This window comes from Gossypium arboreum, chromosome 11 (assembly GCF_025698485.1).
Source record: "Gossypium arboreum isolate Shixiya-1 chromosome 11, ASM2569848v2, whole genome shotgun sequence".
In the NCBI taxonomy this organism is placed as follows: domain Eukaryota; kingdom Viridiplantae; phylum Streptophyta; class Magnoliopsida; order Malvales; family Malvaceae; genus Gossypium; species Gossypium arboreum.
This window is the reverse complement of record NC_069080.1, coordinates 111,004,097-111,076,185: the sequence shown is the minus strand read 5'-3', so window position 1 is coordinate 111,076,185 and position 72,089 is coordinate 111,004,097. Positions and strand designations below refer to the sequence as shown.

Here is a 72,089-nt window from a genome sequence, read left to right as displayed (position 1 = left end):
GACTTTGGCTTATGAATTGGCATGATTTGGTATGGATATAAGCATGAGATTGGTTGTTAATGATATGGCATGAATGGTGTATGTTTTGGGAATGAAATTGGTTGAAATCATGGTGCATTTGATGTTTATTTGGTGCTTGTAGGGAGGACCCAAAATGGGTGGCATTTTGGCCTTGTAAATGTCCTATTTTTTCCCACACGGGCAGGGACACTGGCGTGGTCTCTGTCGTGTTGCTCTAGGGCCATTTTGAAATGAGCCTGGGTAGACCACACGGTCGCACACACTGGCGTGTGCCAAGCCGTGTGGCTAAGTCAGTTTCTAGCACGGGCTAGACATACGAGTGTGTGACTGGCCGTGTGACCCAAGTCAATAGCCTCCCTAATTTTCACACAGCTTGGCACATGGGTGTGTCTTTTGGTCATGTGGTCAAGTCAGTATGTATGCTGTATTTTGCCACGGCCTAGACACACGAGCGTGCCTAATGCCATGTGAGGCACACGGCCTGTTCACACAGGCGTGTGAACTCTGTAACTTAGAAAAATTGTTAAGTTTTGGAAAAATTTTGTACGTGTTTGGTTTAGTCCCGACCTCTTCTTCATGCATGTTTAAGGTCTCGTTGACCTAAGAAAGAGACTTAATGTTGATATTTGACTTTGATATGATAATGTATGACTTTTGATTGTGAAATGTTCCGATATGTTCGGTAATGCCTATTAACCCTAGTCCGGCGACGGATACGAGTTAGGGGTACCATGGCAATTCATCATCACGACAATGGTTATTTGTCTAGCCAAAAGTTGTGTTTTATGCTCTTGATCCATTTTACGTAACCATATAAACTTTATTAAGTATCGATAACTATTAAAACTATGAAATAACATGAAAGAAACACATAAATGATTTGAAAACACACATCTATCTCCTAAACACCTAAAACACGAATTGACCTTACAACAACTAGATTTTACTCAAAAACATACTAAAATGAAGGCAAAAGGACCTTAATTATATATGCCAAATTATGCTATGTCACTTGGGTATTAGAGCGGAGAACTCCTAAAAGATAGAGACATAGATGTGACTGTTTGGACTGGTAGTACATCAAACATGACCGAAATAGAATTAATCCTAGATCTTTTTATGGATTTATTCACTTGTGATGTTCATAATGTGACTTACCTCAATCTTGAGAAAGTGACGGACTATGTGTGTGTGACTCATATACTTTGATGTATTGAGAGCCTGAGTTCAATTAGTAATATAGCCGAAAGTTGGTATATTGAGTATACAACTTCTGCATGACATAACTTCATTTACAATAGTGGAATTCATATCCCAATAAAGGGTAAGTGATATCCTCTCCATCAATATTACATGATTGACCAAAAAATAACGTGACCACGAGTTATTAGTCTAAAGAGGAGTGATTTAATCATTATGTGTTAGTAATTGACCTTTTATAAAGGAAGATGTAAGGGTTAGCATGAGATAAAATATGATCATATTGGGATAATGATTTTTATCCCAAAAAGGTTAAAGATATCCTATGAGGGTAACACACATATGACAAGGTCATTGGATGAGCACTTGATAAGTAACTTTGGTAATGGTATATAATGGGGAGAGCTCATTCATATACTTTAGTGAAATGATTCCATGACTAAATAATGTTGTAACCAATAGATGAAGAGTTGAAACTTAATTACAAATTTTTTGAGCCTTAATTATACATTTCCAATGGTCCCTCCACTAGCTTTGTATATCATTGATGGCTTGTATTTGAGTCAATGATGTGAAAATATGAAAATAACTAATAAGAGAAATGGATTGCATTGATCACTATTAATAGTGAATGTGTTTTCTCACCATGAACAAGAGATGACTTAGAGAATAAACTAATTTCTTTGAGTTATTATTTAATTGAATAGTAATTAAAAAAATTGAAGTTTGAAGTGAAAATTAAATTAATTAGTCATCACAGTTAATTAAATTTATTTACTCATAGATTCTAATACAGTAAAGTTGTTATGTCTTGAACAGGATTAGAATGGGGTAAACTACCCCATTAGTCACTCTAAATAGGGTTCGTTCTAGTCAACCCAAAAAGGAAATTGATCAAATTGGCCACATCACCTATAATACCCCCATACCCGACCCGATCGTCGAGTCAAGGCATTAGGATGTCACATTCGTTGCCCAAGAAACTATTGAAAATTCAGATCTTTTTATCATATTATTTAATAAATGTACATCATTAACATATTTTAGTAATAATTGAATTTACGATAGAACTAATAATGAGTTAAAGGAGCTCATTAAAACATCTACAATTGATCAAAGGCCAAATTGTAAAGTTCATAAAAATTTCTGAATTGTCGTCACGACTTTGGGGCTTCCACGTTGTGACATGCTGAACTTGTCATCATGACGTCGTCTCCATTTTCTTACAAGTTCCATAATTTATTTTTATTTATTTATTTTTATGTAACACCCAGAACCCGAGACCGTTGCCGGTGTCGGACATGAGGGATTAACAAGCCAAAACCACTTATGGCACCGACCAATTTGACATTCCCTGGCAAGCTGGAAAACTGCGTCGCTGTCGCCTTAAAAAGTATATCTCGAGTTTCAAAACTCGGAAACTGATTCCGTAAATTTTACCTGAATTTAGACTCATATATCCATCCATGTATTTATTTCTAGAATTTTTGGTCAGGCCAATTGGTACAGTTTATTAGTTAAAGTCGCCCATGTTACAGGGGTCGACTACACTGACCTTCGCGCGTTACAGCTTTAATATCTCTCTGTACAGGGTTTCAATACTGATACCGTTTATTTCCAATGAAACTATACTAAAAAAGGAATCTGCACATATAAGGCATGACTTCTAATTCATTCTGGATAATTTATGGCAAATTTTCAAAGTCGCGACAGGGGACCCAGAAACCGTTCCGGCCCTGTCTCACGAGAACTTTAATATCTCTCGGTATACTGATCATATGATCGTTTCGTTACTTTCATATGAAAATAGACTCGTCAAGGTTCAATCACATAATTTATTCACTATTTAAAACCATTCCTACAAATTTTGGTGATTTTTCACATTCACGTCACTGCAGCTGGCAGCCTCTGTTTTTAAGGTAGGCTTTACCTATATTGTAGTTCCCATGGACCAACTATAGTCTAGTCATACTTAGGTCCACATATGATCATATTTAGCCATTCCAATGGCTGATCATGTGACCAACTCTCTCATTCCAAACCATAATCACATCATGAAACCAAATATAATTACAAACCACATATGGTCAAATTCCATACTCCACTTTTACGAACCATTTTCGCATGGCCGCATACATATACATCACAAGTACTTAAAAATAACCGAGGGTAGTCCTATACATGCCATATCCAAAACTCAACTAAAGGAGTACCAAAAGGGCTTTGATAGTGTGGTTGACTTCAACTTCTCTGATCCCGAATCCGATCGCTAACGAGCAAAATCTATAAACAGAGAAACAAAGAAACGGAGTAAGCAATTTATGCTTAGTAAGTTTGAGCCATAATATACACACAACCAAAGCATAGCATTCAAGTAGCTAAACAATAATTCATATGCACAATTTCTCAAAGACATGCTTACTTCACAATCCCAACTCTTATATTCATACACAAATAACGGCCTAGTTAATGCCGATAGCTCATTTATCATTAGAGCGAATATTCAGACGCATTTACTCATAGTGTGCAAAGCACACACAAAACATACCTTGTTGTTGGGAATTTCACAAGTGCAATAACTGAAAATTTTCCAGCAGCTTATAAATTTCAATTCACATACCTTTGAGTTTATCCGGATATAGCTACTGTTCAAAACACCTTGGGACATAGCCCGTTATGGTAATCCTCACAAATGCCTTCGGACTTAACCCGGATATCACAACTCGCACAATTGCCTTGGGCTTAGCCCAGATATCATGGCTCTTTAATTGCCTTGGGCTTAGCCCGATATCACAATCGCACAATTGCCTTCGGGCTTAGCCCGGATATCACTCGAACATTCATGCACATCTTTGTTTCATTTTCACAACAAAACTTTTATGCACAATTCACTTAACAAAAATATCATTTCGGCTCAATGGCCATATACAAGGGCAGAATTTCGATTGCTTATTACTTCATTCAATCGAATTTCGATACTCGAAAACTTACCTCGGATGTTGTCGAACGATTCCGATGGCTATTCGACTACTTTTTCCTTCCCTTTATCGGATTTGGTCCCCCTTTGCTCTTGAGCTTAATTTAACAAATAATTTGATTCAATCATTTGAGTATCGAAAAGAAGAACTCAAGGCACTTAGCCCACATATATTCACTAGACATTAAAGTCACATAAGTACGGAATTCATGAATCGACTTAACACACAAAGCCTTCAATATGCTTACTCATAGCCGAACAACACAACCTCTTAGGCACTCATTCATGGCCGATTATGCATGTTGATGTTGAGGCCAATTACATGTTTAACACCACACATGAATGGCACACATTTTACTAGCTAATGCTTTACATATTGTAGCTCAATACTTATAATATAGCATCAAGCACTCATATGGCCGATTATACTTAGTCATTCTTGCACCAAATCAACAATAAATTCCAAGATTTTCACATCATATGTGTACTAGGCGAATGTACTTGCAATTTCACAACCATTCTTCAACATTTTCTTCTTTAAACAAACATATTTATCACTTACTTCATAACCAAAACATCATGTGCAAACATATACACACATATAGGTGCAAGGCCGAATCTCAAGGGGTTCATACCCATCCAAACACAAATTTTTACCAATCAAGTAACAAGCATAAATCATGCTCATGAATGCACCATGGCCGAATACATCACAATCATACCCTTTTAACTTTGGTCATGGTTAAACAAAGAATTCAATGTCCTACTCAAGAATACTAAAAGAAATTTCAAGAGTAGTCAATCCTTCATTACATGCATCATCAACAAGCTTCACATTTAGCATGCAATGGCTTTAACACAATATCAACCTTGGCCAAACACCATTTTCATGGCATAACAAGGATTTGAACCATGGCTAACATGCACATCAAGTTAGCAACCAAAACAAACATGAATCTCATGACACAACCTCAAACATACCTTAATCTTGATGCAAGTATGACCAAATCTCCTTCTAGTTCTCTTCCAAGCCAAGCATGAAGCAAAACTCCTATCTTCTCCCTTAGTATTTTCGCCAAGAAGGAAAGAACAAGGATGAACAATTTTTTCTTGTTTTTCTTTCACATACACGGCAATGGGGGAAATGCCACACTCACACACATTTTTTTCTCTTCTCTTCCCACAACTTAATTATTAAATCATTTCCCTCATCATCCATTAACAAAACATGTTTCAACATGTTTTCTGCCCATAACCCTTGTCATGGCCGGCCACTAAGCTTCCTTTTGGGGAAATTTGACATGCAAATCCTTATTTTTGCATGCATGATTAACTAGTCATCACACATTTCCCCATCATACTTTCAAAGTTTACTACTAGGTCCTTTCTAGTGAAATTCACCTTTATAACACTAAATCGAATCATCAAAATGCCACACACAAATTAACACATATCATAGGCATCGAAATAAATTTTAAATTATTTTTATGCCTCGATTTTGTGGTCCCGAAACCACATCCCGACTAGGGTCAATTTTGGGCTGTCACATTTTATATATCATTACTTGAATATATATTCAGATGTCATAACCGCCACTTCATTTTACATATCATCCACTTACATCATTTCTAATATCAAGTCCTCATAAAAACATGATATCCAATCAAAGATAACAAAGTATATAAAATTAACACAAATATTAAAGTTTTACAAATAAGACCATTAGAGGACTTGTACTTTCAAAAGTAGTTAATCCACTTTACGATATTTCATATTTATTTCTAAATTGTGCCAATTAATTTAATTCTTTATAAAATTTTAACAAAGAATTCAATATCACATCAATTAACAATTACTCACTTATTATTTATCAATTTATTTAAACATACTCACATGTATTAATTATTCCATCACTTACAACCATTTGAAACATTTCAAATTTATTTACTATATATATATTCATATATATTTTTTCGTCCTCCTCCTCTCCATTCCACATCTTTTATGTATATATTTGTTAGAATCTTTAACTTTTAGTATATAACATGCTTATATGTAACATTATCCATAATTCCACTATTTACTTATGTGTTCATATCAAAGCTGTCCACTAGAGTAATAGTCACTAAATTATTTATATCCTGAGTTATAGAATTCAAAATTAAGATCTGCTTGATGTTTTTGAAACTTGACACAAATATATTTTTACCGTAAAAATTTCAGAATTCATGACTTAGCCAATAAGTATAGTAAATTCTTCAAATTTGTCCCTGTTCTGTTGTTTGACAGCTTTGACCTTTTTTTACTAAAAGTTAATTATCTCTTATTATGGGGTTTGAATGATGTTTCTATTTGTTTCTCTTGAAAATAGACTAATTAGGAATTTAAACATATAAATTTAAAACCCCAATAATTTTTTTTACAATTTTTTATGATTTTTCAAAGTCAGAATAGGGGAATCCAAATCCACTTCGACCTTGTTTCACGAAAATTAATATATCTTAAACTCTAAAATTCCATTTCTTTCACCGTTTCTTCCATATAAAACTAGGCTCAATAAAATTTAATTAAATCTCTAAATAAATTTCTATAATTTTTGGTGAATTTTCAAATTTAAGTCACTACTGCTGTCCAAACTGTTTTAATGGAAAAAAATATTTTCTTTTCCATGGTTCTTTGCACCATCTTTCGTTCATTTACACATAATTGCCATACTTTTGATTACTATACAATTTAGACACTTATGTTTATGTGTAGATTACATATTCATTTCTTAATCTTAGTACTTTTCACCATACAAATCACATTCTCTCTTACCAATTTAGTGTTTTAAGTCTCTATTCTTCATCAAATACTTTCTATTTCTAGTATTTAGATTAAATACGTGTTTCATACATCTCACTCAAAACATCTTTAACTCAATCTATTGAAATACAGGTAGGTTTAGTATAAAACTTAACTCATTTGTCAAGAATTTCTTCATTTCTTCTTCATTTCCATGCATTTCTCATCTTTACCCTTCCTTTTTCTTCTCATTTTCTCCATTTTAATCTACTATTTTCTTGCTTCTAAATTGATGAGCATATTCTCTAAAATCTCTACTTTATTTTCTCTCTTTAATATCTAAGGAAATTTTTAAAAATCTTGGGTAAAAAGGTAGGTTTTCATAGCAAAGGACTAAATTGTAAAGAAAAGAAAACTTGTTTTCTCACCCTTTCACTAACGTGGAAGGATGATCCATTTCCTTTATCCTTCCTGTCTTTTTATACTGCCATTTTTCTAAATAAAATAATAATAAATATCTACGCAAAATATTAATAAAATAATATTTAACTAATTAATTAATTTAAAAAATCACCAAAAAATCATCAACATCATCATTACATTCTAGAACTCTCTCTTGCTAATTGACCATTTTTCCCTTTATGATCTTTCACAGCTACATCCTTGAATCATCACTTAATTTGGTAAAATTGTGATTTAGTGCCTCATAATTCTTCACCTATTCAATTTGGTCCCTATATTCCAATTCCATATCTTAGTAATTGGATTAATTTCACTTTTGGTCTTTCAAATTTCTTATTTTTACACTTTGATCCCCTAAATTTTGAATATTTACACTTGAGCCAAAAACTTTCTACATATTTACGATTTAGACATTACTTTAAATCAATATACAAAAACCTACTTCTTAATAATAATAATAATAATAATAATAATAATAATAATAATAATAATAATAATAATAATAATAATTATTATTATTATTATTATTACTATTATTATTATCATTTTGATACTCCTCAATATTCTCTTTTATCCGCTTTATATTTTTTCGCATTTTACCGAAAAATCAATTATACATTATTCAATTTATTACTACTTTTATTATATATCAATTGTAGGGATGTTACATTTATGCTTGTGCCATAGAAATTTTTGCATATTTGTAATTTAATCCTTCCTTAATACATCATGTCATGCTTCATGATTTAACTCTCTTTTGATATATTGTAACTTTCATTTTCTTTGATCTTATACCTTATTTAGCTAAAATTTTATTCCATATTATTTATGACCAAGGGGGTTTTGAGGATGCTACACCACCTATTGACCTTGAACCAATTGTTAAATGCAAGAAACAGAGTACAAGTAGAAATGACAGTGGAAGTGGGCACTTCTGATCAAACAGCGATAAAACATAGAAAAACAGGGAACATCAAAATTGTCTACATAATTCGATTTCTTTACATCTATAGAGCCTAGCTCAGTGAGATGAATCCACTATCTTTGAACTTTATATAACCAATGATCCTTGTTCTAATGTTTATGTATTTGTTTTAAGATAAGAAAATGATTTTATAGATCGATGCGAAATCAGTAATGAATTACAATTGCTATCGATGAGCTAATGTTTATATGGATATAATTCAATAAGAGGACGTTATCCTAAACTATCGTCAAGAGAAATTTTCGGGACGAAAATCCCTAAAGGGGAAGAGTTGTGACACCCTAATTTGACCCTAGTCGGAAAGTGGTTTCGGGACCACAAAATCGAGTCACAAAAATAATTAATTGTTATATTCTATGCTTATTATTTGTGAATAAGTATGTGTAAAAATTTCATGTTTTAATTTTGTCATTTGGATGTGAAATTAGCTAAAAGGACATATTTGAGAAGCTTTAAAATATGATAGGCAAATGTCCAAGTGATTAAAATGTTAAATTACTAAAGTTGTGGACTTGCATGTCAAATGGCCCACTTTTAACATTAGTGGATGGTAATGATGTTATGATTTTGGCATTATGTGTATATTATATTTAGTAAATAATATTTAATAGTTTATAATTTGAAAACATGAATTAAAAAAAAAGAATGGTGATAAAAAAACAAAGAAACTTTTCTCTTTGTTTTCTCTTATTGCCGTAACTAATGAGGAAAAAAAAAGGGGGAAAAGAAGCTAGGCATTCGGTCTTCTACTTGCTTAATTAAGGTAAGTTTTAGGTAAATTCTTTGAGATTTTATGAAATTTTAGTTGATGGATAGGTCTTTGATTGAGCCCATGTGTGAATTTTGATCCTTGTGGTGATTTGGGCATTCGGTTAAGGTAGGAAACTTAGAAGATGATTTCTATTCCTTATGTTTTATGAGTTGGGAGCTTAAATTGAAGATGAATAAGGGGAATATGTGTATAGAGGTTTTGGTAGTATGGAAATTCGATTATGAGAGTGTGTGTGTGGTCACTTGCCGAATGTGGGTGTTAAGGTTAGTAGGTTGGCTTAATTCTTGTATTAGAAATCTATTTGAGAAATTAGATAAGCTTTGAATGGTTGAAGTAATGAAATTAGAAACTCATGAACTTGATTTAAATACTTTAAATTTATGGTAGTTAAATGGAATAGAAAGGATCTATTCGGCCATGGAGGTTAAACACATTGTTAAATTGTTGAATATATGCTTTGGTTGTTAATGAATATTCGGTCCTGGTATGAATCTCATTAATAACATTTAGTTATTAGATTTGGTATAAAATACTTATTGAAATGGTGGAATTGGATGACTTACTTATGGATTTTAGTTATGAGAGTCTTTTGTAAGTAGAGCTAGAGGGTTTAAAGGGTGGTGTTTTAAAATAAACATGTATATGGACCCTATGTATGTACCTTGTAATTTTATTGTAAACTTTTGGTTTGACTTGTATCATATTAATTGCTAAAATACTAGCTTGTGTGGAAAATTTTGTGTATGTTTTTATGTGCCGAATGTGAGTTAAAAAAATGGAGCTCACTATGTGTATCATGGTCAACCTTTGATAACTAATATGTCTTGATTAAGTAAATTGAGTTAAAAGATTATATATGTTCAATCTAGCCTAAGCTAGGCTTGACTTGTAACATAGTAATGATTGATTGAACGATATGTGTGAGATAGTGAGGATAATTGTATTTCTTGCTTTGATTAAGTGAAGTATATGAAGTTGATATACTTAATTTACTCAATTAAGCTTAAGAGCACATAGGGACAACTTCGGATAAGGTGAAAGCTAAAGTGACGAAATAGCCAATTCGTAACTACTCAGAAAGATACGAGGTAAGTCTCTAAGTAATTAACCTATTTTGAGTTTTTATTTAATGGATACTATTATAGAAATGGCTAAACTGAAAAATATGATGTAGCCATGATATGTTCTAAGGCCTAATGGAAAATTTTACGTATTTGAATCAATTTACTAATGTGATTTTGTACCTAAGACGAAATAAAATGACAAGGCGTAATGTCTAGCTTAAGATCGAATGGCCAATGTGATGAATGTGAAAGTGTGTATATGTGATAAGGCCGAATGACCAATTGTGAAAAGTGTGCAATATTAGATATTTAATGAGGCCAAAGTTAGTAAAAATATAAATATATATTAAATGACTTGTGCTGAGATTGTATCCGGTTAGAGTCCCGCAGCCGTCTTTGAAATGTATCCGGATAAAGTCCCGAGCTTCGTCTTTGAAATGTATCCGGCTAAAGTCCCGAGCTTCGTCTTGGAAATGTGTCCGGCTAAAGACCCAGAGCTTCGTCTTTGGTGCTGGTAATATAATTTCGGTTTTATACCTAGCAGGCCAAGTGCCGATGAATTTGATAAAAGTATACAACTACAAGATCCTACACTAAGTTGACAAATTGAAAGTGCATTACATATTAAGTTGGCTGTGCACGTATCATATACTCGTATGCGATTTGATTTGAATTAAATTATAAATATATAAAGTGATGCATCTGTGAATAAGTGTTATGACTATAAATGTGATCGTGATATATTCGGTAAATGTGTGAAGTTATGTGAAGTGATTCTATGTTTATATTCAAATATAAACACTTGGTCCTTGTGGAAAGGTTTGTGGAAGTATATGATTTATTTTTAGGTGATTACGATCATGGAAAATTAAATGTGAATATGATATTGTATTTTATTCATTTCAATTGAACTAAAGCTGCTAGTGAAGCATTTTGATGCCTATGTTATATGAGTTCGAACTTGAATGACATGATATACATGTTTAGATAATTTGAATGCAAGGAATGTGTGAAAGAGCAAATTTGTAATAAATCTGCTTGGGACAGCAACAGTAGCTTAATTTTGGAAAATCACCATAAATTGTGGAAATTGAAGTAGAAGCTGAATAAATTATTTAATTAAAGCTTAATGAGTCTAGTTTCGTATAAAATAAACCTTGTAAGCAAAAGAATTGTAGATAATGAGATATTTGAAGTGGCGTGAGATAGAGTCAAAATGACTTTGAAATCTCCTGTTCTGTTTTTAGAAAATCATTGTAAATTGTAAAATGATGATTATAAGATAAAATTTATATAATTAGACTCCTTAATGAGTCTAGTTTCAAATGAAATAAACGATAACATATTTCAAATTCTGTATAATGAGAAAATTGATTCGTAGTGAAGAGTGGTCAGAATAGTCAAATAGTGAAACAGGGGAAAATTCAATAAAAATCTGGTATTGATTGGTCAAATCAAAAATTCTGAAAATTTGATGGATGGAAGATATATGAGTCTATTTTCAGGTAAAATTAACGGCGCTTGAATTGGAATTTCTTAGCTCCAGTTATAAATAATTTAGTGACTGTTGCTTAGGAAGACAGCTTGTAGTGAATTTGTGATTTTGTTGCAAACATGGTTAAAACTAGTTAATGAGATGCTTTTCGAGTTCTTATGATCTTATTTGTGATTTCATTATTTGGTTTTTATTGAGTTCAGAATCAAGTGAGGTGAATTTGCTAAATATGCATTATGTTCATGGATACTTGGCCAAAATGGCAATCATCTAGGAATGATTTCTTGAAAATTTGAAGTAATCGATCTATAAGTAAATTAATTGTTTGCATTGCTTAAAACTTACTAAGCATTGAAGCTTACTCCGTGTTCTCTTTTCTACTTCTTATAGGTTTATACTTTAGCTCAAGTTGAAAGAGCCGGAGATATCATCACACTATCGAGTCATTAGGTGAGTTGAGAAGATTGTATATCATCATGGTTTAAGGCATGTATAGGATAGACTATAGGTAGAATGATATTTCGACTTTGTATACATTATAGCCATGCGAAGATGGCTTGCTCATTTTGTTTAGGGAAGCCTTATAATTGAACTAAAGTGTTGAAATTTTTTTTATTATAACTTGATAGTAGTTAATTTGTTATTAGATATTCGGTTATGTTTTGATAGTGAGTCATTTTAGAAATTTTATAAGAGCTCTTATGGAAAATCAATGAGACAGGTTTGCATTGTTGATAATTTTTGTCTGGTAAGTATCTTTGAACTTATAGAAGTTTTGTTCAGTCAAGTAATACCTCATAACCTTATTCCGGCAATGGATACGGGTTAGGAGTGTTACAGTGTAAGTGGTTTGAAGATGGCTTAAATGAAGATATAAAACTATTAGTAGGGATCCTCGGGTTGAAAGAATATGTTGTAGCATATGAAGCTGAAGAACACGTTGAAATTAAAGCTAGAGACTCAAGAAAGAGATTAACGGGAAAGTCATACCAGACAACATTAAAGAAATCAAAATAACAACACTACCGTTCTACTACTTCTGCGGGATACTCTAGTAGAGACAGAAGTACCCAACGGTCCAATCCTAAATCTCAGGCTACATCTGTAGGGAGTGTAGATAGTTCTAGAAACACCAGACTCAAGTGTAAGCACTATAACAAGCTACATTTTGGTGAGTGTCGAATGAAGAGTGGAGCTTGTTTTAGATGTGGTTCCTTTGACCACTATCTAAGAGATTGCTCGGAGAAATCTAAAAAAGATAATATTCTAACTTTGAGGTCAAGCAACACAGTTGCGAGAGGTAGACCACCTCGTAATCCTGGAAATCTGAATGGTAGCTGTGGTGTAATGAAAAAATCTACTATAATGTGTGAGGCACAAAAACCAATTAGGGCTTATGCTATTAGTGCACACGAAGATGCTTCTGTGCCAGATGTTATTATTGGTACTTTCTCTTTTATTGATACTGATGCAATTGCTTTAATTAATCCCGGATTGACTCATTCATATGTTTGCACGAATTTAGTGTATAGTAAAAATTTACTTGTTGAGTTCATTGAATTCCTGGTTAAACTATCAAACCCTCTAGGTTAGTATGTGTTAGTTGATAAGGTTTGCAAGAACTGTCTGCTAATGATTTAGGGTTACTATTTTTTGGCTAATTTGATGCTATTACCGTTCGATAAATTCAATGTGATTTTAGGCATGAATTGGCTATCTTTGCATGATGCTATCGTAAATCGTAAATGAAAGCTTATCATATTGAAATGTCAAAATGGTGAGATACTTCATATTAAATCAGATAAATTGAATGGGTTGCCTATTGTGATATCAGCTATGTTAGCACGAAAATATGTAAGAAAATGTTGTACTGCTTACCTTGCATATGTATTGCATACTAAAGTGTCTGATTCAAAGCTTGAATCAATGCCAGTGGTTTACGAGTATCCTGATGTGTTCCTAGAGGAGTTACCTGGATTACCACTAGTCAGAGAAATCGAATTTGCTATAGAACTTGTATAGGGAACAACACTGATATCGATAGCACCATACAGAATGGCTCCTACTGAGTTAAAAGTAAAGTTGCAAGAGTTGATTGATAGGGGTTTTGCTCGACCTAGTTTTCCATCCTGGGGTGTAACGAGTCTATTTGTTAAGAAAAAGGATGGATCGATGAGATTATGCATTGACTACCGTCAGTTCTACAAAGTTACAATCAAGAATAAACATCCATTGCCTCGTATTGACGATTTGTTTGACCATTTGAATGGTGCCATAATGTTATGGGAGATTGATCTTCGTTCTGGCTATTATTAGTTACGAGTGAAATATTGGATGTGCCAAAAACAACATTCAGAACCAATATGGATATTATGAATTTCTTGTAATGCCATTTGGTTTAACTAACGCACCTACAGTATTTATGGTTTTGATGATTAGAATTTTCAGACCATATTTAGATAGATTTGTTGTGGTATTTATTGTATTCCCGAAATGAGACTAAACATGCCGAGAATTTCAGAATTGTTCTGCAAACTTTGTAAGATAAGCAATTGTTTGCTAAATTTATCAAATGTGAGTTTTGGCTTTTAGAAGTTGGTTTTTTGGGACATATAGTATCGGCTGAAGGCATTAGAGTTGATCTGAATAAAATTTCAGCGACTGTTAACTGGAAACGACCCAGATATGTATCTGAAGTTAGAAGTTTTCTGGGATTAGCTAGTTATTATCGGAGATTTGTAAAGGGGTTTTTGATGATAGCTACACCAATGACATGAGTATTATAGAAAGATGTGAAGTTTGAATGGTCTTATACATGTCAACAAAGTTTTAACCAGTTGAAGCCCTATTGACTGAAGCACCAGTTCTAGTTCAGTTTGAATTGGGTAAGGAATTTGTGATTTTTTGTGATGCGTCATTGAATGGATTAGACTATGTTTTGATGCAAGAAGGTAGAGTAATAGGTTATGCTTCCAGACAGTTAAAGCCACATGAAAAGAACTATCAGACACATGACTTAGAGTTGGCAGCTATTGTTTTTACGTTGAAAATTTGGCGACATTATTTGTTCTTTGAAAAATGTCATATATTTATCGATGACAAGAGTTTAAAGTATCTGATGTCGCAGAAAGATTTGAATATGAGACAGCGTAGATGACTTAAACTACTGAAAGATTATGAGTTAGTTATTCATTATCATCCGGGAAAAGCAAATGTAGTTGCTAATGCTTTGAGTAGAAAGTCCTTGTTTGTTCTATGAGTGATGAATACCTGACTATCACTATCTAATGATGGCTCGATTTTAGTAGCGTTAAAAGATAAACCAACATTTTTACGATAGATCTGCGAAGCTTAATAATGTGATAATAAGATGTTAGCTAAACGAGTACAATGTGAGTTGACTTTTGATTCAGAATTTCAAATAGGACTCGATAATTGTTTTTTTATTCAGAGGTAGATTCTGTGTATCGAAGAATCTAGAGCTTATACAAAAAATTTTTCACAAAGTCATAGTGGTAACTTGTCTGTTCATCCTGGGAGTAATAAAATGTACAATGATTTGAGACAGATGTATTAGTGCCGGGAATGAAACGTAATATTTCTGATTTTGTATCTAGATGTTTGATATGTCAGCAAGTTAAAGATGAACATCAGGTACCTTCAGAACTGTTACAGCCAGTGATGATACCCGAGTGGAAATGGGATAAAGTTACTATGGATTTTATATCGGGGTTACCCCTATCTCTGAAAAATAAATATTCCATTTGGGTTATCGTTGATCATTTGATGAATTATGCACATTTTATTCCGGTACATACATATTTTTTACTTGACAGATTAGCGAAGTTATATGTTTTAGAGATTGTCAGACTACATGGAGTACCAGGCTCCATTATTTTGGATAAAGATTGATGTGCGTGATAAGTTTTATATTTAGGATTGATTGCACTTGAAAACTAACTATTATCACGATAAAGGCAAGCGCACCTATCGAACAGTAGTATAGCTTATAGCAAGGTCGGAATGTCGAACCCACAGGAACTAAAAGTACTAGTATTAACCTTCTTTTTATTATCTAGCATAAAAATAAAGGGATTTGCTTTATCTAAAGTGATTAACTAAACTAAGAATGCACAGGAAGTAAATTGGGGAAATACTTTTGGGAAAACTAATTGATTTAGACAATACCCAAGGAAGAATCCACCTAGACTTCACTTGTTATTTGACTCTGAACTAGACAATTTATTCACTTGAATTTATCCGTAAAAATCCCTAATTTATATTATTATCTCTCTTGAGACTAACAACATCTAACCCTAGGTTGATTAATTGAAATCTCTTTCTATTTAAAACCTCTAGTGTTGCATTAACTTGATCTATGGATTCCCTTATTAGGTTTGACGCTAATCCGGCAGATTTATGTTGCCCTATGTCTAGGGGTGCAATCAAATCCACTTAATTATGCTAGATCTACTCTTAGATAGGGCCTTTTGCTCCTTTGAATAAGCACATCAATACTTGAATCAATATCCTAAAATATTAAAGCAAGAATTATGAACACATAATTAAGAACAAACCAAGTATTTATCATATAATTCAGAAAATAGTAACAAAATCCGCCTAAGGTTTCATCTCCCTTCGGTATTTAAGGGATTTAGTTTATATGTGTAAAAGACAACATCTCAGAAGAATAATAATAACAAAACATAAAGAAACCCAAAAACCCTTGAAGGAAATTGAAGGGAGATCTTCAGTCTTGAAGGAGAACCCAGCTTCTGAGATGGATCAATCAGCTTTTTTCGAGTAATTCCTTGCCTCCCACTCTGCGTGTTCTTTCTAATCCTCTTTAGGGTGTTAATATAGGCTTAAGAATGCTTCCAAACCCTCAAGAGTGACCTTTTCTGAGTAGATCTAGACTTGGGCTCGACAGGGACACGCCCGTGTAGGGTGGCTTAGGCCGTGTTTAGAGTCTGTTAAATAGACACAAGCATGTGGTCTACTCGTGTAAGTAAGTCCAGGCCGTGTTGATTTCCCACGTTGACCCTTTTTCTCCATTTTTTTCCCGTTTCTCGCTCTTTTTACTCTCCTATGCTCATCTAAGTATAAAACATGAAATTAAAGGATTAGGAGCATCAAATTCCACAAATCTAATGATAATTCATCCAAAAATGTGCTAAGCATGGGATCAAAATATGTATAAATTGCGGCTTATCAAATACCCCCACACTTAAGCATTTGCTTGTCCTCAAGCAAAATCCTCAATTCACAATTAAGAATTCATTTTTCTCAATATATAATTCCTAGCAATAATATCTCAAAATAAACCATGAGTAATCATACATTGAGAATTCAACTAGAAGAACATCAAAGTTTCAAGCATTCCAAGTTGAGCATTTTAGCACGAAAACATAGGTGTTTCCCCTTATCTAAGTAATCACCTTTGATTCAAAATATCACAGAATTCAACATCCTCACTAAAGATTCACTCAAATTACTCGAGGTGTTTAAGGAAAAATTAACTCATCAGTCAATATGAAAATTTATTACCATAGGCTTGCATGAAAATCAAATCTCCACCACTATATATTGAGATGATACATCAATCAAAAGGTCTTTAGATGGTTGTAACGTGGCTTTGGTTAGGGGGTGTGGTCACAAGCTGAAATAGAAGGTTAGAATCGAGATCGAATTGAAAAAAAATTACCTAACTAGAAAAATACTAAAACTAATAAATTACATTCCTAATTGAGCTTTTCTTCACGGATAACATTGTTTTAATTCAATCATTACATAATTTCGTAATATGCTAGATGACAAATCTCAATTTCAGCAACTTCGTGTCTTTTTTTTAAGAACAAATCAAGTAACATAGAACTTTGCTAATTGTCAAAAATAAAACATATCTAAGCAATTTATTCAAATCAAATCTCGACAAAAATAGGGATCAAATTAATTAAGGGGATTTCAACAATAATGGGTTATGGGTTAATATTGAGGGTAAATCAATGAATGGCTTGTTAGGCTCAAGGAGGTTCACTAAGGGTTAAATATTAAGGTAGACTTTTATGGAGTGAGTGGGTTAAACCTAAGTGGTTTTATCATCTCGACATATCAAATCAATGGTGTGGTCTTGACATGCATAATCAAAGCAAGTTCTAGAATAACGAATCAATATTGACGCACTCATAGCAACAATAAAAGTGAGCATGAAATAAATAATATATGCTCTAAAGGCTCAAGATCTCACAAAAATTATAGCTTTTTGATGTTAATCCTGTGAATTTCAACTTCAAGATAATACCTAAACTTGGGGAAATAACCTAATTTTTTTTTAATTCTCAAAAATCAACTTATCATGCTTGATTCTCTAATTCCTTAAAGTTTAAACAATCAATGCATAAATGCCTATGTTTTAATTCAAGACGTATCAATAAAAACCATAAATTAATCAAAATTCATTCTAATAGTGATATGAGTGAGTCACATGAGGAAAAGACAAAATTCAGGGATTTTTTTGCTAATGATATAAATAACCCCCCCACACTTAAGATGTACATTGTTCTCAATGTACAAAGATAGATTTACTGAATGATATAGATATAAGATCATAAGATAAGGAGAGAAGTGAAACTTCCTGAATGTTAAATGGAATCCTTGAATTGGAGTCATGGAAAGTAATCGGCTAAGGCAAGGGTGAGATTGGAGGAGGATACTCCGATGGTGGTAGAGGTTGTTAGTCCACAAGTGCTGCGCCAAAACTGGTCGTAGCTATGGTCGTGGTCGAGTGATAAACCGTAAATTATACATATTTTTACCCCATGTTTAATGCATTTTATGTATGATTTCCCATTAGAATTGGTGAATTCGATGCTCCTAATGCTTTAATTTCATGTTTTATACATAGGAGAGCATAGGAGAGCAAAAGGAATGAGAAACGGGCCAAAAATGGAGAAAATAGGCCAAAGTACAAAATCAACACGGCCTGGACCTCCTCACATGGGCAGACCACACGGTCGTGTCAATTTGGCAGGCTCGAACATGATCTGAAGTAATCGAACACAGACGTGTGCCATGAGCATGTCCCTGCCGAGCCCAAGCTGAGTCCAATTTGAAAAAGGCTAATTTTGAGGGCTTTTAGGCATTCCAAAGCCTATAAATACACCCTAGAGGAGGAAGAAAAACACACAAAGAATAGGAAGTAAGGAATTACTCCAAGGAAGCCGATCGATCCATCTCAGATGTCGGATTCATCATCAAGACTGAAGATCTCTCATCAATTTCCCTTCAGGAATTTTGGGTTTTCTTTATGTTTTGTATTCTTTATTCTTCTGAAATGTTTTCATATTAAGTTATAAACTAAAGCCCCTAAATACCTAGGGGGAATGAAACCTAAGACGAATCTTGTTATTATTTTCTAAATTGTATGATAAATATTTAACTTGCTCTTAATTATTTGTTCTTAGTTCTTGTTTTGATATCCAAGGATACGAATTCAAGATAAGCTTTTATTCAGAGGAGGAATAGACCCTATCTAAGAGTACATTTGTCAAAATTAAGCAGAGTTGATTGCGCACCTAGACATAGGGTGACAATATTTTGCTGGATTAGGGTAAAACTTAATAAGGGGATCTATAGATCGAGTTAATGCAACCCTAGAGTGTTAATTAGAGAAAAGTCTCAATTATTCAATCTAGGGATTAGATGTTATTAGTCTTGAATAGGGATAATAAGATAACTTAAGGATCTCTACGGAACAAGTTAAATGAATAAATCGTCCGATTCGGAGCCAGAATAACAAGTACAGTCTAGGTGGATTTTTCCTTAGGTATTGTCTTAATTCAATCGATTTTTCAGAAAGCAATTCCCCAAATCCATTCTCTGTGAATTCTTAGTTTAGATAATTAGTTAGTTAAAACAAAAACCTCTTTATTCTTAGGCTAGATAATAAGAAGACAGTCATTACTAGTATTTTTAGTTCCTTTGGGTTTGACAATCCGGTCTTGCTAAAACTATACTATTGTTTGATAGGTACAGTTGCTTACATCGCAATAATAGTTAGTTCAAGAACGAGTAATTATAAATCTTTAAAACCTATCATGAAATCACGCGATCAAGTTTTTGGCGCTGTTGCCGGGGAACTAAGATATTAGGAATGGTCAATTTTTATTAGTTTAGCCATTTATTTTTCTTGCATTTTAATTTAATTTTATTATTATTATTTATTAACTTACTTTTTCTTTCTCTTGGCAGGTTTTATAGTTTATGACTAGAAGAAACCCGTCAGGACCATTACTTTTTGATGAAGAAATTGATTTTACAGTTCAAAGAAATCAAAGAGAAATAAGGTGAAGCTTACGACACACAGAGAACAAGCAAGAAGATGATACACAACCCCCAATCTAAGAGATGGCTGAAAACCAAGACAATTAGCTACCTCCTGTAATTGCGGCTAATCAAAATCCTGCTCCATACACTATGTATGATTATGCTAAACCTTCTTTAACAGGAACTGAATCGAGCATAGTTAGACCTGCTGTAGCTACAAATACTTTTGAACTGAAACCTAACACAATTCAAATGATACAGCAATTTGTTCAGTTTGACAGTTTGCAGGATGAGGATCCCAACGCTCACTTAGCAAACTTCCTGGAATTCTGCGATACATTTAAAATCAATGGCTTTTCTGATGATGTCATTCATCTTCAGTTATTCCCTTTTTCATTAAGGAACAAAGCTAAACAGTAGTTGAACTCGTTACCACGAGGGTAAATTACTACTTGGGAACAAATGACTGAAAAATTCTTACTAAAATATTTTTCGCCGGTTAAAACGGCTAAATTACGTAATGATATCTCTTATTTTGTGCAGATGGATTTAGAAACCCTTTATGATGCATGGGAAAGATACAAGGACTTACTGAGAAGGTGCCCTCACCATGGGTTACCGCTTTGGCTCTAAGTCCAAACATTCCACAATGGTCTAAATCCTTCGACTCGGCAAATGGTTGACGCAGCTGCTGGCGGAACCATCAATAATAGAACACCTGAAGATGCCTATGAGTTTATTGAGGAGATGTCACTGAATAACTATCAGTGGCAAGTCATGAGGACAAAGCCAACGAAAACAGCCGGTGTTTATAGAGTCGATTCAGTCACCATGCTGTCAAATCAGGTAGAACTCTTGAATAAAAAGATTGATGGTTTTCTTAGTTCTTCATAGGTTCACCTAGTAATGCAGTGCGAAGCAAGTAGCGGTGGAACAAGCAATTCAAAATACCAACCTTATGGCCATAACATGGATAACGAGCAACTAAACTACATGGGTAATAATCCTCGACCTCAAAACAATCCATTTAGTAACACTTACAATGCAGGTTGGAGAAACCATCCCAATTTTTGGTGGGGAGGACCCTACCAATAGGAAAAGAAGCCGAACCTTGAAGAGATACTCTCAAAGTTTATATCGGTGTCAGAAACTCATTTCCAGAACACCGAGGTAGCACTTGAGAATCAACAAGCATCTATCCAAGGGCTCGAAACACAGATAGGCCAGCTTTCCAAACTAATCTTCGAACGACCGCAAGGTAGTTTGCCAAGTAATACTGAAAACAACCCAAAGGAACAGCTCAACGCGATTAATGTTCAAGATGAAGAAGGATTTGTGGAGCCTGAACCAGAACCGTGGCAAGAAACAGTGGTAAGCAAAGGTCAAAGTGAGGTTGATCAAAATACAAACAAATCAGTGAATGTCGAATATAAACCTCGTCTACCATACCCCAACGAAACAAGGAAAGACCGCTCAGATGAACAATTTGGTAAATTCCTTAAACTCTTAAAAAAATTACATATTAACTTACCATTTATTGAAGCTCTATCGCAAATGCTAAACGCAATGAAATTTTTAAAAGAGCTTTTAGTAAATAAGCGGAAATTGGATGAGGCGTTGCATGTGCAGCTAAACATAGTGTGCTCAGTTATTCTGAAAAATAAGCTACCGAACAAACTAAAAGATCCAGGGAGTTTTACGATTCCTTGCTTAATTGGTAGTTTAGATGTTAATAATGCATTAGCTGATTTAGGGGCTAGTATCAACGTCATGCCTTTTAAAATGTTCAAGCAACTAGGTCTCAGGAAACCCAAACAGACTAGGATGAGCATTCAATTAGCAGATAAAACTATAAGATTTCCTAGGGGTATTATTGAAGATGCACTAGTCAAAATCGATAAATTTATATTTCCCGTTGACTTCATTGTTTTAGACATAGAGGAGGATAGCAATACTCCTTTAATCCTAGGAAGGCCCTTTTTAGCAACTGCTAAAACAATTATTGATGTTGGCATAGGTGAGCTCACGCTTCGCGTAGGAGACAAAACCTCACCCTTCAAGCTCGCAATTCTGACAACACATCGAAAATTGAAGGTGATCGTCTAAACCATTCTATTAAAACTGACCACATGATACAACCCACTTTGTAGGAGATAAGTCTGAAGGAAGTACATGAGCCACTCTCAAACAATAGTAGAGGATCTATTCATGAAGAATGAAGGCTGCAAATAGAGGAGCTAGATGAATGGCGAACACATAAACCAAGAACACATGATAAACCGAAACTACGTCAGAACGAGCCCGATACCTATCCAAATCAACTTAAGGTTGGTGATAAAGTCTTATTAGATGCCGCAGATCCCTACATTGTCACTACCACACCGAATGAGGAAATCCCTCTTACGGTACTCAGTATTTTTCTATTCAGTACGGTGGAGATGAGTCATCCCAAGTTCAGTACTTTTAAGGTAAACAATACCCGTTTAAAACCTTATTTTAAGATTGACAGTAGGAATGAGGAGTATAAACTCCTCGAACCACCATGATCATTCAACAGAGAGGTAAGTCAAGCTTAGACTATAAATAAGCGCTTCTCGGGAGGTAACCCGAGCACTAACTGTATTAACTTCTTTCAAAATTTAGTCTTCAACATCAACTTACTAACGGAGCTCTTTAATACAGATTTTCCACAGAGACACGGCCAAGCACACAGGTGTGCTTATGGCCGTGTGAAAACAGGGCAAGGATTTCCCCAACACGGGCTACGATAAAATGCCACAGTCGTGTGACATGGCCGTGGTCAAGCCTGCCAAAAGAACACGAGAGTGCGACACGCCCGTGTGGAAGACCCGTGGTTGAAACTGAGAAACTAGTACTGGCGTACGACACGCCCGTGTCCAACACCCGTGGTCAAACCTGTCAAATTAACACGAGCGTGGGGCTTTCACACATGGGCGTAGGAGAAGTGAATGAAGCTAGACATGGTCATGCGACACGGCAGTGTGAGCCCACACGCCCAAGGTACTCGAGCGTGGGACGAATTTCAAACGTGCCCAATTAGGAAAAATGCAAAACACACAGGCAAAAAATTGGGGAACACGGGCATGTGCCATGGCCGTATGGCCCAAAATCTATAAATACCCTGCACTATTCACTTTCTTGCCCATTCAAAAACCCTAACCCTAGCCGCTGCAAGTTACACGGCCTCCCTGCCATGTCCGTGCGCCGCCTACAACTCCAATCTTGATGACCAATCTCTTCCTTTAGCGTTTGTTTACTCCTTTTTCTTTTATTTCACTGATTTATAATGCTATTTATCATATTAATCTATATTTTTCATGTTATTTCCATATTGATAATCACATAAATTTCATTTATCAAACAAGTTATCATCTTTCTCATGTTTAAAATCTTACTCATTACATGATTCCTACACTTCATTTAATTAGTTAGAAGTGAATATTCATGGCTAGGATAGTTGAAATAATCATGCATATTGTGTTGACATCTTTTTTCATTCATATAGTATTTTGCATTCCATTCCTTACCATTTTTACTTATATCACCGTGCTCATGCCACAAAGAAATGGGTCATTGAACTTATTGTTTTAATTGAATTTAGTAATTGTGGCTGAATATATTTATGCATTTTTCTTTTCGAATTTAGTCGCATTCCTTTTATATATTATAAATTATCTACTCATCAAAAGACGAATTGATGTTTCCACTTGCAGGTATACAATGTCGTCTTCAAGAGGAAAGAAAACTGCCGTACCTACTTCAAAGAAGAGGAAGGGAGCGTCCTCTTCCGCAGGTCCAACTCGAAAATTTGTCACCCACTCCTACAGTTCCCCTGAGGGCCCCAAGAAGAACTATTCCAAATACTTCGGGCCTGACCTTTAATTGCGGGCCACTGCATCGACTAGGCTGCTATAGAACAAGTTCAGTTGGCTATTCGATTCGAGCCCTCCTAACCACAGACCCTTGGGAGCTATTCTTTGGGACTATTGAGCCAACATACCTTGAGCTCACGATAGAACTATGCTCAACATTCCATCTTCAGACCGTAATGATGAACTACGATGATCCCGGCACGGTTCAATTTTGCCTAGGCAGATTAATCCGCCAGCTAAGCGTTCTAGAGTACAGTGTTGCATTGAGCTTATATACGGAGAAGTTCAAGGAGGAGAATGATTTAGACACTCTCAGTCGCCACATACACTTCTCACCCTCAAAATGCTGGCACACTTTGGCCCCTGGCGCGGCCTCCTACAATCCTAGCCGCTCCAAGGCATCAGTTCTCCCACTATCCCTGAGGTACTTAAACACTATTTTAGCTCACACGATTATAGGGAGGCAAGAGAACATTGGCGTCGTCAACACCCACGACGCCTAGTTCTTATGGTGCATGTCGCATGGGCACGTCATCGACCTTGCCTATTTCATCGCCCTCGCGATTCAGCACCAGAAGGAATGGCATAGGAAGGGGGTCATTTCCATCGGCCCCTACGTGACTCGGCTGGTGCAACACTTCAGGCTCCTCAACACCGTGACCCAAGAATCATCCCTCACCCTCATCGGCCAGATATCTCCACAAGGCATCTCGAGCATGCTTAGCATGAGGATGATCGAGAGGCGCCGAGGAACCTACCCTCCCAGTATCGTCTCACCCAATCTACAGAGGAGGAGACCTACGAGGACATTATGAGGACCCACCGACTCACCCACCACCACCATCTCGTCCAATTCATGCGCGGCTTCATACGCTGACATCTCTGAGCGCCTCACTCGATTCGAGTTGCAGTGTTTTCAGCGATTTGACAACATTGATGCTACCCTACAGCAGATTTGTCAGCACCTCCACATCTCATCGACAGTCCCACCTCGTGAACCATCAGGCAATGAAGATGTTTAAAAACATTTATTTATAATTTTATGCTTTTTTGTTAATTTTTATTAAAACTACTTTTTATTTTTGTTAGATTTTAGAATTTTATTTTTAATTATTATTTTTGGTTATTTCATTATGAGTAATTATTCTTCCTAATATCCCCTAAAAAGTTCCTGATTTTATCACAGTTATATCGGGCTCTTAAGCTCATCATCACATAGGAACTAAAACTCCAACGGGAAAGGTTCTCCACACTACCATGTCCTGCTCGACCACGACCATAGCTACCACTAGATATAATATTCTTGTGGCACAGGACTTATGGATTAATGAACCTCTACGACCACCGGAGTATCCTCCTCCACTCTCGAACCAATTACTCTCCAAAACTCCAGTTCGAGGAATTCATCATACAGGAAGTCTCACTTCTCCTCCTATTTTTTTATACTTTAATATCTATCTCTGTACATTGAGGGCAATGTACATCTTAAGTGTGGGGGGTATTTATTTCATTATTAGAAAAATCCTTGAATGATTGCCTTGTTTTCTTGAAAAGCTTTCATATTATATTTAGGATAAATTTTAATTAATTTATGATTTTGATTGATATATCTTGAATTAAAACATAGGAAATTATGCATTGATTGTTTAAACTTTAAGACATTAGAGAATCAAGCATGATGAGTTGATTTTTAAGAATTTAAAATCTTAGGCTGTTTCCCCAAAGTTTAGGTATTACTTTGAATTGGAATTCACAAGTTTTTAAAATCAAAAAGCCATAATTTTTGTGATATTTTTGAGCCTTTTGAGCCTTTTGAGTATCTATTAATTCTTTCATGCTCACTTTTATTATTGCTTTGAGTGTGTCAGTATTGAACTGTTATTCTAGAACTTGCTTGATTATGCATGTCGAGACCACACCATTTGATTTGATATGTCAAAATGATTAAGGCACTTAGGATTAACCCAATCATGCCATGAAAAGTCTACCTCCATGATTAACCCCTAGTAAACCCCCTTGAGCCTAACAAACCATTCTTTATATTACCCTTAATATTAACCCTTAACCCATTATTGTTGATATCCCCTAAATTAATCCCTATTTTTGTCGAGATTTGAGTTGAATGAGTTGCTTAGCTATGTTTTGTTCTTAATAGTTAGTCTATGTTATTTAACTTATTCTTAAAAAACAACTATGTATATTTATTAGTAATTCCATTTTCTGAGAAGAAGTTTTATTGTACGCAAGTGAAGATTAACTCTTTTTCTAGTTAGGAAAATTTTCAATTCAATCTCGATTCTAATCCTTTCTTTCAGCTTGTGACCATATCCCCTAACCAAGCCTCATTACAACCCTCTAAAGACCTTTTGATTGATGTATCATCTTAAATTATAGTGGTGGAGATTTGATTTGCATGCAAGCCTATGGTAATGACTTTTCATTATTGACTATTGAGTGCTTCATTTATTATCCTTAAACACCTCGAGTGATTTGAGTGAATCTTTAGTGAGGATGTAAAACTCTGTGATATTCTGAATCAAAGGTAATTACTTAGATGAGGGGAGACACCTATGTTTGCATGAATAAAATGCTCAACTTGGAATGTTTGGAACTTTTATGTTCTTTTAGTTGAATTATCAATGTATGATTACTTATGGATTAATGTGAGATATTATCGATAGAAATTATAAGTTGAGAAGAATTTATTTTGATTATGAATTGAGAATTTTGCTTGAGGACAATCAAATGCTTAAGTGTGGGGGTATTTGATAAACCATAAATTATACATATTTTTACCCCATGTTTAATGCATTTTATGGATGATTTCCCATTAGAATTGGTGAATTTGATGCTCATAATGCCTTAATTTCATGTTTTATACTTAGGAGAGAGTAGGAGAGCAAAAGGAACGAGAAACGGGACAAAAACGGAGAAAATGGGCCAAAGTATGAAATCAACACAGCCTGGACCTCCTTACACGGTCGTGTCAATTTGGTAGGCTCGAACACGGCTGAAGTAATCGAACATGGGCGTATACCACGGGCGTGTCCCTACCGAGCCCAAGCTGAGTCCAATTCGAGAAAAGCTAATTTTAAGGGCTTTTAGGCATTCCAAAGCCTATAAATGCACCCTATAGGAGGAAGAAAAACACACAGAGATTAGAGAGTAAGGAATTACTCCAAGGAAGTCGATCGATCCATCTCAGAAGTCAGATTCATCCTCAAGACTGAAGATCTCTCCTTAATTTCCTGTGACAGCCCAAAATTGACCCTAGTCGGAAGGTGGTCTCGGGACCACAAAACCGAGGCATAAAAATAATTAAAAATTTATTTTGATGCCTATAATATGTGTGTGCTCATGTATGACATTTTATGATGATTGATTTAGTGTTATAAGGGTGAATTCCACAAGAAAGGACTTAGTAATGAACTTTGAAAGTATGATAGGAAATGTGTGATGACTAATTAAAGCATGCATGCAAAATAATGGACTTGCATGTCAAATTCCCCTTTATAGGTGATGGCCGGCCATGACAAGGAGGATGGGCTAAACATGTCATGAAACATGTTTTGTTGGTGCATTAGGGTGAAATAATAAACAAAGGTGTATGGGTGATAAAAAATGAAAAAAAATGTGTGTGAGTGTGGTAATCCCCCCATTGCCGTGAGTTGTAGAGAAGGAAAGAAAAAATTTTGTTCATCCTTTCTTTGAGCCAAAACTAAGGAAGAAGGAAGATTTTTGCTTCATGCTTGGTTTGGAAGAGATCTAGAAGGAGATTTGGCTAAGTTTGCATCAAGATTAAGGTATGTATGAGGTTGTGTAAGGAGTTTCATGCATGTTTTGGTTGCTAACTTGATGTGCATGTTAGCCATGGCTCAAATCTTTGTTAAGCCATGGAAATGGTATTTGGCCAAAGTTGTTATGGTGATAAAGCCATTGCATGCTAAGTGTGAAGCTTGATGATGATGCATGCAATGATGGATTGTCTACTCTTGAGTAAGATTTTGAGCTTTCTTTTGTTTTATCATGATTGAAGTTGAAAAGGAGCATGATTGTCATATTCGCCATGATGCATTCATGAGCATGGTTCATGCTTCTTGCATGTTAGTTAAAATTTGTGTTTTGGATGGCTATGGACACCTTGAAATTCGCCATGCTCATATATGTATATATATGTTTGCACATGATGTTTTGGTTATGAAGGAAGTGATGAATAAGTTTGTTTAAAGAAGAAGATGTTGAAGAATAATTGTGAAATTGTAAGCACATTGACCTAGCACACATATGAGTGCTTGATGCTATATTGTAAGTTTTGAGCTACAATATGCAAAGCATTAACTAGTAAAATGCATGCTGTTTTGTGTGGTATTAAGTGCATAATTGGCCTCAACATGGACAAGTATATTCGCCTTGGGTAGCCTATTGAAGGCCTTAGCTTTTCCTTGATGCTCGAATAAATTGTATTGAATTGCTTGATGTAGTATAAAATGTGCATGACCATTGTGTATTCAAGCTAAAGGGTGGCCATATGACCATTTAAATTCCTTGTCATATTCGGCCATAAGCTAGCACAATGAGGTTTTGATAAATTGAATTTGTTTGAATTAGCTCAAGAGCTAAGAGGGCCACAATTGGACAAGGGGAAGGAAAAAGTAATCGAATAGCCGTAAAAGCCGTTCGACAACATCCGAGGTAAGTCCTCAAGAAGTGACCTTACTTGAATTATGTGGAATGAAATATGGATGTATTGATTATTAATTTATGTGTGTATGAGTATTGAATGATACCGGGCTAAGTCCCAAGGCGATTATGTTAGTGATTATAATTGTGTTTGAGCCTTAGTAACGAAAATAAATATGTATGTCCAATGATTATTGATGTATGTGTGCATGAGAAATTGAATGATATCCGGGCTAAGCCTCAAGACAATTATGCTGGAAATTATAACCGGTTAAGACCTGAAGGCAATTGTGCTAGTGGCTACATCCGGGCTAAGACCAAGGCATTCGTGCGAGTCATTCTATCCGGCTAAGACCCAAAGGCATTTGTGCAAATCGTGATATCCGGGTTAAGTCCGTGAGGCCTTGGTGCGGGTTACCATAACGGGCTATGTCCCAAGGCGATTGATCGAGTAGCGACATCGGTTAAACTCGAAGGTATGTGATTTGAAAATTTTAAGCTTGCTGGAAAATTTCAGCTAATGCACTTGTGAAATTTCCCAATGACAAGGTAAGTGCGGTGTGTGCTTTATGCGCTAGGAGTAGAGCGTGTGAATATCCGCTCCTATGATGGAACGAGTTATCGGCCTTAATGAAGCCGTTATTTGTGTATGAACATAAGAGTTGGGATGGTGAAGTAAGTATGATTATGTGAATGTGCATTAATGAAATGATGCATTTAACTATGTGAATGTATTGCTGTAATTAGAGTATTCCTTGAGACTTACTAAGCATAAAAATGCTTACTCCGCTGCTTTGGCTCTCAGTTTTCTAGATTTCGCTCGATAGCAATCGGATTCGGGATCGTTGAAGTCGAAGTCATCCACACTATCAAGCCCCCATTTTGGTATAAATTCTTGGTTGAACTTGAAATGGCATGTATAGGACTACCCTTGTTGGTTTAAATATGTTATGATGTATATGTACGGCCATGCGAAAATGGCTCGTAATAGTGAAGTATCAACTTAAACTATTTGCGGTTTGTATATATATATATGGTGTCATGATGTGACTATGAATTGGAAATGGGAATGTTGGTCACATGATCAGCCATTGGCATGGTTAAAATGATCATATGTGGACCTATGTAAGGCAAGACTAGTTGGTTCATGGAGACTACAAAATAGGTAAGACCTACCTTAAAACAGATGCTGCCAGCTGCAGTAACGTGAATGTGAAAAATCACCAAAATTTGTAGGAATGGTATTAAATAGTGAATCAGCTATGTAAATGAACATTGATGAGTCTATTTTCATATGGAAGAAACGAAATGGTCATAGGAGTTACATGTTAAGAGGTATTAAAGCTATTGTAAGACAGGGCCAGAACGGTTTCTGGGTTCCCTGTCGAAACTTTAAAAATTTACTATAAATTATCCAGAAAGAATTAGGAGACATACCTTATATGTACAGATTCTATTTTGAGTCTAGTTTCATTAGAAACAAACGGCACCAGCATTAAAGCCCTGTACAGAGAGATATTCAAGTTATACCGCGCGAAGGTCAGAGCAGTCGATCCCTGTAACATGGGTGACTTTAACTAATAAACTGTACCAATTGGCCCGACCAAAAATTCTAGAAATAAATCCATGGATGGATATATGAGTCTAAATTCAGGGAAAATTTACGAAACCAGTTTCCGAGTTTTGAAACTAGAGATATGATTTTTAAGGCGACAGTGACGCAGTTTTTCCAGCCTGACTGGAAATGTCCAATGGATGGGCAAAACAAGTGAACTTGGCTTGCTAACCCCTCGTGTCCGACACCGGCGATGGTCTCGGGTTCGGGGTGTTACATTTCCCTTCAGGAGTTTTGGGTTTTCTTTATGTTTTGTATTCTTTATTCTTCTGAGATGTTTTCTTATTTAGTTATGAACTAAAGCCCCTAAATACCTAAGGGGAATGAAGCCTAAGACAAATCTTGTTATTATTTTCTGAATCGTATGATAAATATTTAACTTGTTCTTAATTATGTGTTCTTAGTTCTTGTTTTGATTTCCCAGGATACTAATTCAAGATAAGCTCTTATTCAGATGAGGAATAGACCCTGTCTAAGAGTACATTTGTCATAATTAAGCGGAGTTGATTGCGCGCCTAGACATAGGGTGACAAGATTTTGTCAGATTAGGGTGAAACCTAATAAGGGGATCCATAAATCGAGTTAATGCAACCCTAGAGTGTTAATTAGAGAAAAGTCTCATTTATTCAATCTAGGGATTAGACGTTATTAGTCTTGAATAGGGATAATAACATAACTTAGGGATCTCTACAAAACGAGTTAAATGAATAAATTGTCCGATTCAGAGCCAGAATAACAAGTATAGTCTAAGTAGATTTTTCCTTAGGTATTGTCTTAATTCAATCGATTTTCCCAAAAGAAATTCCCCCAATCCATTCTCTGTGGATTCTTAGTTTAGATAATTAGTTAGTTAAAACAAAAACCTCTTTATTCTTAGGCTAGATAATAAGAAGACAGTCATTAATAGAACTTTTAGTTCCTTTGGGTTCGACAATCCGGTCTTGCTAAAAACTATACTACTGTTCGATAGGTACACTTGCCTACATCACAATAATAGTTAGTTCAAGAACGAGTAATTATAAATCTTTAAAACCTATCACGAAATCACGCGATCATCGAGCAGGGCATGGTAGTCGTGGAGGACCTTTTCCAGTAAAGTTGCAAATTCCTAAGTAATAGTGAGCTTTGGAGCTCTTTGTAACTGTGATAGAATCAATAACTCTTTAGAAAATATAAAGTAGCATGATTACTCGTAAAGAAATGGCCAAAAATATAAATTGCTTAATAGAAATTGTAAAACCTAAAGATGAAGTAAAAATAGTATTAAAGAGAAGTAAAATAAAAAAAATAATTAAAAAGATAAATAAAGATAAAAATAAAAGGTCTTCAAAAATCTTCGTCGCCAGATGGTTCGCGAGGTGGAGGTGGCGATGAGATTTGAATGTGCTGACAAATCTGATGTAATGTTGCATTAATGTGATTAAAGTGCTGAAAACATTGCTGCTCGAATCGAGTGAGGCGCTCAGAGATGTCAGAGATTGAAGTAACCGCATGAACTGGATGATGAATGGGTGGTGGCTGAGATGGTGGATCCTCGTGAGGTATCGGTAATGTCCTCTGGGTCCTCCTGCTCGGCTGACTGGACGAGGAGGTACTGAGGAGGATCAAATCCACGTCGTAGCTCGATCATCCTCATATGGAGCATACTCGAGATGCTCTGTGGGGACATATGACCGATGAGGGTGAGGGAGGATGATTGTGTCGCCGTGTTAAGGAGATCGAAGTATCGTGCTAGACGAGTCACATAAGGGCAGATGGAAAGGACTCCCTTCCTATGCCACTCCGTCTGATGGCAAATGGCAAGGGTGATGAAATAAGCGAGGTCGAATACATGCCCATGTGCCATGCTTCATAAAAAATAGGTGTCGTTAGTGTTAACAACGCCGGTACTCTCTCGCTGTCCTGTCAGGGTGTGGGCTAAGATGGCGTGTAAGTAGCTCAGTGATGGGGCGAGAGCCGATCCCTTGGAGCAGTTAGGGTCATAAGTGTCCGAAATAGGGACTAGGGCCTTCCAGCAATTTGAAGGAGTATAGTGGATGTGACGATGGAGACTGTCAAAGTTATTGTCATCCATGAACTCCTCTGTATATAGTCCTAATGAGACACCGACTCAGGTATGCTCAACTGGTGGACTAAACCACCAAGACGAAACTTGACCATTCTAGGATCATCGAACTCTGTCATAGCTGTTCGAAGGTGGAAGGTCAAGCAGAGTTCTAGTTTGAGCTTGATGTATGTCGATTCAACGATCTCGAAGAAGAGCCCCCATGGGTCGGTAGTTAGGAGAGCCCGGACTGCGTCGGCGAGTTGGATCTGTTACAGAGTGGTCCAATCAATGCAACAACCCATACCTAGGGGTCGGGCCTGTAGTATTTGGAATAGTTCCTCCTGAGGTCTCGGTGGAAATTGGAGGAATGGGTGCCAGATCTCGATGGTAGGACCCGAGGAGGATACTGCTCATTTTTGCTTTTTCGAGGCGGGGATGACAGTATTCTTTTCTCTAGTGTTTGTCATAGTGTGCCTGCGAATAAAAAGACGAAGTTAATAAAAAAATAATCCCCAAGAATAGCATGGATAAGTATGTAAGCATGTTAAAACTAAATAGAAATACTTCATAGGGATCACAGACTAAAGGAAAAATGTACTTAAAAATAACCAAAGCCTAATTGACAGATATATCAAATCATTATTAGCAATAAGAATACGAGAATAGTGCTAAACAAAATACCTAGTGAATAACATAGACGACTTATATTGGACATAAAAATAGTAAATTGGTGAGGAAACAATGTATATGGGAATGATAATATGGAATATGGTGTGGGTAAGGCATGAAATCCATGGGAACACAAGAATGAATGAATGTTTGATCATGCATCGACTAAAATGACAAATTACTAAATAAGATTAGTAAGAGAAATGAAGAAAATAGAGGGGAAAGAATGGAAAAATGCAGTAGTGCTTGGTAGAGGGAGGAGGTTGGTCGTCCGAGGAGTGGATGAGGAAATGGCTGGTGGCATGTGATGCTTGTGCGACGGTGGGGAGACGACGGCTAGGGTTAGGGTATTAGGGAAGGGGATGATGAATAGTAGGGGTTTATATAGATATTGTGGCACACGGCTATGGGGCCCACTTGTGTGCCCTTATTTCAGCCCGTGTCTTCCGTAATTTTCAAATTTGGGCCCGTCTAGAATTCGGCCCATGCTCATGTTCTTCGGGCTTGTTGGCACACGCGGCCGTGTCTTGCTTCGTTCGCTTCTCCCACGCCCGTGTATATATGTGCATGCCCGTGTTATTTTGACAGGTTTGACCACGGGTGGTGGGCATGGGCGTGTCGTATGCCGGTGTTAATTTCTTAGTTTCTACCACGGCTTATAGAAACTGGCGTGTTGCACGCCTGTGTTAATTTGGTAGGATTGCCCACGGCCATGTTGCACGGCTGTAGCAACGTATCGAATGCTGTGTTTTGGGAAAATTTTGCTCTGTTTTCACACAGCCGTATAGCACGATCGTGTTGCCCCTTATGGTATAAGCATGACCTAAGGCACGCTCGTGTGCCTGGCCGTGTGGATTTGGAAAGCCTGTGTTCAAGGACTCAGTTAATGATTTAGATGTTAAAAACTAAAATTTAAAGAAATCAACACCGTTAGTGCTCGGGTTACCTCCCGAGAAGTGCTTATTTAGAGTCTAAGCTCGACTTCCCTCTCTGTTGCATGGTCATGGTGGTGCGAGGAGTTTACACTCCTCATTCCTGCTATAAATTTTATCAAAATAAGGTTTTAGACGAGTACTATTTACCTTAAAAGTGCTGAATTTGGAATGAGTTACCTCGACTGTATCGTATGGGAAAATGTTAAGTACCGTAAAAAGGATTGCTCCATTAGGTTCAGAAGTGGTAATATGAGGGTCTGCCATATCTAATAGTACTTTGTCTCCAACCTTAAGTTGATTTGATAAAACATTGAGTCTGTCATGGCGTGGTTTTGGTTTATCGTGTGTTCTCAATTTTTGTGTTTACCATTCATCTAGTTTCTTGATCTGTAGCCTTCGCTCTTCATAGATGGGTGTTTTGTTGTTACCTGAACATGGCTCATGTATGCTCTTCGAACCTGTTTCCTGCAAAGAAGGTTGCACTACATGATTAGTATTAGTAGCATGATTTATACAACCACCCTCAATATTCGATGTGTTACTCAAATTACAAGCTTGAAAAGTGATTGCTTCATCACCCACATAAAGTGTGAGTTCACCTGTACCAACATCAATTATGGTTCTAGCAGTTGCTAAAAAGGGTTGTTCTAAAATCAAAGGTACTTCACTATCCTCTTCCATATCTATAACAACAAAATGAATTGGGAATATAAATTTATCGATTTTGACAAGTACGTCTTCAATGATACCCCTAGGAAATCTAATGGTTTTATCTGCTAACTGAATGCTCATCCTAGGTTGTTTGGGTTTCCCAAGACCTAGTTGTTTAAACATTTTATAGGGCATGACGTTAATGCTCGCCCCTAAATCAGCCAATGCAATATTAACATCTAAGCTACCAATTAAACAAGGAATTGTAAAACTCCCTGGATCTTTCAATTTGTTGGCCAGTTTACTCTGCAGAATGGCTGAGCAAACTGCATTCAACTTCACGTCTCATCCTACTTCCATTTATTTGCTAAAAGCTCTTTTAAAAATTTAACTGCGTTTCGCATCTATAAAAGAGCTTCAATAAACGGTAAGTTAATATGTAATTTCTTTAATAATTTAAGGAATTTACCAAATTGTTTGTCCGTGTGGTCTTTCCATGTCGCACTGGGGTATGGAACTCGAGGTTTATATTTTCTACTTACCGATTTTTTCTCACTGTGGTCCACCTCATCCTTACCTTTACTTACCACAATTCCTTGCCTCGGTTCTAGTTTAGGTTCAACTAACCTTTCTTTATCTTGAACGGTAATTGCATTAAGCTGTTCCCTTGGGTTAGATTTAGTGTTACTCGGCAAGCTACCTTGTGGTCATTCAGAAATCAGTTTAACAAGCTAGCCTATCTGAGTTTAGAGCCCTCGAATCGATGCTTGTTGATTCTTAAGTGCTGTTTCAGTATTCTAAAAATGAGTTTTTGACACCGAGATGAATTTCGTTAGCATCTCTTCAAGGTTTGGCTTCTTTTGCTGTAGGTAAGGCGGTTGTTGAAAACCTGGGGGATGTTGTGGCCTTTGATTTCCTTGGCCACCCCACGAGAAGTTGGGATGGTTCCTCCAACCTGCGTTATAAGTGTTACTGTATGGGTTATTTTGAGGCTAGAGTTATTATTACCCATATATTGAACTTGTTCCTCCTTGGTGCTAGGGTTGAAGGATTGATATTCTGTGTGTACGCCTCCTCCATTTGAATCGCACCTCAACACTGGATGTACTTGAGTAGAACCATACAAACCGTCAATCTTTTTATTTAAAAGTTCTACCTGGTTAGATAGCATACCAACTGCGTCGAGGTTGAAAACACCGACTGCTTTTGTCTGCTTTATTCTCATGACTTGCCACTGATAGTTATTCAGTGGCATCTCTTCAATAAATTCATAAGCCTTTTCAGGTTTTTTTTTGTTCAAAGTTCTATCGGCGCCTGCGTCGATCAGTTGCCTAGTTGAGGGGTTCACACCGTTGTAAAAAGTCTGAACCTGTAACCATAAAGGTAACCCATGGCGAGGACACCTTCTCAATAAGTCCTTGTATCTCTCCCATGCATCATAAAGAGTTTCTAGATCCATCTGCACAAAAGAAGAGATATCATTCCTTAACTTAGCCATTTTAGCCGGCAAAAAATATTTAAGTAAAATTTTTTTGGTCGTTTGTTCCCAAGTAGTGATTGACCCTCGTGGTAACGAGTTCAACCACTGTTTAGCCTTATTCTTCAATGAAAAGGGAAACAACTGAAGGTGAATGGCATCATCAGAAATGCCATTACTTTTAAAGGTATCGCAAAATTCCAAAAAATTCACTAAATGAGTGTTTGGATCCTCATCCTGCAAACTATCAAACTGAACAAACTGTTGTATCATTTGAATTGTGTTAGGTTTCAGTTCAAAATTATTTGCAGCAATAGCAGGCCTAACTATACTCGATTCAGTTCCTATTAAATTAGGTTTAGCATAATCATACATAGTACGAGGAGCAGGTTTCTGATTTACTGGATCAGCAGCAATCGCAGGAGGTAGCGGGTTTTCTTGATTTTCAGCCATCTCCTCGATTGTGGTTTGAATATCGTCCTCTCGCTCTTCCTCTATGTATCTCAGGCTTCGCCTCATTTCTCTTCAGTTTCTGCGAGCTATGCTTTCGATCTCACTATAAAAAAGTAATGGTCCCGACGGGTTTCTTCTAGTCATAAACTATAAAAACCTGCCAGAAGTAAATAGAAGAAAATTTAGTAATATAAAAAAAATTAAATTAAAATTTAACTTGCAATAAAATAAATAGCTAAAGTAATAAAAATTAAGCATTCCTAATATCTTAGTTGCCCGGCACAGGCGCCAAAAACTTGATGTGCATGATAAGTTTTATATTTATGATTAATCATACTTGAAAACTAACTATTATCACAATAAAGACAAGCGCACCTATTGAACAATAGTGTAGCTTATAGCGAGACCGGAATGTTGAACCCATAGGAACTAAAAGTACTAGTATTAACCTTCTTTTTATTATCTAGCCTAAAAATAAGGGGATTTGCTTTATCTAAACTAATTAACTAAACTAAGAATGCACAAGAAGTAAATTGGGGAAATACTTTTGGGAAAACTGATTGATTTAGACAATACCCAAGGAAGAATCCACCTAGACTTCACTTGTTATTTGAATCTGAACTAGACGATTTATTCACTTGATTCGATCTGTAGAAATCCGTAATTTATATTATTATCTCTCTCGAGACTAACAATGTCTAACCCTAGGTTGATTAACTGAAATCTCTTTCCAATTAAAACCTCTAGTGTTGCATTAACTCGATCTATGTATTCCCTTATTAGGTTGACCCTAATGCGGCAGATTTATGTCACCCTATGTCTAGGGGTGCAATCAACTCCGCTTAATTATGCTAGATCTACTCTTAGATAGGGACTTTTGCTCTTCTGAATAAGCACATCAATACTTGGATCAATATCCTGAAATATTAAAGCAAGAATTATGAACACATAATTAAGAACAAATCAAGTATTTATTATATAATTAAGAAAATAGTAACAAAATCTGTCTTAGGTTTCATCCCCCTTAGGTATTTAAGGGATTTAGTTTATATGTGTAAAAGAAAAAATCTTAGAAGAATAATAATAACAAAAACATAAAGAAACCCAAAAACCCCTGAAGGAAATTGAAGGGAGATCTTCAGTCTTGAAGGAGAATTCGGCTTCTGAGATGGATCAATCGGCTTTCTTTGAGTAATTCCTTGCCTCCCACTCCACGTGCTCTTTCTAATCCTCTTTAGGGTGTTAATATAGGCTTAAGAATGCTTCCAAACCCTCAAGAGTGACCTTTTTCGAGTAGAACTAGACTTTTGCTCGACAGGGACACGCCTATAGGACACGCCCGTATGGGGTGGCTTAGGCCGTGTTTAGAGTCTGTTAAATAGACACAGGCGTGTGGTCTACCCATGTAAGGAAGTCCAAGCCATGTTGATTTCCCATGTTGACCTATTTTTTCCGTTTTTGGCCCGTTTCTCGCTCTTTTTACTCTCCTATGCTCACCTAAGTATAAAACATGAAATTAAAGGATTAGGAGCATCAAATTCCACAAATCTAATGATAATTCATACGAAAATGTGCTAAACATGGGATAAAAATATGTATAAATTGTGGCTTATTAGAGATCCGCGGTTCACATCGTGATTTTAGAAAAAGTTATAGGAAGCTCTGGGTACGCGATAACATTTTAGCACTGCATTTCACCCTTTGACTAATGGTCAATCCGAGTGTGTGATTCAGATTCTTGAAGATATACTTTGATGTTATGTTTTAGAGATTGAAGGCAATTGAGAGAAATATTTATTGTTAGTCAAATTTGCATATAATAATAGTTTTCAGTCGAGCATAAATATGGCACCGTATGAGGCTCTGTATGGTCGCAGCCGAACTCCGTTATATTGCACTGAGTTTAGTGAGAAAAAGATACACAAGGTTGATGTGATTCGTGTGACCAAGAAAGAGTAAAAGTAATCAGAGATAGCTTAAAAGCAGCTTCAGATCGTTAGAAATCTTATACAGATCTTAAACGTAAATAAATAGAGTTTCAAGTAGGTGATAGGGTATTTTTGAAAGTTTTGACCTGGAAGAAAGTTCTTCAGTTCGATCGTAAAGGAAAGCTGAGTCCACAATTTATCGAGCCGTATGAGATTATTAAAAGAATCAGACCTGTTCCGTATCAATTAGGTTTACTGTCAGAAGTTTAAAGAATCCACAATGTCTTCCACGTGTCTATGTTACGAAGGTATCAATCTAATCCTTCAAATATTATTTTTTTGACAGATGTCGAAATTCAACTTGATATGACATACAATGAAGAACCGATCAGAATTTTGGCACGAGAGGTAAAACAATTGAGAATAAAAACATAGCTTTAGTAAAAGTTCTCTGGCAGCGGCACAAAATAGAAGAAGCTACTTGGGAACCTGAGGAAGCTATAAGAAAGCAATATGTGAACCTTTTCTGTAGTAAGATTTTCGAGGATGAAAATTTCTTTAAGGGGAAGAGTTGTAACAACCCGCTTTCAATGAAATCAGAATTGTCGTTTCGGGACCTCAAATCTGAACTCAAAAAAGTTAGTTTAATATTATTTTATAGTCTACAGTATTGTAACACCCCAAACCCGGCCTGGACGTTATGACCGGATGTGATGCGCCACATCGAAGCGTTCAAAACATTCCGTATTACTTAGTTTGGAAAATCTTAGTTGGTGTTGTAAAAGACACTTGTAAAAGTAAGTTAAAGTGAATGGAAGCTGTGCACCAGGTAGGAAACCAGGAAGGAGAGGAGGTGAGTCCGTCGGACTGCTTAAGTACCAAGCTCCCTTCGGATCCAATCCCAGACATGCACACCGCCATTGCCACCCTCTAACATCTCGTATGATTTGGAGAAAAACCGTTTGGTTATGTCCCTTTTTAAGAAAATGATTAAGGTTGAAAAACGATTGCTGAAAATATTTATTTTCTTGGAAAAACATTTACTTTGCGGAAACTTTGTGCGTCATCGTAATCCTTTAAAAACAAGTAGTTTTTATAAAAGCGAACCCTAGTGCTAACCAGTTTAATAATCCCCAAAATAAAATTAATTAAAAGAGCGGCCTTATTACAACTTTAAGCATAATAAAATAATCCAAATTAAATGCTAAACTTATTTAAAATCGGCAATCAATCTTCATGGCCACTCTGAATCTGCCTTGACTCCAAGTCCACCAACTAGGGCTCACCGCAAGGATGGAAGAGGAAGGGTGAGTTTGGGAAAACTCGGTGTATACTGAAACCCATCCAAAGCCCAAATCAACTCGAGCCAATGGCCTAAGCCCTATTCAGATAATAGTACACAAGTGGACGAAGCCCTTTTCGAATCTGATGAGCAAGGCCTTAGCCCTTTTAACATAACGATGTGGCCCATAGGCCCGATTCAAGAACATAGGTAACAATAGTAGTAATGCATGCAAACCCATCTGGGAGACTACTCAACCCACCAACCGCTACATTGCCTGCATCAGCCCTACACTCCATGTGGGGAATATCTCAACCCACCCAACCCTACACTCCACAGTTAAAAGAACGCACTCAAATATCGATGAGTTGAGGCAAAGCCTCCGAAGACGTGGATAAACCACTTTCAATACTTCCTCCATCAATAACCCCAATCCCATGCAAGCAGATATTAATAAAGCATATCATGTAAAATACTGAGATTAATCAATCATGCATTTTAGCCAATTTAAACCCTAGGGGTATTTGGTAATTATGCTCTTTAGGGTACTTTCGTATTTACGCATCTACACACGGTATTTCAGTAATTTTAGCGGTTTTATGCAATTTGGTTCCACCATCTAACTAACATGCTACTTTGCCCATCTCTTACCCATATTGGTCCGTAAGCCCATTGGGCCCAGTTTTGGCCCATCGAGACCCTTTTTCAAGTACGTTAAAACGTCACACGAACTTACTTACCACTTTGCGGTGCTAGATCTAACAATTAATCTATGTCTTGAGAGCATTCGCATACTCACAAGCCTATGAAATGCCGGAATTTCGGCATTTCGGCTTTTGCCGAATTGAACTAAGAAAGGGTGTTCGGTACACATCTGTTTCGCGATGAATGCTACTGAGATCTCTTCCGATGTCCTACAATTGATTAGCATAGTTCTTATTTACAAACCATAATCACTAAACCCACAACCTACTTATCCATGATCGAACCATGTCCCTAAAAGCCTTTGAAACCTTACCTTTTTGCCAAAATCGATAGCTAGCTCCGAATCCGATTGCTCCAATGATTCACGCTTTTGATCCAACGCTTAAGAAGACTCTAATCACCAAAAGAAAACATCAGTTACAAACCCTTAAAGCCTTATGCTCAAATCGATGACCTCCCTAATTTTAGGGATTTGGCTTTTCCTAACATCGTAAAATAAGAACAGATCTGAGATGATAAGTACTTACCCCTTACTCTTACTTGATTTCCACGCAATCCGGTGTAGATTTATCTATCAAACGACGGTAGAACTCGATTCCCAAAGTCTTGAAGTTTCAGCTATAAGCCCCCAAATCTATGGTTTTTCGGCTTTTGGTTGATGAAGGAGATGACAATATAGAACTATAACCTTGAAGTAAAATTGCCGTCAGGTATCTAGGATTAAGAAAAGATAATCGTAGATTAATAAAAACAAAGAACATAGAAGGACCTGGCTTTGAAGAAATCGGCACAAGCGGTGATCACGAGATTTGGCTTTTATGGATTCGCAAAAGTATTGATGAATAGCAGGTATGATGAATGGTTTTGAAGAAGAAAATAGAAAAAGAATAATAGAGGAGATGGTAGTTTGACTAGAGAGGAAAAAGAGAAAAGAAAACCTTGTGATGTCCGAAAGAAGAGAACGGCACCACTCAATACCCTAGGTGCCGAAATACTAAACTCAAAACCCCAACCGATTTTTTCCTCTTCAATTCCCAATATTCGCCAACTCCTATCCTCTCTCCTAATCCCTTAAATCTCTCCCCTTATCACTCTTTAATCCAAGCATTTGGACTAATCCAAACTTTCCTTTAGCAGAATCCACTTGGACTCCAACACTTACCCCTCCTGCACTTAAAAATAAATGCATCTATTTGACAACACAGGGAATCGATCCCATGCCTCCCTCAAAGCTCCACACGCCACCTTTTTAGAATCCTAGTGGCGTCACCCTGGCCACTTTACCAAGGCTCTTTTTGTGATGCAATTTACCCATCACTCCACTTAAGGCCACTTAGCCAGAACCCCTAACCTTTAACTCCAAAAATTTCAAAAATTCAACCGGGTTTTGGCCAACACATGGGCCTTCTATAAGCCCATTTACCTACTCAAAATATTAATTCCACATCCAAATACAAAATTTTAAAATCTTTACAAAATATTGAAAACCGCGAATAAATTCGAAAATCAGGATGTTACAACTCTACCCTCCTTAAAGAAATTTCGGCCTCGAAATTTTACCTTATTAGAACAGTTGAGGGTACTGTTGACGCATAGCCTCCTCAGTCTCCCAAGTGCTTCTTCTTTGCCATGGTTTCTCCAAAGTACTTTCACTAGTGGAACTGATTTCCTTCTCAACATCTTGACGTCACGATCAAGTATTTGCGAGTTCCTCTTGAAAGTTAAATCGATATACCTCGATTTACAGAATCGGTATGATATGAGTTGGGTCGATCGATACCGCCTCAAAGATGGATACATGAAAATGTCATGGATACGATGCGATTCAGTGGTAACTCTAGTGATAAGCCATTGGTCCAACCCGCTTCACAATTCGGTAAGGCCTAATAAACCGTGGGCTCAACTTACCCTTCTTACCAAATCTCAAAATTTTCTTCCAAGGGAAACCTTCAAACCATATCCCCAACAATGAACTCAATCTCTTTGCGCTTCAGATCCGTGATACGACTTCGTCTATCGGATGCCTCCTTTAACCGATCCCTTATCACCTAACCTTACTTTCGATTATCCGCCACCAATTACGGTCCAAGCACTCGTCATTCACCCAACTCGTCCAACACGTCGGCGTCACGACATCTTCGCCATAAAGCGCTTCATATGGTGCCATCTGAATACTTGCTTGATAGCTGTTATTGTAAGCAAACTCCGCCAATGGTAAGTAGTCCTCCCAACTTCCACGAAAATCAATGATACAACCCCTCAACATATCCTCCACAACCTGAATAACCCTTTCTGACTGTCCATCTGTCTGTGAGTGAAAAGCGATGCTAAAATCCAATCGTGTACCCAACGCTTCCTGCAACTTTCGCCAAAACCGAGATGTAAACCTAGGGTCTCGATCAGAAATTATAGACACTGGCACCCCATGCAGTCGCACTACCTCCGCCACATATAGCTTGGCCAACTTTTGCAGTGAGTAGTCGGTACGAACAGGTATGAAATGAGCAGATTTTGTGAACCTATCCACAACTACCCACACCGAATCTTTCTTGGTGGGTGTCAAAGGTAACCCACTCACAAAGTCCATTGTTACTCTTTCCCACTTCCACATGGAATTTTCACAGTTGCAGTAATCCCAAGGAAATTGGTGCTCGGCCTTAACTTTGTTGGCACGCCGACATTTCCCAACAAATTCAGTCACCTCTCGCTTTAATCCGCCACCAAGACATCTCTCGCAAGTCCCGATATAACTTATTCCTCCGGGATGCATGGCACGAGTCCACCATGAGCCTCTTTCGAATTAATCGCCTCAATTCAGGTCCTTTGGAATACAAACTCTTCCATTTAAAGCACGAACTCCTTGATGTTCAACCCAAAATCCTCGTTCTTACCACTCTCAACTTGCTGGAACCGGAGAGCTAATGAATCGTCCTTCAACTGTTTTTCCTTAATCTGCTCAGTCCAAGTAGGCCTTACTTGCAGTTCTGCCAATAAGCTTCCATCATCGTACAGACTTAATCGTGCGAACAAGGCTCTCAAATCAGTAACAACCCTTCGACTCAACGCATCTGCCACCACATTAGCCTTTCCTGGGTGGTACTCTATCGAACAGTCGTAGTCTTTAAGCAACTCCACCCATCTTCGTTGCCTAAGATTCAACTCCTTCTAAGTCAACAGATACTTTAAGCTCCTATGATCTGTGTATATGATGCACTTTTCCCCATATAAGTAGTGTCTCCAAATTTTTAACGCAAAAATCACCGCTGCTAGCTCCAAATCATGCGTAGGGTAATTCACCTCATGAGCCTTAAGCTGTCGCGATGCATAAGCGACCACCTTGCCCTCTTGCATCAGTACGCAACCTAACCCCACATGCGACGCATCGCTGTATATAGTAAAGTCCTTCCTAGACACCGGTTGAATCAACACTGGCGCTTCGGTCAATACCTTTTTCAACCGATCAAAAGCTTTTTACTGTTTCTCGGTCCAGACAAATGGTACTCCTTTCCTTATGAGTTTTGTCAAGGGTGCCGCCATTACCGAGAAACCCTCCACAAACCTTCTGTAGTAACCTGCCAACCCTAGGAAACTCCGAATTTCGATCATCGACCTAGGTGGCTTCCATTCCAGAATCGCTTCAATTTTACGAGGATCCACCTTAATCCCCTCGGCAGAGACCACATGCCCTAGGAAAGTTACCTCCTTCAACCAGAATTCACACTTGCTGAATTTCGCATATAGCTCCTTTTCCCTTAACACTTGCAGCACAATACGGAGATGCTCATCATGCTTCGCCTCCGTGTTAGAGTATACCAGGATATCGTCAATAAAGACGACTACGAACCGATCCAAGTAAGGTTGGAATACTCGGTTCATCAGATCCATAAAAGCTGCAGGTGCGTTCGTCAGCCCAAACGGCATGACCACAAACTCATAATGTCCATAACGAGTTCGGAATACTGTCTTATGAATATCCCCTTCTTTTACCCTTAGCTAATGGTATCCAGAACGAAGATCAATTTTGGAGAATACCGAAGCTCCCCTCAGTTGATCGAACAGATCGTCAATCCTTGGTAGTGGATACTTATTCTTAATCGTCAGTTTGTTTAACTGGCGATAATCAATGCACATGCGCATCGTTACATCCTTTTCTTCACAACAGACCGGTGCTCCCCAAGGAGACACACTAGGCCTAATGAAGCCTCTATCTAACAACTTTTGGATTTGAGCCTTGATTCCACCAACTCCTTGGTGCCATCCTATAGGGTGCAATAGATACTGGAGCTGTTCCAGGCAACAAATCGATTCCAAACTCAACTTCTCGATTCGGAGGTAATCTAGGAAGCTCCTCCGGTAAAACATCCCGGAATTCCCTAACAGTTTTGATGGTCTCCACAGTCAGATCCTCAGTTTCAGCTTGGCTTACCAAAGCCAGATATGCCTCGTATCCCTTGTGCATCAGTTTCTCAGCCCTCAACGCCGATACTACATTGGATAAGTAATCCTTCGTTCTCCAATAATCATTACCTCTTCATCATTGTGATCCTTAACACCATCCTCTTAGTTGCACAATCCAAAGTTGCCTTATGCTTGGTCAACCAATCCATCCCTAGTATCAAATCGAATTCCTCAAACGGTAACTCCATCAAATCCCCACAGAAAACCCTGCCTTGAATCTCCAGAGGCACCTCCTTGAAGACTTTTCTACCTTAACCGAATGACCTAAAGGACTTATCACAGACACCCCACACGGTCTCCTGAGTGCACGCCCAGTGCCCTAGAAATGTTATATGCCACATATGAATGGGTTGATCCCACATCAATCAGAGCAGTATAAGGTACACCATAGATAAAAAACGTACCAGTTATGACATCAGGTGCGTCACCCTCCTCGCGGCGACGAGCAGCATACACCAAAGCTGGCTGACGAGCATCCACGTTACCAATACCCCTGCCGGGTGCCCCACGTCCACGGTCATTACCACCGCGACCTTGTCCACGACCTCTTGGCAGTAGCGGTCTATCCCTCACAGGTTGAGCCGGTCGCACAGCCCCTTGTTCGGCCCCCTGAGCCTGAGTGGCCCTCCTAGGACAATCCTTAATCCTATGCTCCTTAGACCCGCAACGAAGACAAGCCCGAGAACGCTTCTAGCACTCTCCTTGATGTATTCTGCCGTAATCCCCACAAGCTTGCGGTCTACCTGTGTTCACCGGAACTACTCGAACCGGTTCCTCCATCCTAGCTCTCTTAACATTTCGATTTGTAGCACCCGCTGGTCCAGCATCCCTCCTGAACCGATTCCGATCCCTGTCATGATTCTTCCATTCGGTTTGTTTCACCTCCTCAGCTATCTTAGCCTTCTCTACCAGTGCAGCGAAATCTCGCTCTCTCTGCGGAGCTATGAGCACCCTTAACTCATCTCTGAGACCATCCTCAAAATGAACACTGCGCTCGTATTCAGTGGAAACGATGCCATTAGCATACCGACTCAATCGTAGAAACTCCGCCTCATATTCAGCAATGGTCTTATTTCCCTGAGTCAGATTCAAGAACTCCTTTCTGCGTGCATCCACATAGCTAGCTCCAACATATTTTGCCTTAAAGGTGCATTTAAACAGCCCCACGTTACCCTCTCACCGGGTACCCTCTCTCACAATAATCCACCATCGACACGCTTCATCCATGAGAACGACACGCCCCTTTCAACTTCATTCTCTTCGAGCAGTCCAGGTCATCCATGATCCGATCTGTGGCTCCCAACCAGTACTCCGCCACATTTGGGGCCACTCCAGATATGCCCCTAAAAATCTCAGCTCCGTTGGCCCGAAGTCTTTCAGAAATGGACCCCCTATTCATGGGCCCAACGTTAGCTCCGGCCACCCCTTTCCAAAACCCTCAACATGGCCTGAGACAGAGCGTCATCCCCTACGGCCCGATCATACGGCCCATTTTTATTAACCAGTGGTGGACGTACCTCGCCAGCTGACATGTGTTCAGATGACGCAGATCCAGCTTGACTGCTACCTCGGCCTCGACCACGGCCTCTTCCTTGAGTAGCCCTTGTACTCATAACAATTTATCTGATTACGAATTTTATGACATTAGTTTACTGGTTTCACTGTTTATTACAGAATGTCTTATGAACAAATAGAGTTTCAGAGTTATTTTCGCGCAATCACAATTTAGCTACGGTCTCAGTTTTGTAGCCCTAATACTACCTTATCAATAACACTATCTCTAAGGCTTAGTACTATCTATAGTATTATTTCCAGTCCAGTTCCATATAAATATGTAAAGCAGAAAAAGAATACTTACAGACTTGGTACCGGGGATTCAGTGTGCCACTTCTTTATCAGTCCATAAAAACCCATGTTTTTGTTTACCGAAAATAAAAAGATTTCATTTGAAAACACTTTCATTTTAAAGCTATTGATTTAACCTCGTTCAATAGAAAAACTTTGAACAGCTTTGAAAAACTTAAAGAAAAAACTTCTTTTTTTTTAAAAGATTTTCGGACCCGATCCACAGTCGAGTTGTAACACCCCAAACCCGAGACCATCGCCGGTGTCGGACACGAGGGGTTAGCAAGCCAAGTTCACTTGTTTTGCCCATCCATTGGACATTTCCAGTCAGGCTGGAAAAACTGCGTCACTGTCGCCTTAAAAATCATATCTCGAGTTTCAAAACTCGGAAACTGGTTTCGTAAATTTTCCCTGAATTTAGACTCATATATCCATCCATGGATTTATTTCTAGAATTTTTGGTCGGGCCAATTAGTACAGTTTATTAGTTAAAGTCACCCATGTTACAGGGATCGGCTGCTCTGACCTTCGCGCGGTATAACTTTAATATCTCTCTATACAGGGCTTTAATGCTGGTGCCGTTTGTTTCTAATGAAACTAGACTCAAAATGGAATCTGTACATATAAGGTATGTCTCCTAATTCTTTCTGGATAATTTATAGTAAATTTTAAAGTTGCGACAGGAACCCAGAAACCGTTCTGGCCCTGTCTCACAATAGCTTTAATATCTCTTAACATGTAACTCCTATGACCATTTCATTTCTTCCATATGAAAATAGACTCATCAATGTTCATTTACATAGCTGATTCACTATTTAATACCATTTCTACAAATTTTGGTGATTTTTCACATTCACGTTACTGCAGCTTGCAGCATCTGTTTTTAAGGTAGGTCTTACCTATTTTGTAGTCTCCATGAACCAACTAGTCTTGCCTTACATAGGTCCATATATGATCATTTTAACCATGCCAATAGCTGATCATGTGACCAACATTCCCATTTCCAATTCATAGTCACGTCATGACACCATATATATATATACAAACCGCAAATAGTTTAAGTTGATACTTCACTATTACGAGCCATTTTCGCATGGCCGTACACATATACATCATAACATATTTAAACCAACAAGGGTAGTCCTATACATGCCATTTCAAGTTCAACCAAGAATTTATACCAAAATGGGGGCTTGATAGTGTGGATGACTTCGACTTCAACGATCCCGAATCCGATTGCTATCGGCGAAATCTAGAAAACCGAGAGCCAAAGCGTGAGTAAGCATTTTTATGCTTAGTAAGTCTCAAGGAATATAATCAACTCTAATTACAGCAATACATTCACATAGTTAAATGCATCATTTCATTAATGCACATTCACATAATCATACTTACTTCACCATCCCAATTCTTCTGTTCATACACAAATAACGGCTTCATTAAGGCGATATCTCGCTCCATCATAGGAGCGGATATTCATACGCTCTTACTCCTAGCCTTGAAGCACACACCGCACTTACCTTGTCATTGGGAAATTTCACAAGTGCATTAGCTGAAATTTTCCAGCAAGCTTATAATTTTCAAATCACATACGTTCGAGTTTATCCGGATGTCGCTACTGTTCAATCGCCTTGGGACATAGCCGGTTATGGTAACCGCACCAAGGCCTCACGGACTTAACCCGGATATCACGATTTGCACAAACGCCTTGGTCTTAGCCGGATTTAACAACTTGCACGAATGCCTTCGGGTCTTAGCCCGGATATAGCTACTAGCACAATTGCCTTCGGGTCTTAATCCGGATAAAATTTTCAGCATAATTGTCTTCGGGGCTTAGCCCGGATATCATTCAATTTCTCATGCACACATACATCAATAATCATTGGACATACATATTTCATTTTCGTTACTAAGGTTCAAACACAATTATAATCATTAGCATATTCGCCTTGGGACTTAGCCGGGTGGAATTCAAATACTCATACACACATAATTAATAATCATACACATCCATATTTCATCTCACATAATTCAAGTAAGGTCACTTCTTGAGGACTTACTCGGATGTTGTCGAACGGCTTTTACGGCTATTCGATTATTTTTCCTTCCCTTGTCCAATTGTGGCCCTCTTAGCTCTTGAGCTAATTCAAACAAATTCAATTTATCAAAACCTCATTGTGCTAGCTTATGGCCGAATATGACAAGGAATTTAAATGGTCATATGGCCACCCTTTAGCTTGAATACACAATGGTCATGCACATTTTATACTACATCAAGCAATTCAATACAATTTATTCGAGCATCAAGGAAAAGCTAAGGCCTTCAATAGGCTACCCAAGGCCGAATATACTTGTCCATGTTGAGGCCAATTATGCACTTAATACCACACAAAAACAGCATGCATTTTACTAGTTAATGCTTTGCATATTGTAGCTCAAAACTTACAATATAGCATCAAGCACTCATATGTGTGCTAGGCGAATGTGCTTACAATTTCACAATTATTCTTCAACATCTTCTTCTTTAAACAAACTTATTCATCACTTCCTTCATAACCAAAACATCATGTGCAAACATATATATACATATATGAGCATGGCGAATTTCAAGGTGTCCATAGCCATCCAAAACACAAATTTTAACTAACATGCAAGAAGCATGAACCATGCTCATGAATGCATCATGGCGAATATGACAATCATGCTCCTTTTCAACTTCAATCATGATAAAACAAAAGAAAGCTCAAAATCTTACTCAAGAGTAGACAATCCATCATTGCATGCATCATCATCAAGCTTCACACTTAGCATGCAATGGCTTTATCACCATAACAACTTTGGCCAAATACCATTTCCATGGCTTAACAAAGATTTGAGCCATGGCTAACATGCACATCAAGTTAGCAACCAAAACATGCATGAAACTCCTAACACAACCTCATACATACCTTAATCTTGATGCAAACTTAGCCAAATCTCCTTCTAGATCTCTTCCAAACCAAGCATGAAGCAAAAATCCTCCTTCTTCCTTAGTTTTGGCTCAAAGAAAGGACGAACAAAATTTTTTCTTTCCTTCTCTACAACTCACGGCAATGGGGGATTACCACACTCACACACATTTTTTTCATTTTTTATCACCCATACACCTTTGTTTATTATTTCACCCTAATGCACCAACAAAACATGTTTCATGACATGTTTAGCCCATCCTCCTTGTCATGGCCGGCCACCACCTATAAAAGGGGAATTTGACATGCAAGTCCATTATTTTGCATGCATGCTTTAATTAGTCATCACACATTTCCTATCATACTTTCAAAGTTCATTACTAAGTCCTTTCTTGTGGAATTCACCCTTATAACACTAAATCAATCATCATAAAATGTCATACATGAGCACACACATATTATAGGCATCAAAATAAATTTTAATTATTTTTATGCCTCGGTTTTGTGGTCCCGAGACTACCTTCCGACTAGGGTCAATTTTGGGCTGTCACAACTCTCCCCACTTAAGAAATTTTCGTCCCGAAAATCTTACCGTAAATAGGTTTGGATATCGCTTTTCATAGAGTTCTTGGTCTCCCAAGTAGCTTCTTCTATCCCGTGCTTGAGCCATAACACTTTTACTAGCGGAACCCGCTTGTTTCACAACTCTTTCACTTCTCGTGATAGGATACGAATCGGTTCTTCCTCATAACTCATATTAGCTTGAATTTCAATTTCTGATGGACTAATCACGTGCGATGGATCGGATCTATAGCGTCGAAGCATCGAAACGTGAAAGACATCGTGAACCTTTTCGAGTTCGGGGCAAAATCAAACGATATGCCACTGGATCGACTCGCCGGATATCTCATATGGCCCAACGAACCTCGGGCTCAACTTGCCCTTACGGCCGAATCGAGTATCTTTTTCCAAGGCGATACCTTGAGAAACACTTTATCACCCACCGATACTCGATATCCTTACGCTTCAGTCGCGCGACGACTTCGGACGATCGGAGGCTATCTTGAGACTTTCACGGATTACTTTCACTTTCATTCAAGCATCCCTAATCAAATCCACCGAAAATCTTGCTTTCACCGAGCTCGGTCCAAAACAATGGTGTACGGCATTTACGACCGTACAAGGCCTCGTAGGTGCCATCTTAATACTTGATTGAAAGTCGTTGTTGTAAGCAAATTCAATCAACGGCAAATACCGCTCCCATAAACCACTAAACTCGAGGACGCAACATCTTAACATATCCTCAAGTATCTGAATTATCCGCTCGGATTGACCATCGGTTTGGGGGTGAAAAGCGGTCTGAAATGCAACTTGGTACCCAAAGCTTCTTGCAACTTTTTCCAAAATCGCGAGGTAAATCTCGGATCTCTATCCGACACGATGGAAATAGGCACCCGTGTAATCTCACAACTGAGAAACGTACAATTCAGCTAATTTGTCAATTGAAAAATCCGTGACGACGGGGACAAAGTGGGCCGACTTAGTCAATCGATCTACCACGACCCAAACCGCATCCTTCTTACTTGCGACAATGGCGGTCCGGATACAAAGTCCATTATGACTCGATCCCATTTCCACTCGGGTATCGTGATTGGTGAAGTAATCGAAGGCACCGATGTTCCGCTTTCACTTGTTGACATATTAAACATCTCAAACAAAGTCGAGATGTCTCGCTTCATACCATGCCATCAAAACCGACGTTTCAAATCATTGTACATCTTCGTACTCCGGGTGGATTGCCATTCGGCTACAATGGGCTTCATTGAGAATTATCGAAATGAGTTCAATTCTTTGGAACACAGACGACTTTTGAACCTCAAACAATCGTCATCATCGATTTGAAACTACGAATCCTTGTTCGAACACACTCGGCCCGTTTTGCGCCAACTCGTCGTCGACTTTCTCGAGCTTCTCGAATTTGATGTATCAATAGTGGTTTGGCTTTCAATTCAGCTACTAACACACTATCGGATCGAGCAGACAAGTGCACGTTCATCGCTCGTAAAAGCGAATAATGATTTACGACTCAAGGCATCCGCAACCACATTCGCCTTTCGGGTGATAGTCAATGACCACTCGTAATCCTTTAACAGCTCGAGCCAACGTCTTTGTCGCAGATTTAAGTCTCTTTGGATCATCAAATATTTGAGACTTTTGTGATCCGAGTATACATGGCACCTTTCACCAAATAAGTAATGTCGCCAAATCTTTAAGGCGAATACAATGGCGGCCAATTCGAGATCATGAGTCGGATAATTTTTTCTCATGTGGCTTTAATTGCCTCGACGATAGGCCACAACTCGACCTTTTTGCATTAATCGCAACCTAACCCAAGTAGAGAGGCGTCGCTATAGATGACAAACTCTTTGCGGACTCGGGTTGCACTAGAATTGGGGCTTCGGTCAAATAAGTTTTCAGTTGATCGAAACTTTTTGGCATTTCTCGTCCATTCGAACTTAACATCCTTTTGGAGTAGCCGTCATCGGCGTGGCTATCGTTGAGAAGCCTTTACAAATCGTCGGTAATAACCTAAGCAAGCCCCAAAAGCTCAGAACCTCATTAATATTTCTGAGGCTTCCAATTAAGTATGGCTGAAATTTTATTCGGTCGACTCGAATACCCGATCTGATACCACATGACCCAAGAAGCTAACCTCTCTTAACCGAACTCACAGATTCTTGAACTTAGCATATAATTGCTTATCCCGTAAAATTTGCAGCACTAACCGCAGTGTTCAAAGATGTTCGGTCTCATTTCTTGAATAGACCAAGATGTCATCAATGAACACGACTACGAATCGATCCAAATATGGTCTAAAGATCCGATTCATTAAATCCATAAATACCGTAGGGCATTAGTGAGCCCAAACGGCATCACTAGGAACTCATAGTGACCATATCTCGTTTTGAAGGCGTCTTGGTACGTCCGAATCTCGGATTCGCAATTGATAATAGCCCGATCTCAAATCTATTTTCGAGAACACCGAGGCTCCTTTAGTTGATCGAACAAGTCATCGATACGTGGTAACGGATATTTGTTCTTTATTGTCGCTTTATTAAGTCGACGATAATCGATGCACAACCGCATGGTTCCATCCTTCTTTTCACGAACAACACCGGCGCACCCAAGGCGAAAAACTCAAGGCGAGCAAAACCTCTATCCACCAATTCTTGCAATCGAGCTTCCAACTCCTTTAATTCCGTTGGTGCCATACGATACGGAGCTATCAAAATTGAGTGGTACGGTACCAATTCGATGCCAAATTCTATTTCGAGCGGTGGTAAACCGGTAATTCTTCAGAAAAACATCCGGTATTCACAAACCACGGGCACAGTTTGGGTTTCTTTTACGATTCCTTGTCATCGAAAGCACGACGCAAGGTACGCCGCACTCTTTTCTTACATATTTTCGGGCCAACATTGCCGATATTACGGTGGCAACCCCTTTAAGTCCGTAGACTTAACCCGAATTATCTTGTTATTCGCGCACCTCAAATCGATAGTCTTGCTTTTGCAATTTACGACCGCATCGTGCATGGTCAACCCATCCAAACCAAGAATAACGTCGAATTCATCGAGCGGCAAAAGCATCAAGTCCGCCGGAAACTAGAACCTCGGAACACTAGGGGACTTTTCTTGCACACTTTGTTGACAAGCACGTAATGACCCAAGGGTTTGACACCGAATTACAAACTCGATGAGACTCAATAGGCAAAGTCTTTTTGGATGCTAAGGTTTCACATATATAAGATTGAGTAGAACCGGGGTCAATCAAAGCAATCACATTAGTATTGAAAAGAGTGAAAGCACCGGTAATGACATCCGGAGAGGCAAGCATCCTCGCGTGCGGCGTATGGCATAAGTCCTCGCAGAGCACGAGCCTCGGATCGATGGTAGCATCTCTAGATCCTCTCGACCGCCACGACATTGCCCATATTTCTAGGTGGCCTACCTCGGCGATGGTAGCACCCGAGTTTCCACTCGACTCACATTCTGCTCAAGCATCCTCGGGCAATCCTTCCTAAAGTGGTCGGCCGATCCACACTTATAGCAGAGGCGATCACGAAACCAACAGCTCCCGAATGCCATTTGCCACAATGTTGACACTCGCCCTCTCTCGGCGATCATTTCCACCATGGCGATCAAGTGACTCGTGTGGTCACAGGGGTCGATCGCGTCCTCGTCTAGAAAAGCCCAAAGTGCCTCTAGACCGGTTCACATCATCTCGAAATCTCTTGATTGCTGTTGAAGAGACTTTCCGAGGACCTCTTCGAAATTCTCCGGTTCCCACATCAGCTTTTTGTTTCTCCTTTCTAAGCTCTTCGACTTTACAAGCTCGCTCAACAAGTACTACGATCTCTCGTATTTCGAGAATGCCAACGAACATCCTTATATCATCATTCAGCCCATCCTCGAGCGTTTACACATAATAGCTTCGGACGAAATGCATTCTCGCGGCGTGTCGGCTAAGCCACACAAATTTTCTTTCATAGTCGGTAACCGACATAGAACCTTGCTTAAGATCAAGAAATTCCTTCGCTTTTGGTCGATGAATCGATCGTGATATTTTTTTTTTTTTGAACTTGGTTTGAAAGAATTCCCAAGTCACTTGCTCTCTAGGTACCACGAAGTCGAGTACTCCACCAATAGTAGGTGGAATCACGTAGCAAGGAGATGGTACACTTTAAGCACTCATCGGTGTACAAGATAGCTCATCGAGCACCGGATAGTGTTGTCCAACCAAAATTCAGCTCGTTCGGCATCATCATCATCCGTAGCTTTAAATTCGGTGGCCCCATGTTTTGAATCCTATCGATTTGGGGCTTACTTGACCTTATTTGGTCGATTCACGGAGGTATTGTAGGTCTTGAGGGGTTGCATTTGTCGGGAATGGAGGTTGTGGGACAGCCGTGTTAGTTCGAATGTATTGATTAAACCATTCGTTCATCACACTATAAAAGGCTTGCCTAGCCTCATCATTCGGATTGCTGGCCATAGCTTGAGAGTCCGCCGCGTATTTGTCCCTTGTGGGAGCAGCGCCACACTCTCCACATCATCAGCTATTGCTCGGTTGGGATCGGGATCCATTGCTATAAACAAACTCAAAGTCAAATTGTCGAAATCACCACACTATCGATTCATCATTTAATGGCATGTATAGCTAGACCCCAAACACCTCACGGTAGTCCTAGAATCGACTAAACCGTGGCTCGATACCAATAAAATTGTAACACTCGAACCCGAGACCATCATGGGTGTCGGACACGAGGGGTTAGCAAGCCAAGTTCACTTGTTTTGCCCATCCATTGGACATTTCCAGTCAGGCTGGAAAAACTGCATCACTGTCGTCTTAAAAATCATATCTCGAGTTTCAAAACTCGGAAACTGGTTTCGTAAATTTTCCCTGAATTTAGACTCATATATCCATCCATGGATTTATTTCTAGAATTTTTGGTCGGGCCAATTAGTACAGTTTATTAGTTAAAGTCACCCATGTTACAGGGATCGGCTGCTCTGACCTTCGCGCGGTATAACTTGAATATCTCTCTGTACAGGGCTTTAATGCTGGTGCCGTTTGTTTCTAATGAAATGAGACTCAAAATGGAATCTGTACATATAAGGTATGTCTCCTAATTCTTTCTGGATAATTTATAGTAAATTTTTAAAGTTGCGACAGGGAACCCAGAAACCGTTCTGGCCCTGTCTCACAATAGCTTTAATATCTCTTAACATGTAACTCCTATGACCATTTCGTTTCTTCCATATGAAAATAGACTCATCAATGTTCATTTACATAGCTGATTCACTATTTAATACCATTCCTACAAATTTTGGTGATTTATCACATTCACGTTACTGCAGCTGGCAGCATCTGTTTTAAGGTAGGTCTTACCTATTTTGTAGTCTCCATGAACCAACTAGTCTTGCCTTACATAGGTCCATATATGATCATTTTAACCATGCCAATGGCTGATCATGTGACCAACATTCCCATTTCAATTCATAGTCACGTCATGACACCATATATATATATACAAACCGCAAATAGTTTAAGTTGATACTTCACTATTACGAGCCATTTTCGCATGGCCGTACACATATACATCATAACATATTTAAACCAACAAGGGGTAGTCCTATACATGCCATTTCAAGTTCAACCAAGAATTTATACCAAAATGGGGGCTTGATAGTGTGGATGACTTGACTTCAACGATCCGAATCCGATTGCTATCGGCGAAATCTAGAAAACTGAGAGCCAAAGCAGCGGAGTAAGCATTTTTATGCTTAGTAAGTCTCAAGGAATATAATCAACTCTAATTACAGCAATACATTCACATAGTTAAATGCATCATTTCATTAATGCACATTCACATAATCATACTTACTTCACCATCCCAATTCTTCTGTTCATACACAAATAACGGCTTCATTAAGGCCGATATCTCGCTCCATCATAGGAGCGGATATTCATACGCTCTTACTCCTAGCGCGCGAAGCACACACCGCACTTACCTTGTCATTGGGAAATTTCACAAGTGCATTAGCTGAAATTTTCCAGCAAGCTTATAATTTTCAAATCACATACCTTCGGAGTTTATCCGGATGTCGCTACTCGTTCAATCGCCTTCGGGACATAGCCCGGTTATGGTAACCCGCACCAAGGCCTACGGGACTTAACCCGGATATCACGATTTGCACAAACGCCTTCGGGTCTTAGCCCGGATTTAACAACTTGCACGAATGCCTTGGTCTTAGCAGGATATAGCTACTAGCACAATTGCCTTGGTCTTAATCCGGATAAAATTTTCAGCATAATTGTCTTGGGCTTAGCCGGATATCATTCAATTTCTCATGCACACATACATCAATAATCATTGGACATACATATTTCATTTTCGTTACTAAGGTTCAAACACAATTATAATCATTAGCATATTCGCCTTGGGACTTAGCGGGTGGAATTCAAATACTCATACACACATAATTAATAATCATACACATCCATATTTCATCTCACATAATTCAAGTAAGGTCACTTCTTGAGGACTTACCTCGGATGTTGTCGAATGGCTTTTACGGCTATTCGATTACTTTTTCCTTCCCTTGTCCAATTGTGGCCCTCTTAGCTCTTGAGCTAATTCAAACAAATTCAATTTATCAAAACCTCATTGTGCTAGCTTATGGCGAATATGACAAGGAATTTAAATGGTCATATGGCCACCCTTTAGCTTGAATACACAATGGTCATGCACATTTTATACTACATCAAGCAATTCAATACAATTTATTCGAGCATCAAGGAAAAGCTAAGGCCTTCAATAGGCTACCCAAGGCGAATATACTTGTCCATGTTGAGGCCAATTATGCACTTAATACCACACAAAAACAGCATGCATTTTACTAGTTAATGCTTTGCATATTGTAGCTCAAAACTTACAATATAGCATCAAGCACTCATATGTGTGCTAGGCGAATGTGCTTACAATTTCACAATTATTCTTCAACATCTTCTTCTTTAAACAAACTTATTCATCACTTCCTTCATAACCAAAACATCATGTACAAACATATATATACATATATGAGCATGGCAATTTCAAGGTGTCCATAGCCATCCAAAACACAAATTTTAACTAACATGCAAGAAGCATGAACCATGCTCATGAATGCATCATGGCGAATATGACAATCATGCTCCTTTTCAACTTCAATCATGATAAAACAAAAGAAAGCTCAAAATCTTACTCAAGAGTAGACAATCCATCATTGCATGCATCATCATCAAGCTTCACACTTAGCATGCAATGGCTTTATCACCATAACAACTTTGGCCAAATACCATTTCCATGGCTTAACAAAGATTTGAGCCATGGCTAACATGCACATCAAGTTAGCAACCAAAACATGCATGAAACTCCTAACACAACCTCATACATACCTTAATCTTGATGCAAACTTAGCCAAATCTCCTTCTAGATCTCTTCCAAACCAAGCATGAAGCAAAAATCCTCCTTCTTCCTTAGTTTTGGCTCAAAGAAAGGATGAACAAATTTTTTCTTTCCTTCTCTACAACTCACGGAAATGGGGGATTACCACACTCACACACATTTTTTTCATTTTTTTATCACCCATACACCTTTGTTTATTATTTCACCCTAATGCACCAACAAAACATGTTTCATGACATGTTTAGCCCATCCTCCTTGTCATGGCCGGCCACCACCTATAAAAGGGGAATTTGACATGCAAGTCCATTATTTTGCATACATGCTTTAATTAGTCATCACACATTTCCCTATCATACTTTCAAAGTTTATTACTAAGTCCTTTCTTGTGGAATTCACCCTTATAACACTAAATCAATCATCATAAAATGTCATACATGAGCACACACATATTATAGGCATCAAAATAAATTTTTAATTATTTTTATGCCTCGGTTTTGTGGTCCCGAGACCACCTTCCGACTAGGGTCAATTTTGGGTTGTCACACGAGTTGTTGCAACCAGGCTCTGATACCACTAAATGTAACACCCCAAACTCGGCCTGGACATTATGACCGGATCTGATGCGCCACATCGAAGCGTTCAAAACATTCTGTATTACTTAGTTTGGAAAATCTTAGTTGGTGTTGTAAAAGACACTTGTAAAAGTAAGTTAAAGTGAATGGAAGCTGTGCACCAGGTAGGAAACCAAGAAGGAGAGGAGGTGAGTCCGTCGGACTGCTTAAGTACTAAGCTCCCTTCGAATCCAATCCTAGACATGCACACTGCCATTGCCACCCTCTAACATCTCGTATGATTTGGAGAAAAACCGTTTAGTTATGTCCCTTTTTAAGAAAATGATTAAGGTTGAAAAATGTTTGCTGAAAATATTTATTTTCTTGGAAAAACATTTACTTTACGGAAAATTTGCGCGTCATCGTGATCCTCTAAAAACAAGTAGTTTTTATAAAACGAACCCTAGTGCTAACCAGCTTAATAATCCCCAAAATAAAATTAATTAAAAAGAGCGGCCTTATTACAACTTTAAGCATAATAAAAATAATCCAAATTAAATGCTAAACTTATTTAAAATCGGCAATCAATCTTCATGGCCACTCTGAATCCCTTGACTCCAAGTCCACCAACTAGGGCTCACCTGCAAGGATGGAAGAGGAAGGGGTGAGTTTAGGAAAACTCAGTGTATACAAAAACCCATCCAAAGCCCAAATCAACTCGAGCCCAGCGGGCCTAAGCCCTATTCAGATAATAGTACACAGTGGACCGAAGCCCTTTTCAGAATACAGTAGCAAGGCCTTAGCCCTTTTTAACATAACAGTGTGGCCCATAGGCCCAGTTCAGTAACATAGGTAACAATAGTAGTAATGCATGCAAACCCATCTGGGGAGACTACTCAACCCACCAACCGCTACACCGCCTGCACCAGACCCTACACTCCATGTGGGGAATATCTCAACCCACCCAGCCCTACACTCCACAGTTGCAGCAACGCTGCTCAAATATCAGTGAGTTGAGGCAAAGCCTCCAGTACGTGGATAAACCACTTTCAATACTTCCTCCATCAATAACCCCAATCCCATGCAACAGATATTAATAAAAGCATATCATGTAAAATACAGTATTAATCAATCATGCATTTTAGCCAATTTAAACCTTAGGGGTATTTCGGTAATTATGCTCTTTAGGGGTACTTTCGTACTTACGCATCTACACACGGTATTTCAGTAATTTTTAGCAGTTTTATGCAATTTGGTTCCACCATCTAACTAACATGCTACTTTGCCCATCTCTTACCCATATTGGTCCGTAAGCCCATTGGGCCCAGTTTTGGCCCATCGAGACCCTTTTTCCGAAGTACGTTAAAACGTCACACGAACTTACTTACCACTTTGCGGTGCTAGATCTAACAATTAATCTATGTCTTGAGAGCATTCGCATACTCACAAGCCTATGAAATGCCGGAATTTCGGCATTTCGGCTTTTGCCGAATTGAACTAAGAAAGGGTGTTCGGTACACATCTGTTTCACGATGAATGCTACTGAGATCTCTTCCGATGTCCTACAATTGATTAGCATAGTTCTTATTTACAAACCATAATCACTAAACCCACAACCTACTTATCCATGATCGAACCATGTCCCTAAAAGCCTTTGAAACCTTACCTTTTTGCCAAAATCGATAGCTAGCTCCGAATCCGATTGCTCCAATGATTCACGCTTTTGATCCAACGCTTAAGAAGACTCTAATCACCAAAAGAAAACATCAGTTACAAACCCTTAAAGCCTTATGCTCAAATCGACAGCCTCCCTAATTTTTAGGGATTTGGCTTTTCTAACATCGTAAAATAAGAACAGATCCGAGATGATAAGTACTTACCCTTACTCTTACTTGATTTCCACATAACGGTGTAGATTTATCTATCAAGCGACGGTAGAACTCGATTCCCAAAGTCTTGAAGTTTCACTATAAGCCCCAAATCTATGGTTTTTGGCTTTTGGTTGATGAAGGAGATGACAATATAGAACTATAACCTTGAAGTAAAATTGCCGTCAGGTATCTAGGATTAAGAAAAGATAATCGTAGATTAATAAAAACAAAGAACATAGAAGGACCTGGCTTTGAAGAAATCGGCACAAGCAGTGATCACAGGATTTCGGCTTTTATGGATTCGGCAAAAGTATTGATGAATAGCAGGTATGATGAATGGTTTTGAAGAAGAAAATAGAAAAAGAATAATAGAGGAGATGGTAGTTTCGGCTAGAGAGGAAAAAGAGAGAAAAGAAAACCTTGTGATGTCCGAGCAGAAGAGAACGGCACCACTTAATACCCTAGGTGCCGAAATACTAAACTCAAAACCCCCAGCCGATTTTTCCCTCTTCAATTCCCAATATTCGGCCAACTCCTATCCTCTCTCCTAATCCCTTAAATCTCTCCCCTTATCACTCCTTAATCCAAGCATTTGGACTAATCCAAACTTTCCTTTAGCAGAATCCACTTGGACTCCAACACTTACCCCTCCTGCACTTAAAAATAAATGCATCTATTTGACAACACAGGGAATCGATCCCATGCCTCCCTCAAAGCTCCACACGCCACCTTTTTAGAATCCTAGTGGCGTCACCCTGGCCACTTTACCAAGGCTCTTTTTGTGATGCAATTTACCCATCACTCTACTTAAGGCCACTTAGCCAGAACCCCTAACCTTTAACTCCAAAAATTTCAAAAATTCAACCGGGTTTTGGCCAACATATGGCCTTCTATAAGCCCATTTACCTACTCAAAATATTAATTCCACATCCAAATAAAAAATTTTAAAATCTTTGCAAAATATTGAAAACCGCGAATAAATTCGAAAATCAGGATGTTACAACTCTACCCTCCTTAAAGAAATTTCGCCTCGAAATTTTACCTTATTAGAACGATTGAGGTCTTTGTTGACGCATAGCCTCCTCGGTCTCCCAAGTGCTTCTTCTTTGCCATGGTTTCTCCAAAGTACTTTCACTAGTGGAACTGATTTCCTTCTCAACATCTTGACGTCACGATCAAGTATTTGCATGAGTTCCTCTTGAAAGTTAAATCGATTTGTACCTCGATTTACAGAATCGGTATGATATGAGTTGGGTCGGATCGATACCGCCTCAACATGGATACATGAAAATGTCATGGATACGATGCGATTACAGTGGTAACTCTGGTGATAAGCCCTTGGTCCAACCCGCTTCACAATTCGGTAAGGCCTAATAAACCGTGGGCTCAACTTACCCTTCTTACCAAATCTCAAAATTTTCTTCCAAGGGGAAACCTTCAAGAAAACCATATCCCCAACAGCGAACTCAATCTCTTTGCGCTTCAGATCCGCATACGACTTCTATCTATCGGATGCCTCCTTTAACCGATCCCTTATCAGCCTAACCTTACTTTCAGTGTCTGCCACCAATTCCGGTCCAAGCACTCGTCATTCACCCAACTCTGTCCAACACGTCGGCGTACGACATCTTCGCCCATAAAGCGCTTCATATGGTGCCATCTGAATACTTGCTTGATAGCTGTTATTGTAAGCAAACTCCGCCAATGGTAAGTAGTCCTCCCAACTTCCACGAAAATCAATGATACAACCCCTCAACATATCCTCCACAACCTGAATAACCCTTTCTGACTGTCCATCTGTCTGTGAGTGAAAAGCGGTGCTAAAATCCAATCGTGTACCCAACGCTTCCTGCAACTTTCGCCAAAACCGAGATGTAAACCTAGGGTCTCGATCAGAAATTATAGACACTGGCACCCCATGCAGTCGCACTACCTCCGCCACATATAGCTTGGCCAACTTTTGCAGTGAGTAGTCGGTACGAACAGGTATGAAATGAGCAGATTTTGTTAACCTATCCACAACTACCCACACCGAATCTTTCTTGGTGGGTGTCAAAGGTAACCCACTCACAAAGTCCATTGTTACTCTTTCCCACTTCCATAGCGGAATTTTCACAGGTTGCAGTAATCCCGAAGGAAATTGGTGCTCAGCCTTAACCTGTTGGCACGTCAGACATTTCCCAACAAATTCAGTCACCTCTCGTTTTAATCCGGGCCACCAGTACATCTCTCGCAAGTCCCGATATAACTTATTCCCTCCAGGATGCATGGCACAGAGTCCACCATGAGCCTCTTTCAGAATTAACTGCCTCAATTCAGGGTCCTTTGGAATACAAACTCTTCCACGAAAGCACAGAACTCCTTCAGTGTTCAACCCAAAATCCTCGTTCTTACCACTCTCAACTTGCTGGAACCGGAGAGCTAATGAATCGTCCTTCAACTGTTTTTCCTTAATCTTTCGGTCCAAGTAGGCCTTACTTGCGATTCGCCAATAAGCTTCCATCATCGTCTGAGACTTAATCGTGCGAACAAGGCTCTCAAATCAAGTAACAACCCTTGAGTCAACGCATACGCCACCACATTAGCCTTTCCTGGGTGGTACTCTATCGAACAGTCGTAGTCTTTAAGCAACTCCACCCATCTTCGTTGCCTAAGATTCAACTCCTTCTAAGTCAACAGATACTTTAAGCTCCTATGATCTGTGTATATGATGCACTTTTCCCCATATAAGTAGTGTCTCCAAATTTTTAACGCAAAAATCACCATTGCTAGCTCCAAATCATGCGTAGGGTAATTCACCTCATGAGCCTTAAGGCGTCGCGATGCATAGCGACCACCTTGCCCTCTTGCATCGAGACGCTAACCTAACCCCACATGCGACGCATCATCAGATACTGATAAAGTCCTTCCGCACACCGGTTGAATCAACACCGGCGCTCGGTCAATACCTTTTTCAACCGATCAAAAGCTTTTCTTGTTTCTCGGTCCGGACAAATGGTACTCCTTTCCTTATGAGTTTTGTCAAGGGTGCCGCCATTACCGAGAAACCCTCCACAAACCTTCTGTAGTAACCTGCCAACCCTAGGAAACTCCGAATTTCTGATACTGACCTAGGTGGCTTCCATTCCAGAATCACTTCAATTTTACGAGGATCCACCTTAATCCCCTCGGCAGAGACCACATGCCCTAGGAAAGTTACCTCCTTCAACCAGAATTCACACTTGCTGAATTTCGCATATAGCTCCTTTTCCCTTAACACTTGCAGCACAATACGGAGATGCTCATCATGCTTCGCCTCCGTGTTAGAGTATACCAGGATATCGTCAATAAAGACGACTACGAACCGATCCAAGTAAGGTTGGAATACTCGGTTCATCAGATCCATAAAAGCTGCAGGTGCGTTCGTCATCATTAAGCGGCATGACCACAAACTCATAATGTCCATAACGAGTTGAATCTTGTCTTATGAATATCCCCTTGTTTTACCCTTAGCTGATGGTATCCAGAACGAAGATCAATTTTGGAGAATACCGAAGCTCCCCTCAGTTGATCGAACAGATCGTCAATCCTTGGTAGTGGATACTTATTCTTAATCGTCAGTTTGTTTAACTGGCGATAATCAATGCACATGCGCATCGTTACATCCTTTTTCTTCACAAACAGGACCGGTGCTCCCCAAGGAGACACACTAGGCCTAATGAAGCCTCTATCTAACAACTTTTGGATTTGAGCCTTCAGTTCCACCAACTCCTTCGGTGCCATCCTATAGGGTGCAATAGATACTGGAGCTGTTCCAGGCAACAAATCGATTCCAAACTCAACTTCTCGATTCGGAGGTAATCCAGGAAGCTCCTCCGGAAAAACATCCCGGAATTCCCTAATAGTTTTGATGGTCTCCACAGTCAGATCCTCAGTTTCAGCTTGGCTTACCAAAGCCAGATATGCCTCGTATCCCTTGTGCATCAGTTTCTCAGCCCTCAACGCCGATACTACATTGGATAAGTAATCCCTTCGTTCTCCAATAATCATTACCTCTTCATCATTGACAGTCCTTAACACCATCCTCTTAGCTGCACAATCCAAAGTTGCCTTATGCTTGGTCAACCAATCCATCCCTAGTATCAAATCGAATTCCTCAAACGGTAACTCCATCAAATCCCCACAGAAAACCCTACCTTGAATCTCCAGAGGCATCTCCTTGAAGAGTTTCTCTACCTTAACCGAATAACCTAAAGGACTTATCACAGACACCCCACATACAGTCTCCTCGGAGTGCACGCCCAGTGCCCTAGAAATGTTATATGCCACATATGAATGGGTTGATCCCACATCAATCGAGAAAAGATATAAGGTACACCATAGATAAAAACGCATGCTTATTATGACATCGGTCGTCACCCTCCTCGCGGCGACGAGCAGCATACACCAAAGCTGGCTGACGAGCATCCACGTTACCAATACCCCTGCCGGGTGCCCCACGTCCACGGTCATTACCACCGCGACCTTGTCCACGACCTCTTGGCAGTAGCGGTCTATCCCTCACTGAGTTGAGCGGTCAAGATGACCCCTTGTTCGGCCCCCGAGCACGAAAGTGGCCCTCCTAGGACAATCCTTAATCCTATGCTCCTTAGACCCGCAACGTAGACAAGCCCGAGAACGCTTCTAGCACTCTCATTGATGTATTCTACCGTAATCCCCACAAGCTTGCGGTCTACCTGTGTTCACCGGAACTGCTCGAACCGGTTCCTCCATCCTAGCTCTCTTAACATTTCGATTTGTAGCACCCGCTGGTCCAGCATCCTTCCTGAACCGATTCCGATCCCTGTCATGATTCTTCCGTTCGGTTTGTTTCACCTCCTCAGCTATCTTAGCCTTCTCTACCAGTGCAGCGAAATCTCGCTCTCTCTGCGGAGCTATGAGCACCCTTAACTCATCTCTGAGACCATCCTCAAAATGAACACTGCGCTCGTATTCAGTGGAAACGATGCCATTAGCATACCGACTCAATCGTAGAAACTCCGCCTCATATTCAGCAACGGTCTTATTTCCCTGAGTCGATTCAAGAACTCCTTCTGCGTGCATCCACATAGTTAGCTCCAACATATTTTGCCTTAAAGGTGCATTTAAGCAGCTCCCACGTTACCCTCTCGTTGGGGTACCCTCTCTCACGATAATCCACCACCGACACGCTTCATCCCGCAACAACGACACCGCCCTTTCAACCACATTCTCTTGGCGAGTCCGGGTCATCCATGATCCGATCTGTGGCTCCCAACCATTACTCGCCACATTTGGGGCCACTCAGATATGCCCCTAAAATCTCAGCTCGTTGGCGAAGTCTTTGAAATGGACCCCTATTCATGGGCCCAACGTTAGCTCCGCCACCCTTTCCAAAACCCTCAACATGGCACGAGACAGGCGTCATCCCCTACGGCCCGATCATACGGCCCATTTTATTAACCGATGGTGGGCGTACCTCGCCCGGTGACATGTGTTCGAGATGGCGCAGATCCGGCTTGATCGCTACCTCGGCCTCGACCACGGCCTCTTCCTTGAGTAGCCCTTGTACTCATAACAATTTATCGACACGAATTTTATGACATTAGTTTTCTGGTTTCACTTTGTTTATTACTGAATGTCTTATGAACAAATAGAGTTTGAGTTATTTTCAAGCAATCACAATTTAGCTACGGTCTCGGTTTTGTAGCCCTAATACTACCTTATCAATAACACTATCTCTAAGGCTTAGTACTATCTATAGTATTATTTCCGATCGATTCCATATAAATATGTAAGCGAGAAAAAGAATACTTACAGACTTGGTACAGGGATTGATTGTGCCACTTCTTTATCGATCCATAAAACCCATGTTTTTGTTTACCGAAAATAAAAGATTTCATTTGAAAACACTTTCATTTTAAAGCTATTGATTTAACCTCGTTCAATAGAAAAACTTTGAACATCTTTGAAAAACTTATAGAAAAAACTTCTTTTTTTTAAAAGATTTTCGGACCCGATCCACAGTCGAGTTATTGCAACCAGGCTCTGATACCACTAAATGTAACACCCCAAACTCGGCCTGGACATTATGACCGGATCTGATGCGCCACATCGAAGCGTTCAAAACATTCTGTATTACTTAGTTTGGAAAATCTTAGTTGGTGTTGTAAAAGACACTTGTAAAAGTAAGTTAAAGTGAATGGAAGCTGTGCACCAGGTAGGAAACCAAGAAGGAGAGGAGGTGAGTCCGTCGGACTGCTTAAGTACTAAGCTCCCTTCGAATCCAATCCTAGACATGCACACTGCCATTGCCACCCTCTAACATCTCGTATGATTTAGAGAAAACCGTTTGGTTATGTCCTTTTAAGAAAATGATTAAGGTTGAAAATGTTTCTTTGAAAATATTTATTTTCTTGGAAAAACATTTACTTTATGGAAAATTTTGCGTCATCGTGATCCTCTAAAAACAAGTAGTTTTATAAAAGCGAACCCTAGTGCTAACCAAACTTAATAATCCCCAAAATAAAATTAATTAAAAAAGCGGCCTTATTACAACTTTAAGCATAATAAAAATAATCCAAATTAAATGCTAAACTTATTTAAAATCGGCAATCAATCTTCATGGCCACTCTAAATCCCGCCCAGCTCCAAGTCCACCAACTAGGGCTCACCTGCAAGGATGGAAGAGGAAGGGGTGAGTTTAGGAAAACTCAGTGTATACAGAAACCCATCCAAAGCCCAAATCAACTCGAGCCCAGCGGGCCTAAGCCCTATTCAGATAATAGTACACAGTGGACCGAAGCCCTTTTCAGAATACAGTAGCAAGGCCTTAGCCCTTTTTAACATAACAGTGTGGCCCATAGGCCCAGTTCAGTAACATAGGTAACAATAGTAGTAATGCATGCAAACCCATCTGGGGAGACTACTCAACCCACCAACCGCTACACTGCCCCCGTACCAGCCCTACACTCCATGTGGGGAATATCTCAACCCACCCAAACCCTACACTCCACAGATAAAAGAACGGCACTCAAATATCAGTGAGTTGAGGCAAAGCCTCCAGTACGTGGATAAACCACTTTCAATACTTCCTCCATCAATAACCCCAATCCCATGCAACAGATATTAATAAAAGCATATCATGTAAAATACAGTATTAATCAATCATGCATTTTAGCCAATTTAAACCTTAGGGGTATTTCGGTAATTATGCTCTTTAGGGGTACTTTCGTACTTACGCATCTACACACGGTATTTCAGTAATTTTTAGCAGTTTTATGCAGTTTGGTTCCACCATCTAACTAACATGCTACTTTGCCCATCTCTTACCCATATTGGTCCGTAAGCCCATTGGGCCCAGTTTTGGCCCATCGAGACCCTTTTTCCGAAGTACGTTAAAACGTCACACGAACTTACTTACCATTTTGCGGTGCTAGATCTAACAATTAATCTATGTCTTGAGAGCATTCGCATACTCACAAGCCTATGAAATGCGGAATTTGGCATTTAAACTTTTCTTAATTGAACTAAGAAAGGGTGTTCGGTACACATCTGTTTCGCGATGAATGCTACTGAGATCTCTTCCGATGTCCTACAATTGATTAGCATAGTTCTTATTTACAAACCATAATCACTAAACCCACAACCTACTTATCCATGATCGAACCATGTCCCTAAAAGCCTTTGAAACCTTACCTTTTTGCCAAAATCGATAGCTAGCTCCGAATCTGATTGCTCCAATGATTCACGCTTTTGATCCAACACTTAAGAAGACTCTAATCACCAAAAGAAAACATCAGTTACAAACCCTTAAAGCCTTATGCTCAAATCGACAGCCTCCCTAATTTTTAGGGATTTCGGCTTTTCTTAACATCGTAAAATAAGAAAATATCTGAGATGATAAGTACTTACCCCTTACTCTTACTTGATTTCCACGCAATTTGGTGTAGATTTATCTATCAAACGACGGTAGAACTCGATTCCCAAAGTCTTGAAGTTTCAGCTATAAGCCCCCAAATCTATGGTTTTTCGGCTTTTGGTTGATGAAGGAGATGACAATATAGAACTATAACCTTGAAATAAAATTGTCGTCAGGTATCTAGGATTAAGAAAAGATAATCGTAGATTAATAAAAACAAAGAACATAGAAGGACCTGGCTTTGAAGAAATCGGCACAAGCAGTGATCACAGGATTTCGGCTTTTATGGATTCGGCAAAAGTATTGATGAATAGCAGGTATGATGAATGGTTTTGAAGAAGAAAATAGAAAAAGAATAATAGAGGAGATGGTAGTTTCGGCTAGAGAGGAAAAAGAGAGAAAAGAAAACCTTGTGATGTCCGAGCAGAAGAGAACGGCACCACTCAATACCCTAGGTGTCGAAATACTAAACTCAAAACCCCCAGCCGATTTTTCCCTCTTCAATTCCCAATATTCGGCCAACTCCTATCCTCTCTCCTAATCCCTTAAATCTCTCCCCTTATCACTCCTTAATCCAAGCATTTGGACTAATCCAAACTTTCCTTTAGCAGAATCCACTTGGACTCCAACACTTACCCCTCCTGCACTTAAAAATAAATGCATCTATTTGACAACACAGGGAATCGATCCCATGCCTCCCTCAAAGCTCCACACGCCACCTTTTTAGAATCCTAGTGGTGTCACCCTGGCCACTTTACCAAGGCTCTTTTTGTGATGCAATTTACCCATCACTCCACTTAAGGCCACTTAGCCAGAACCCCTAACCTTTAACTCCAAAAATTTCAAAAATTCAACCGGGTTTTGGCCAACACATGGGCCTTCTATAAGCCCATTTACCTACTCAAAATATTAATTCCACATCCAAATACAAAATTTTAAAATCTTTACAAAATATTGAAAACCATGAATAAATTGAAAATCGGGATGTTACAACTCTACCCTCCTTAAAGAAATTTGACCTCGAAATTTTACCTTATTAGAATAGTTGAGGTACTGTTGACGATAGCCTCCTCGTCTCCCAAGTAGCTTCTTCTTTGCCATGGTTTCTCCAAAGTACTTTCACTAGTGGAACTGATTTCCTTCTCAACATCTTGACGTCACGATCAAGTATTTGCCTGAGTTCCTCTTGAAAGTTAAATCGACTGTACCTCGATTTACGCAATCGGTATGATATGAGTTGGGTCGATCGATACCGCCTCAAACATGGATACATGAAAATGTCATGGATACGATGCGATTACAGTGGTAACTCTAGGCGATAAGCCTTTGGTCCAACCCGCTTCACAATTCGGTAAGGCCTAATAAACCGTGGGCTCAACTTACCCTTCTTACCAAATCTCAAAATTTTCTTCCAAGGGGAAACCTTCAAGAAAACCATATCCCCAACAGCGAACTCAATCTCTTTGCGCTTCAGATCCGCATACGACTTACATCTATCGGATGCCTCCTTTAACCGATCCCTTATCGCCTAACCTTGCTTTCGATTCCGCCACCAATTACGGTCCAAGCACTCGTCATTCACCCAACTCATCCAACACGTCAACAGACGACATCTTCGCCCATAAAGCGCTTCATATGGTGCCATTTGAATACTTGCTTGATAGCTGTTATTGTAAGCAAACTCCGCCAATGGTAAGTAGTCCTCCCAACTTCCACGAAAATCAATGATACAACCCTCAACATATCCTCCGAACTCGAATAACCCTTTACATTGTCCATCATGCGTCAGTGAAAAGCGGTGCTAAAATCCAATCGTGTACCCAACGCTTCCTGCAACTTTCGCCAAAACCGAGATGTAAACCTAGGGTCTCGATCAGAAATTATAGACACTGGCACCCCATGCAGTCGCACTACCTCCGCCACATATAGCTTGGCCAACTTTTGCAGTGAGTAGTCGGTACGAACAGGTATGAAATGAGCAGATTTTGTTAACCTATCCACAACTACCCACACTGAATCTTTCTTGGTGGGTGTCAAAGGTAACCCACTCACAAAGTCCATTGTTACTCTTTCCCACTTCCATAGCGGAATTTTCACAGGTTGCAGTAATCCCGAAAGAAATTGGTGCTCAGCCTTAACCTGTTGGCACGTCAGACATTTCCCAACAAATTCAGTCACCTCTCGTTTTAATCCGGGCCACCAGTACATCTCTCGCAAGTCCCGATATAACTTATTCCCTCCAGGATGCATGGCACAGAGTCCACCATGAGCCTCTTTCAGAATTAACTGCCTCAATTCAGGGTCCTTTGGAATACAAACTCTTCCACGAAAGCACAGAACTCCTTCAGTGTTCAACCCAAAATCCTCGTTCTTACCACTCTCAACTTGCTGGAACCGGAGAGCTAATGAATCGTCCTTCAACTATTTTTCCTTAATCTGCTCAGTCCAAGTAGGCCTTACTTGCAGTTCTGCCAATAAGCTTCCATCATCGTACAAACTTAATCGTGCGAACAAGGCTCTCAAATCAGTAACAACCCTTCGACTCAACGCATCTGCCACCACATTAGCCTTTCCTGGGTGGTACTCTATCGAACAGTCATAGTCTTTAAGCAACTCCACCCATCTTCGTTGCCTAAGATTCAACTCCTTCTAAGTCAACAGATACTTTAAGCTCCTATGATCTGTGTATATGATGCACTTTTCCCCATATAAGTAGTGTCTCCAAATTTTTAACGCAAAAATCACCGCTGCTAGCTCCAAATCATGCGTAGGGTAATTCACCTCATGAGCCTTAAGCTGTCGCGATGCATAAGCGACCACCTTACCCTCTTGCATCAAGACATAACCTAACCCCACATGCGACGCATCATTTGTATCTGAGAAAGTCCTTCCCAGACACCGGTTGAATCAACACTGGCGCTTCGGTCAATACCTTTTTCAACCGATCAAAATGCTTAGTGGATAAGTATGAATAGTGATAATTGGAAATTGAATGAAATATTAAGGTTAACTAGGTATGTATTTTTGTCCAATTTTTGATGATTTTTATGTTTCCGAGATTGTAGTAGCTAGCTCAGGGATTAATTTGCAAAACTGTTAATGTATTAAGGTTTTGCCATTGATGAATATGCTTGAATTTTGAAGTTTGATAATAGAAAATTTGTAACACCCCTTACCCATACCTGAGGCCGGGATAAGGTACGAGGCCATAAAATTCATTCATATTTCAAAACGTTCATTCACTTACACATAGTCTGTGACGTCCCTAATTTGACCCTAGTCGGGAAGTGGTGTCGGGACCGTTAAACCGAGTCTTATAAGTAATTAGAAGTTATATTCTATGTTTATCATGTTACCAAATGCATGTGTGAAAGTTGCATGCATTAATTTGATCATTTCCATGTGAATTTATTTAGATGGACTTATATGAAACATTGTTGAAAGGTGATAGGCCAATCTTCAAAGGTCTAATAGTACATGCATGCAAAAGTATGGTTTTGCATGTCAATTTACCCAAAGAGAGGGAAGTGGCGGCCATGGTGATGAATATATAAAAGAAAACATGTCTTAAACATGTTTTGCTAGTGGTGGATGTTAGAAATAATAAAATAAGAGTATGGAAAAAAAATTAATGTTAGTAGGATGAGAAACAAAAAAAAGTGTTCATCTTTCTCCATAGCCCTTGGCGAATATCCTAAAGAAAGAAAAAAAATTTGTTCATCTATTTTCACTTCTTGGCCGAAAATACTAAGGAAAAAGGGGGAGGATTTTTGCTTCATGCTTGGGTTGGAAGAGATCTAGAAGGAGATTTGGCTAAGTTTGCATCAAGATTAAGGTATGTATGAGGTTGTGTTAGGAGTTTCATGCATGTTTTGGTTGCTAACATGATGTGCATGTTAGCCATGGCTCAAATCTTTGTTATGCCATGGAAATGGTATTTGGCCAAAGTTGTTATGGTGATAAAGCCATTGCATGCTAAGTGTAAAGCTTGATGATGATGCATGCAATGATGGATTGTCTACTCTTGAGTAAGATTTTGAGTTTTCTTTTGTTTAATCATGATTGAA

General features: G+C 38.7%; 2 non-coding genes across 2 annotated transcripts; one reads left to right on the top strand and one right to left on the bottom strand.

Moving 5' to 3' along the window:
• Positions 1-20,595: 20,595 nt before the first annotated feature.
• Positions 20,596-20,702, bottom strand: LOC128284629 (small nucleolar RNA R71). Its single transcript, XR_008275052.1, has one exon. It is a non-coding gene; the product is annotated as a small nucleolar RNA R71 (small nucleolar RNA).
• A 15,258-nt stretch (positions 20,703-35,960) lies between these two features.
• On the top strand, positions 35,961-36,067 carry LOC128284652 (small nucleolar RNA R71). Its single transcript, XR_008275074.1, has one exon. It is a non-coding gene; the product is annotated as a small nucleolar RNA R71 (small nucleolar RNA).
• Positions 36,068-72,089: the final 36,022 nt, after the last annotated feature.